The 72,089-nt window shown below is 43.5% G+C and overlaps 1 protein-coding gene and 1 long non-coding RNA gene across 2 annotated transcripts; one reads left to right on the forward strand and one right to left on the reverse strand.

The window, feature by feature from the left end:
* Positions 1 to 20,773: 20,773 nt before the first annotated feature.
* On the forward strand, positions 20,774 to 32,097 carry LOC118585229. Its single transcript, XR_004945166.1, has 3 exons — positions 20,774 to 20,870; positions 22,917 to 22,992; positions 31,863 to 32,097. It is a non-coding gene; the product is annotated as an uncharacterized LOC118585229 (long non-coding RNA).
* A 15,878-nt stretch (positions 32,098 to 47,975) lies between these two features.
* S1pr1 (sphingosine-1-phosphate receptor 1) lies at positions 47,976 to 52,944 on the reverse strand. Its single transcript, XM_036191085.1, has 2 exons — positions 52,582 to 52,944; positions 47,976 to 50,862 (listed from the first exon to the last, which is right to left on the reverse strand). The coding sequence occupies exon 2, from the start codon at positions 50,698 to 50,700 to the stop codon at positions 49,552 to 49,554; it is 1,149 nt and encodes a 382-aa protein (XP_036046978.1). The 5' UTR covers positions 50,701 to 50,862; positions 52,582 to 52,944; the 3' UTR covers positions 47,976 to 49,551.
* Positions 52,945 to 72,089: the final 19,145 nt, after the last annotated feature.

Genomic DNA, 72,089 nt, shown 5'->3' on the forward strand with positions numbered 1-72,089 from the left:
TTTCTCTTTCACAATAATAAACATCTTGTAGGAAGAAACTTTGAGACAATACAGGTACCCTATTTCTGGTACTTTCACAAGCTAATTGTAGTGTCCTTCAATGGTGCTTACCTACAGCAATTATTACAAGTATCTGCCCCATAGAAATCTGTTTCCCTTATCTTCTACATTCATACATTGGGATTCTACAGCCTGGCTGTGGTGCCATATGCCTTTAATCCCAGCACTTGGGATTAAAAGACAGGCAGATCTCTGTGAGTTGAAGGTCAGCCTGGTATATCTAGTAAGCTCCAAGACAGCCAAAACTACACGGGAAAACCTTGTCTTGAAAAACAAAAACACTTGTTTCTTCTCCCCACTTACTTATTCGGAGGAGTCTCACAAGGAATCGAGAAAGACACAACAGTCTGTACACCATGGTGAAGGCTTGGTGAGTGTAAGCCACCATCTATCATTGTTCTTGCTGTTGTGGTTACTATTGTTAACTGTCCAGTCTATAAAAGTAATGTAAATGACAGAGATTTTTCTGATTAATAATAAATAGATATAATATTTAAAGATATTCCTAAAAGATCTGCTGTATTAGTTGGCTAAGACTACAATAACAAATGATAACAATGCATCACACAACAATGTTTTATTTCCTTATAGTCCAAGGGCATGGTGGGACAGGTCTGGTTCCCCCTGAGGCCTCCCTCTTTGGAATATAGACAGGAACGTTTTCTCTGCGTCCTCATATGGTCTTTCCTTGGTCTATCTAATTTCCTTCTTCTAAGAACCAGTCAGCCTGGGTGAGGGCTCACCCTGAGGGCTCCATGTTAACCACTTCTTTCAAGGCTGCTATCTTCAGACACAGTCACAATACTGGTGGAGGGGTACGGGGTTCAGGAGTAAGGCTTCAGTTCACAGATTTCAGGAGGGAGGCACAATGCACTTATTTTTACCTATTTTCAAGGGCTGCTGTGAGATGGCGACACACTGTGAGAGGTCACACGACTGGAAAGCACTAGACAAACTCATTGCTACTCTTGATAACCATCTACATGCTTCTCTGCACAAACGGCCTAAGCATTCCCTTACAATGCTGTGAGCATTGTTAATTTGACACCCATTTCATGGTTGTCATTGATCATTGGAAGGTCACCTTCCCCTTAGCCTGCCTGTGTTATCACACGGCCTCAGTGACTAGCACCCACACTGAATTTTGCTTGGAGTTCTCTTTGGCTTTCTGAGAGGCTCGGGGATTTTGAGCCTGTCTTCTGGCTATAACAATTACCTTGAACCAGGCCCAAGGCTTTTCCTTCCCTCAGAGAGAAAGACTGCCTGGGAGTCCGCCACTGATTTTCCTATCAACCAGATGCATGGCCTTGGGCTAGGCCCCACTGAGTAGCACAGCTGAGAACTGAGGATAACAGTCTTCCCACAGAGGCGATGCGAATTAATGAGGTAGTCTTCTTAGAGTACTGGGATAACATAAAATGTGCAAGCTCCTATTCATCTCTTCCTAGAGCTCACCAGTAGATGAAGCACCTGTGAGGAAACTGGAATCCTCTCATATAACTCTTCCAAAAGTGGCAAGGGGAAGGTTTAATAAATCTTAGCTTCCTAGAGGTGGTAAAGGACACACACGTTACTATGTCTGACTAAACATAAAGCCAAAAGAACTCTTCCCACTGAGGTGTGTTATTTGTCTGGAGTCTTTTGTTTGTTTTTGTTGGTATTGTTGGTGTTTTGTAGCAGAGGCTGACAGATGCCAGAGAGAAGCTGTGACAGGCACTGGGTCCCTCCTCAGGACTGGCTGGCTGTCTTCTTTCCATCTTTCTCTCCTTTCTTTCTTCCTCTCTTCCTTCCTTCCTTCCTTCCTTCATGTCTTTTCTTTCTTCCTTTCTTTCTGTCTGTGTGTCTTTCTTTTACAGGGTCACAGTATACCCCAGGCTGGCCTCAAACTCACGTTAATCCTCTTACCTCGGCCTTCTAAATTGTGAGATCACAGTTTGAAACCACCAGACAAACTCTTGAGTATTTCTTTTTTTGCTTGTTTGTCTAAGACAGAGTTTCACTATGTAGACCAGGCTGGCCTTGAACTCAGAGTGATCAGCCTATAGAGTCCTGGGATTAAAAGCTTGTACCATGCCCCCTTGAGCATTTCTTAAGGTTCCATCCAGTATTCTTGTTGTTCACAGCCTTCACACTCCAAGTGTGTTTGAGGAAAGAATGGATAATGGTTATTTATCAGGCCCACCATTATCTCCCCAGACTTACAAGCAACCATTTCTTATTTAAAAATAGTGTTTTAGGACTGTGTATGATGGAACATACCTTTAATCTCACCACTTGGGAGGCAGAGGCCTCAGATCTCTGTGAGTTTGAGGCCAGCCTGGTCTACATAGTGAGTTCAAGACTGCATAGTGAGACCCCATTTCAAAACAAAACAAAAAAGTGTCTTAGATAGGCATGGTTGTATAAATCTATAATCACAATCTTCAGGAGGCTGAGGCAGGAGGATTTCTAGACTGAGGCCAGCCAGGGCTACATAACAAGACCCTGTCTCAAAACATAATAATAAAAGGTTGTTTTATTTTAAAACCTGTGGCAGTCACCTTCAACTGTCAACCTGATACAACCTAGAAGAATGCCCTAGAACGAGGATCTCAGTGAAAGACCTTCTATATTAAGTTGGCTTTGTGGGCATGTCTATGGAAGATTGTCTTAATTAAATTAATTGACTTGAGAAGCCCCAGCCCAATGTGGATGGCACCTGTCCCTAGGCAGGGCCTCCTGAACTGTGAAATTGTGGAGAGATGGAGCTGAGCACGAGCAAGCAAGTGGACATGCATTCCTCCCTTTCTTTCTGCCCTTAACTGTGAATAACTGTGGGTGTGATGTGAATAAGTCCCTGCACTCCCTCGCAATGACGGATGACAACTTGGAACTGTAAGCTGAAATATATACCTTTTTCTGCTCTAAACTGCTTTCTGTCTGGGTATTTTATCACAATAACAGAGAGAAAACTAGGACAAAGCCTTTCAGGGTCACAAGTACTTAGCAACTACAATGAGAAGCCCTTCTCCAAAAAATACTTCCAAAACACTCAAAGTTCCTTAGCAGATGCTGCCAGTGTATGGTGGCATGTGACTTCTTCACTCAATGTCAGCCACTCCACATGTGCTGGTGAGCACCAGTCCCGTTCGATGGAAAGCTTATCCCCACACCCTTTCCTTACCCGTCAATCACTGCCACCCTTCAGATGGCCCTCTTTCTGCTCCCCTCTGCATCCCGCATACTTCTCTTTGCTTCTCTCCCTGTAGTCTCCACTGGGTAGATTTTTTTTTTTGTCAGCTTGACACAAGATGAAGTTATCTGGGAAGAGGGGATTATAGCTGAGGAATTACATCCATCGGCTTGCCTATAGGTAAGTCTGTGGAGCATTTTCCTGATTAGTGATAGATGTGAGAGGGCCCAGCCCAGTGTGAGTGGTGGCCCCCTGGGTAAATGGTCCTGGGTGGTATATGAAAGCAGGCTGAACATGCCATGGGAAGCAAGCCAATAAAGTAGCATTCCTCCATGGTGTCTGCTTCAGGTCTCACGTATAGGTTCTTGCCTTGAATTTATACCACTTCTTCAGGATCTCCACACAGTTTGCCTGCTGAACCCCGAAGAAGTTCATCCCCCTTGAGCCCCACACTTGACAAGCAGGCTGAAATGGAAGGATGAGGCATAATTCAGTGGCAGAGTATGTTTCCCTAGCATGAGGCCCTGAGTTTAATTCCCACAACACTACTGAAAAAAGGCAAACTACCTTAGAACCTGGGAAGTCCAGGGGTCCCCATTTCCCAGAAGGTGATTTATTCCAAGTATGAAAACCCAGTTCTGTAACCAAGCACTTTTGCTATGTGTACCTGGGGCAAGAAAATTGTGTCTCTTATAAGACAGTATAAAATTTACTAGCTTTGGGGTTTGTTTGAGTTTACATTTTTACATGATTTCATTGGCGCTCCACACCAAACGCACCGTATAAAAATAATGAGTTTCTTTATTTTATATGTAAGTATGCAAGCTAAGTATGGCAGCATGTGCCTGTAATCCTAGCATCTGATAGAGACATGGAGATCAAGGGTTCAGGGCAGCCTGGAATTCATGAGACTGGCTCAGAAGAAAACAGATGAGGGAGACAGAGTCTCAAGGTTCCACCCATCCCTGTGGACCTGTAGGCAGTTAATGGTTGCTGGAAGATGGGGAGACATTTTCTTCCATGGTGTAGCTACTGGAAGGGTGGCCACGTTCCTCTAAGCAAACTCTCAACCATGCTCCTGTGAATGGTATCTCATTATGCTCTTGTAAAAAATCGTAATAAAACTCACTGGGACACCAAAAAGACACTAACCAAAGGACAAAGAAAAAGACATGGAGGTAGAAGGGAGACTAGCTGGAGAGAGGAAAGGGGTCAGCAGGAGTGAGCCAAGGACACGAGAGCATTATGGGTTTGAGTATCATCAAAGCACATTAGATACATGCTTGAAAATGTCAAAACAAGCCCATTGTCATGCATAATTAATATATGCGAATAAAAGCATCTATGTAGAGTAAATGGCTTAGAGAGAATTACAAAATAGCCCCATTTTCCCAAGACTGGGGGCTTTCCAAGGTCACTGGACTTTCTGTATTGAAATGAGCCCTGCACAAACTGCAATGCTGATGTACCCCTATGTCACACAGCTCATGAACAACTGACTTGAACCCAGACACCTAGCTGATACTGTGGTAATTGGACCAAATAGATATCTGTTAAATAAATACTCGGTCCCTTCTTTCCCAGTCCCGTGTGCTCTCCGGACTAGGTCCTGTTTGCCTTCATGAAAGCAATTTGACACAGAGGATGAGGAGTGGCTGCTTTGCACAGGAGAAAAGCATCCTTGCGTTAATGTGAAGGTCAGAATAAACACTCCCAGTAATGATGTCAATAAAGGATTAATTGGACAGAGTCTGTGATTATCTTCTCAAGACTTGAAATCAAAGGTGATTGTGAATGGGCCACTAACTCAATCAACAATCAAACTACCCCTACTCCTGGATGATCAAGCACTGATTGCATAGATGAATATTCAGAATATGTAAATTGTAAGGCCCTATTATCAGATAACCATCAAGGATTGTAAGAGAAGTGACATGGTCAATAAATCTCAAATTCAAGGGTAACCCTGCTAAAAACCATCTCAAGGAAGTCTCATTTAAAGATTTTTTAGATAAGGAGAGCCCAAGAGTTCCTTAGATGACAGTTTTAACACCTAGTCATCAGGAAGAATGACAGACAAGGGAATTTGTAGAGGAAAGCCATCTAGCTTAAGATAGAAATTATTCTTTTCTCCTTATCCACCAGCTGCCATCTGTGTGTGTGTGTGTGTGTGTGTGTGTGTGTGTGTGTGTGTGTGTGTTGGGGGAGGTGTGTATCAGGGGGACAGGAGTGTACTGTTATCTAATATCATCTCTTCCTGTTGTGACAGATATGAGGAAGAGGGCAGGGGTCTCTATAAACTCAGCATTAACATGTCGCCCCTTTGTGAGCAAAGCGAGCCAGGGACTTTTGTTCAAATCATAACAATACAGGTCCTCTGACGGACCAAGCAAGGCCCCTCATCCTCAGGGCTGGCAGAGCTCCCTCAGGGTGTGCAGCTTAACTTCTAGGCTAGCAGAGAAGGGCTGCAGTCACTGCCCATCCACTTCCCCTTTGGCAGACTCTACAGGCCACCACCCTCTGTCACCAGAATGCTATTGTTTTTCCTGAGTATGACCAGCCTTCCTTTGGACATTAGTTTACATAATCTTTGGAGATAATTCATTCCAAATGCTCAAATTCTACTCTAAAATATCCTTTGATAGCCCCCAAATTTAGCCTGTGTGTGTGTGTGTGTGTGTGTGTGTGTGTGTGTTTACAAACTGTGTTTATTACAGTATCAGGAAGGTTCTGAATATTCATCATTGACTCATACCGCAACTGCCTGACAATACGCTAGGTGCTGAGATCAGGGACAGGGACAAGGACAGAAGTCCTAGCAATGAAGAGAACAGACGTGGAAAGCTGTTCCAGGAAGTGGGACCAGCATTGTATGTAGATGACACACGGGAAAGACTACAGATTAGTTCAACAAGGTTGGAGGCAGGAAGCCTAGGAGTTGGCAGACCCGTGGCTGGGTAATTCGGTACTTTTCCAGGAAGTTTTCTCTGGCTGAATCCTGCAGAAGTGACAGCTTCTACCCCTTTCCCTCCAATTATCAGAAAGCCCTTAGAGTGCTGGGTGTCCTTCCACCCTCTTATTTTCCCGTCACTAGTGTTTTCTCACAGGTGAAATATTTTAAACCCTATTTTGCATATGCTTTTCCATCTGCCTTCTGCATATACCTGCCACCCTGGTCCACATCAATGTTGTCTGCTAGTAACCGCTGTCAAGGGTGGAGTTTCCTGTGACCCAGGGAGAAGAGAAAACATGAGCTTGTCAGCTCAACGCTATGGTGAAACCACTGCATGCTATCTCAGAAGTCTGGCTAATCCATTTGAGGCCAACATTGCACACCTGTCTCTGCCAAGCATGTCCTGGTAACTGAATAGACACAATCCCGGACACTCCCAAAGGTGCATTTGGGGAGCTTAAGAGAAGCTGTGTTAGTCAGTTTTCATCACTGTGTCAAAAATACCTGAGGAAAAGACTCTGAGAGGAAATGTTTCTTTTGGCTCACAATTGAAGCCCACAGTCGCTCTTTCTGTTATTTCTGTTACCACCAGAACTCTGGGGTGGAACTCATGAAGTTAAAATCATCACAATTCAATCACCCTTCAGAATTCCAGCAGCTGGTAACAAGCCCATCTTAACACCTGAGATTTGGGGGAATAGTTCTGAAGCAAGCCACGCACAGCAAGTGTTAAACAAAAGGCTTGGTTACATCAGGCACTACTAAAACCTGCCAAGGGCAGGTGGGATGGCTCAGTGGGTAGGGACACTTGCTTCCCAAGCCTGAGGACATGAGTTTCATTCCTCAAATACACATGATAAAAAGGGAGAATGCTTGTCCTCTGATGCCTACATGAGGACTGTGGTACAGCCCCCATTCCCACCAGCCCCAATAAATAAATGACAGGAAGAAGTGGGAAGGACTGGGCAAAAGGCTAAGCAAGGGAGAAACAGAAAGCAGCCTGTGGGTGTGTACTTGGCTTTCAGCCCAAGTATGGACACAACAAGCTCAGCTTGAACCTCTGTCCTCAGCCAGAGGCTGAGCTGATTAGGACAGTGATAGGCTGTGACCCAAGGACTGTCACCTCCCAGACTGGATGACGGTCACTGAGGAAGCTTGGGAGGGATAACAATGAGGATGCTCATGGCTGCAGCTCCTATGGGTTGAGGGCTTTCAGCACACTCTGCTCTTCCCATTTTGCTGGCATAGCAACATTTATCTCCCTTTTACAGCTGGGGGCCAGGTTGAGGTTTCACAACTCTCTAAGATCAAAGTGGAGTGGAACCCTGAGCTCTGTGAGTCTAGACTCAAATCGTTCCTCTCAAATCAGCATTAAGATGCTTCTGAGTATCTGCTATTAAAGTTCCGTAATCACTTCTTGGTCTTTTAACCAAGAACCAAGTATAAACCCAGAGGTACACAAAATGCTAAAGATACTGTAGTGTCCAAGTCTTAAGATGACCCATAAGACTCCCTCAGAGCCTCAACATCATAGAAGACAGTAAAGCGGCAAACAACTGAGGACCCTAAGTACAGGTTGTGGGTTATGGCAGAGGTGAGTAGGAGACACCTACTTACATAGTCAGAGGAAGGCCCTGGAGAAAGGAATTTGAGATCTGAAGGAAACTACAGAGTCAACCATCAAGCAACTGAGGGACAGGTAAGTAATAACCAAGTAAAGCAAGAAGTGAGGGTGACTGGGGAAGTATGCAGAGTTTAGGAGGAGCCAGACCCCAGGAAGGGACTTCAGAGCCATCAAAGGACATAGGATTGTCCCAGTGCAAGGGTGCTAAGCAATCGTGACTTTACTTTTTACTAAAAGGAGGGAGTAATAAATAGCTCAGGAGCCAGATGCCTGGGTTTAAGTCTTGGTTTGGTATTCACAAGCCCTATAGCCACAAGCAACTTCTTTCATGCTTCTGGTTTGTCTTCTAAGTGCAGAATCCAAACCAGAAAATGGTGGTGCATGTGCATACTCCCAGCACTGGAGAGGGTAAGTAGGAGGATGGCAGACAGCCTGAGCTGCATCTCAGAACAACAAATAGCTCATCAAATGCAGAACCTAATACTTGCCTCACAGGGCTGTTAGGAAAGTCAAACTTGTTATCATTTGAACATACTTAGAGTACCATTCAGGTTGTAAGAAGATGCATGTTTATAAAATATATAAGCAAATAGATAAACAAACGAATGGATATCTTCGTACATAGAGCCACCCAAATACATTTCTACATCAACTCAGAAATGTAATATCAAAAATATGCTTCTCTGGGGTTGCTATCCCCGGCCCTGGAGAGAATTCCAACACCATCTCAATAGCAAGCAAGGCCCGCCCCGCCAGAGGCGCTGAGAAGTTGGGCACTATTATGATCTCCTTGTGATAAGGAAGAGTGGTCCTGCTCAGCGCCATGACGGACTGGGTGGGACAAGAAGACCCAGACACAGTTCTGGGGTGGTGTGCCCCGGGCTCGGAGGAGAAAACCCGGGCCCATCCGGCATCTTGCAGTGCCGGTCAGATGGGCACTACTAAGGTGAACAAATGTATGGTGTGGTATAGGAGAGAGACAGACAGATAGAAGGGTTAATGTCCTGTGGACAGAGGCATATCTGAAGAGGTGAAAAAACGTGAGCGTGGGAGATCTGGACCCTCCCCTCATCTGCCACATCATGGGTGGACGGCCAGGGAGAGATGTCCCCCTCTCCTGCCTGAATTTTGGGTGCTGGCCCTGAGGTTATAAGAGCAGGAGAGCTTTCCTGCCTCTCACCAGCTGCTGCACTCGGGAGAGTGGCCCCTGCACCTTGCCTGGGAAACACAGTAGAGCTGGCCCTGATGGTCCAGGTGTGGGAGAATGGTCCCTGAGAGCCTGAAAGCAGAACGGGCCCCCGCCCCGTACACATGGCCGAAAGGGGTAAACTAGCCAAGCCAAGGCCAGGGGGAGGTGGGGGTGAGCTAGTCAACCCTGCAACTACCCAGGCCTGCAGGAGCACAGGAAGGGGCCGGACCCAAAAACTGCAGAATCTCCACAACACAGGGCAACAACAGGATATGGAAGAGGAGTCCCAGTGAGGGCCCAGTATCAATAGAGTAGTAGAAACCAGAGGCTTTGAATCAGACCAACGACTCTTTGCAATGAACACTTGCAAGTAAAGACACTTGGACAAAAAGGTTTTCTGCGTAACTCATCCTACACCTTCCAAGATGAAATTTTTTCTTTTTTCTTTTTCTCTTAAATTGTATTCTATTGGAGGGGTTGCAAGGGCAGAGGACAGATATGAAGGAACGGGAAAGTAATGAGATCCAGATGGATGGTGTGAAGACACAAAGAATGAACAAAAAGAAAGTGAAAAGATATGCTTTTCTTTTAGTGCATTATGTTTGGTATCTTCTTCCCCTCGGCTCACATCAGCAACTGCTCTGCCCTATGGGAACAACTCATGAAGAACTTGATGTTTCTTACCACATAATCATAAATAGGCATGTGTGGTTGATATATTGCGCACCCCCAATAAACTTATCTGGGGGTCAGAGAACAGAACAGCCACTATGTTAAACATAGGTTTATGCAGTGGTAGCACATGCCTTTAATCCTAGCATTCAGGAGGCAGAGATCTGTCTAGATCTCTGTGAGTTCAAAGCCCACTGGAAACAGCCAGGCATGGCAACACGCACCTTTAATCCCAGGAAGTGATGGCAAGAAGCAGAAAGGTATATAAGGCATGAGGACCAGGAACTAGAGCCCTTTTAAAACTTTTAGCTTTTAGCAGCAGTTCAGCTGAGATTCATTTGGACGAGGATTCAGAGGCTTTCAATCTGAGGAAATAAGATCAACTGAGGAATTGGCAAGGTGAGGTTGGATGTGGCTTGTTCTGTTTCTCTAATCTTTCAGCATTCACCCCAGTATCTGGCTCCCAGGTTTGTTTTTATTAATAAGGCCGTTTTAAGATTCGTGTTATAGGCATGCATAAGATATGTATGTGCATATGTATTATAACATGTTATTATCTTTGTTTTACAAAAATAAGTCATATTATATACATTCTTTTACTCAATGAATACAAACGTGAAAATCCTTTCCAAACAACATGTATAACTCTACTTCATCAATTAAATGGGCACACCCTGACCTCTGTGGGCTGATATGCTATCATTTGTGAAGCACCTCCTTCTTGATACACATTTGTTCCCAGTTCTTTCATTTTCCCTGTGTCAATGTTTAAATATCCTTGCATTCCCATGTTCTCAACAGGAAAAGGGGTTGCTAGACTACACGGTACCAGTGGTATTTCCTTCTCTTTCTTTTTTGTTTTCTTTCAGACAGTATCTGGACATAACAAAGGAGTCTAAACCTTGAACTTGCCAAGCAGTCAAGGCTATCCTTGAACTACTGCTGCCTCCCCCTCCCAAGTGAAGTACTGTGAGGACAGGTAGCTTTATTTGTATTTTGTTATTGTTTGTTAAAAGAGTCTCACATAGCCCAGGGTGGCCTTGAACTCCTGATCATACTGCATCTACCTTCCAAATTCTGGGATTACAGGCATGTGTCATCATATGTAGCTAAAATGTCATGGGTTTTCATAATGGTTTTACAGTATAATCAAAGCCATGATTGAGAAAGGAAATGCTCATCATCCTTAGAATCTCCCGTTGATTATCACTGTTTTTTATTTCTATCATCATGTATGTGTTTTGTCTTCAATAAAATGGCATATAACTAAAACTACATAGATTTTAGGATCTGGGTTATTTTACTCAGCTTTTTCTTGTTGCTCTTGGCCTTGTTGTCTGGGACATGGATCTTACTATATTAGCTAAGGCTGGCCTGGAACTCTGAGTAGCCCAGGTTGACCTTGAACTTATCTTTAGCCTCCAGAATATAGGTGTGAGTCAACAAACCCAATGTTCAGAATGTTTTGGTGTGTGTGTGTGTGTGTGTGTGTGTGTGTGTGTGTGTGTGTGTACATCATGAGCACATGAATATGCAGGTGAGCGCTCCATGATAGATGCTCTGCATCAGCCAAGCATTTTATACTTTTTAATACTATTGTAAACTGGATTGTTCTTTCATTTCTTCTTTCTAGTTGTTTTCTGTAAGCATATAGAAATGATGAAGAATATTAATTTTTATTTTAATCTTGTATCTTTTAATTTTATTAAATCCTCTTGAATTCCATAGGTCTTTGTCAATGGAGGGTTTAGTTTATTATTTTATTTTATTTGAGAGAGGATTTCATGTAACCCAGGTTGGTCTTGAGTTTACTCCCTGGCCAAGGATAACCTTGAACTTTTAATTCTTCCTATATCCCTCCAAGTGTTGAATTACAGGCATGTGCCACCACACTCAACTTATGGGGTGGTGAGTATCGAGTACAGGGGCCTTGTGCATTTTAGATAAACACTCCACCAGCTGAGTGACATTCCTAGATTCATCATTTTTGGTTATTTGAGTTAGAGTTTCACTGTGTAGTCCAGGCTAGCTCAAGCCCACAATCCTCCTTCATCTGCTTCTATATCCCAAATGCTGAGATTGTAGGCACATGATACCATACATGGTATAAAAATGGTTTTCTACATAAACAATTAAGTTACTTTTAAATAAACCTACTTTATAAGTATATGCAATAAAATACATGGTGATATTTTATTTGTACTGAAATGTGATTTTATTTGTATGCTAATAAATAAAGTTGCCTGGGGGTCAGAGCTAATAGCAAGCCATACCAGAAGCCAGGTGGTGGTGGCGCACACTTTTAATCCAGACCACATGACAAACAGATCTCTTTGTGTTCAAGGATACAGCCAGCATGGAAACACATGCCTTTAATCTCAATACCAACCATAGAGACCTAGAGGTCTGTATAGACAGGCAGTGACAAGGAGGTCACATGGTTGGGTTTACAACCAATGAGAAGGCAGAACAGGAAGTCAATAAAAAGACAAATACACAGGATGTAGGTCTCTTGCTGAGGGGAAGGACAGCAGTGGCAGGAAGGATAAGAAGGCAGTTTTAAGCTACTGCTCTGACCTCTTGGGCTTTTAACTCTGCATTTGGCTCTGTGTTTCTTATTTAATAAGACTGATCATCAACAAATTTTTTTTTTTTTGCCTTATTACATAGACTTGTATCTCTAGAGCAGTGTAAAACGTACAGGGTAAAAGCAAATATGCCAGCTATGGTTGTGTACACCTTTAATCCCAGCACTTGAGAAACTCAGAGATAGACAGTTTCTGTGAGTTCAAGGCCAGCCTGGTCTACATAGTAAGTTACAGACCAGTCACAGATACACAGTTAGATCCTGACTCAAAACAAAATAAAGTAAACATACTTGCCTTGTTTCAATAAATACAGTAAAAGCATCCAATATTTTGTAGCTAAGTTTAATGTTACATGTTTTTCACCTATACCTTTTAAAATTCAACAAGTTGCTTTCTATTCTAATCCTTTCATGAGATCTTTTAAAGAAGACCTTAATAAGGCTTATATTACTAGGATAAATTTTACTTGATAATAATGTATTTCACATCCTATACATATAAAAATTTGATTTACTAATATCCTTTCTCTGATGGACTCTAACCATAACTTCTTTGTTTCTTTGATAGTTCTTGATATCAATACATAATTCTGGCTTCATGGAAATAACTGGGGGGTAGCATTCTCTTCTCCTGTGTTTCTTTAGAGTCCGTGTTACATATAAACATATTGTACACACACACATACACACACAAAATATTTTTACAAAAAAATTCTGTTATATTTCTATTATTTCTCCCTTAAATCTCTGATAGAACTCATTGCTGAAGTTATATAAGCTTATGAAGTAAACCACTGAGGATGAGTATATGGGAGAAAACTTCTCATAGATGGATGGCATCCTGATTTCCCTCTAAATTGGAAACCTGATAAGATGCTCTAGTTTATGAGATTCCATGCATACATATTAATCATTCTTCTCTGTTTCTTCCATAAAACTGTGGCCAAAATCAGCCTGGGGAGGAAAGGATTTATTTGGCTTCCACTTCCACTTCACGGTCAATCACTGAAAGAAGCCAAGTCAGGAACTCAAGGTAGAAACTGGGAAACAGGATCTGCAGCACACACCATGGAGGAATGCTACTTCTGAGTTTGCTCTCTGTGGCTACTTCATCTTACTTTTTCATATAACCCAGAACCCCATTCCTGGAGGTATACTATCCACAGTGGGCTAGACATATCCATCACCACTGCCACATCCATCATCAGTCAAGAAGATGCCCCACAGACATGCTCACAGGCCAATATGAAGGAGACAATTAATCAACTGAAGTTCCCTCTTCCCTGGTGACTCTAGATTGTGTCAAGTTGACAAAACAAAACAAAAAAAAAACTGCTAAGAACAATAATGGGGATGGCTGAAGCCATGCATTCCAAGCCATGCATTCCAGAAGCATTATCTACATCTATGAGAACGGAATGCTAGTCCTTACAGGACAAAAGGGATGTAAGATAGCAGACATTGTTTCCGTTTGAGATAAGATCGCGTGTTATGAGACTCTGACCTCAGATTTACTACGTGGCTCGGGATGACTTTGAACTCATGATCTTCATTCTTCTACTACCTTAGTCCTTGGATTACATGCCTGGTCTATTGCGGTAGACTTCTCACTGTGTTACTCATTGTTCTTGAAGAAGAGTGTCTGTCATGTTGCTGTATCAGGGGTCTCTGCCACTGGTCCCCTGGCCTCCTTTCAGCAGAATTTCTCTCTGTAGTCTGGGTTGGCATTGAATTCTCCCTGCCTCAGTCTCCATAGTATTGACATTAGACACATGCTTCACCATGCCCAGCTTGTGCTTCTGAATATTCAAAGGTGGCAGCAGTGATAATGAGCCTAACCAGTAGAAATCCAGGTTGTTGACCTGTAAGTATACTCTACACTTTGCCACTACAGTACCCTTCATGCCAGTTGTAGGTGACCAGTGACAAAGACTAGCCAGCATTGATAAACAATGAATTTCAATAATACTTAGTGCATTTTTGCTGGTAGATGTTTGCTAATGGATATTATGTATGAAACAAAAAAGCTTTATAGAACTGTGCACAGGGACACACGGCCACTGTAATCTCAGCACTGGAGATAGGGGCAGAGGCAGGAGGAATGTGAGCCCAAGGACAAGCTATACTACAGAGTAAGAACCTGTCTTCAAAGAGCTGAAACAAAAAGATAAAACCCAAACAAGCTTTGTAACTTATGCCTCTGACATAAGTTGTATGACTTCTTATACAGATATATTTCTACTGGAGACATTTTCTTAAGTTCTTTTTCTTCTAATCCCCTAGCCAGATATTCAGGCCATCTGTCATTGACCAAGAATTTCATGTATTCTCCTTTGAGGTAACTGCTATTAGTGAGGGGCTTGGTGTACCTCTAAAAGCTCTGCATATCGGGAGCATTTTCCACCTCCATTTTCAAGGCCAGCACTGATTGCTCTAATGTTACTGTTCATTTCTGACTTGCATGCACATGTAACTGCATATGGAACCCAGGGATTTTCCCCTCCCTCAGAGTGTACTAAGAGACCTTTTCGTGACGACAGGTTTGAAGTTGGAGGAAGACACTTGACCAAGTGTGGAGAGTGACCTGCAGCATCTGCATGCTTCTGCCTAAGCTTGTAGTCCTGTGATTACCTCCCTCCTCCCATTGCAGGTCTCTTCAAGAAATTATAGCAGTTATTTGACCCAGATGAGAAGAGTACTTAAACTGCAGGCTTGACTTAAGGCAGAGTTCTTACCTGCTCTTGTTCACTCAAAAGTAATAGTATTCTTGAGGGAAGGTGGGGTGGAAGTGATGTAAATATACTACTCATATATGAAATTCTCAGAAATACAAAAAAAGTTAAATTTGTCAAATGCAATAGCATTCTTAGATATATAATACATTACCTCTAGAACCTATAGATGGCTTCCATGGTGCTTCCTTTTTTGTGGTAGAGGATACAAGAGGTCTCGGTTTTAAAAGACCAGGAAGATAGTTCTGTGGGTAAAAGTGCCTGCTGCCAAGCCTGATGACCTGAGTTCGATCCTCAAGATCCACCCAGATCTGCATCATCTAGGTCTTTAGTAGTAACATTAGTCTCTCCTTTCCCCTATTTATAGGATGAACTAAGGGCTTCCAGATGACCTTCTCCATTACAGCACTCCTTTCCCACAAGTCAGCAATGCCATGTGAAGGTTTCTTTAAGAGTTCATACGTCAGTAATAGCTAGCTCCTTAATGACCTGAGAAACAATTGTGGTGTGTGTTTGGGGATCTAGGGGACTCCCACTGAGCTTGAATTTATCCTAGTTTGTATTTGTTTCCTAGGTCACAGAAATCTCCAGTCTAATAGAAGGACACGATGTTACTAGGTCTCTGGGGATCAACTCAAACCACATGTTCCTTAAAATTTCAAGGTATTTCCTGTCCTCGGGGTCAGAGCTTGCACATAAAAATGACCCCCTTGTTGCCATCTAAAGCCGAGACAAAAGAATGGAGCCTGTATGCCCTGCTTGGCTAGTCATTGCATGTAAGCATCTCTGAAGGGACTGTCTCTCTGAGCATACTAACTCAGGATCCCAGAAGCCATGGTAATTCTTTGTTCCTGAAGTGACATCTTGGATGGTGCCTACTGTGTCAGCACAGTAATATCCCTGGAGAAAATGTATAGACGGGAGCAGGGAGGAAAAGCTGGACAGAGGGAGAAGATGGTTACGGTGCTGTTGTCACAGAGACCCCAGCCAGTCCTGCATGGGACTCCAGTACTGGCATGGCCTCTCAGAGTTGTTCTGAACTGTTAAACCCTGAATTTCATTTCTACCAGCACTCCGGGCAGGCTGTTCTCTGTGAAGAAATGTGATCTGGGATGAGACAGTATTTTGGATGAGAATCAGCTGGGCTTGAAGGCAGCCTCCTGCATCCCATCTCTCACAGGCTGAGGTGGAAGGAGGCGTCGCAAGTCTGAGGTTGCCCTGGGCTGTGTAAGCGACACACTGTCTCTCGGAAAACTAAGAGCTGGGGGTGTAGCTCAGGGACCAAGTACTTGCCTAGCATGTGAGAGGCCCTGGGTTCCATTGCTGGAACTCCAAAAACGGAAAAGAGGAGAAAAGGAAAAAAGTGGGAGAGGACGATGAAGACAGGAAGGGAAGAGAAAGAGAACAGAGAAGGAGAGTAAGGGAAGGGAAAGAAAAGAGAGGAAAAGAAAAGATGAGTTGCTGTGAGCTGCCAGCAATGAACCCTCCCAGCAGCAGGGGGATGCGTGCCTTAGTGCCGAAAGGGGCACCTGGGTAGCATACCAGGGTCTCCTCCAGGAGCACTCAGCATGTAGCTGGTAGTTCAAGGCCTGGATAGGAACGCAATTACTAAGAAGAAAGTGCAGATGGTAGAGTGAAGAGGAAGTTAGGTTCAGTGGCGCATGCCTGCAGTCCCAGTTAGTTGAGAGCCTGAGGCAGACTCACGTGAGCCCTGGTGTTTGCGGCCAGACTGAGTAACAAAACCAGATCCCAGTTCAGGACACGAGGGATGCCCAGAGTAAGCAAGTGTCAGTTTGTAGCAGTTTAGATCTGTTTCTACCCTAAACTATCACTGCACAAACCCCATTCTCATCACAGGAAGAGACGAGGTGGGGTTTTGCGGAGCTGACAACCCACCGCTTGGACCGGTTGCTTTGCTTCTTTGCTGTCTTTCTTTTTCTTCCATTTACAGTCATGTGTGCCAACCTTCAAATTGGTAAACAGGGCATGGGGCAAAAGGTCAAAGGGGGTCAGATCTCAATCTGAACACACTGGCGTGATCAGCTGTGTTTCCTCATCATAATCAGGAAATCCTGTCTCCAGCCAGCAAAGGCACATCTGGAGAGACAGCAAGGGTGGGGAAGGGCAGAGGGGGAAGGAAGGAGGGAGGGAGGGAAGGGGGAAGAGGGTAGGGTCAGGTAGTGAGGAACTGTGAGGTTGGTCTCTCCTTTCTGGGCTCAAAATGAACCTTCATTTCTTTGGTTCTTATATATGTACATCTACTCTCAGCCACACGTCTTTCCCTAAGAGCCTCTGTTGTCTTTATAATCTCCTTACTAGCTAAAGGGTATTTCACTGCATTTAAAGAGAAGTGTGAGCCCTAGTCCACCCTGGGCTGCAAGACACCCTGTCTCAAAAAAAAAAAAAAAAAAAAAAAGTTAAAACTTTGAAGTAATATGTGAAAGTATGAACATGCTTGTGTGCATGTGTGTATAAAGTACATAGGTAATCAGATGTGGTGGTGCATACTGACAACCAACAATTGAGAAGTGGAGGTAGAAAGATCATGAGTTATAGACCAACCTAGGCAACATGGTAAGAACCTGTCAAAAATTGTATATATATATATATATATACATATTTATGTTTCTAGAACTTTAGGTACTGGGATTGGTACAAGAGTGATTACCTAACCTGTATGAAGCCTTGGGTTCAGTTCCCAATACTTCATAAACCAGCAAAGTGGAAACAGGAAGAGCAGAAGTTCAAGGCCATCCTCAACTACATAGGGCTTCTGAGGTTAGCCTGAAATACAGGAGACTGTCTCAATAGAAACAAGCATACAATAACAACAGCAACCCTAACTTTTAAGTGGTCAGTTTTGTAAAGTGGTCATTGCATGCCAGCTATAATGTAAGCTCTGGTATTGAAAATAAAGGCTGAACTGTTGTTTTTCAAATTGTAGCAGTAGCTATGATTTTATTGTCTCTACCTCCGGAGTGCTGCAAATTCGGCATTTGCCAACCAAGTCCAGTTTATGTGGAGCTAAGGATTAAATTCAGGATTTTGTGTGTGCTAGGCAAGCAATTGGCCAGCTGAGTTACATCCTCAACCTGTTTGTTTGTTTGTTTGTTTGTTTGTTTGTTTGAGAGAGGGTCTTGCTGTGTAGACCAGGCTGGCCTGAAGCATGCCTGGATCCTCCTGTCTCTGGCAGCCAAGAGTAGGGATTATATGCATATGCCACCACGTCCAGTTACTGGTTGTTCTATATGCTTTATTCTTTAAACTTTTATTTCTTACTATAGTGTGGGTATGATGTGTGTGTGCAAACTCATGCAACAGTGCGCATGTGGAGGGAAGAAGACAACTTTTGGGACTCAATTTTCTCCTTCCATCCTTCCACAGGTTCTGGTTCTGTATGCCTTATTTTATGAATAAAAATGTGAAGTTCATTCCAGAATCAAGACCAGGTCCCTGGTGAGCTATGACTTAACATAGTTTGCAGGTCTCCTGCTCCTCCTCCTCCTCCTCCTCCTCCTCCTCCTCCTCCTCCTCCTTTCTTCTCTTCTCTTCCTCCTCCTCCTCCTGTTCCTCACTTGCCACCTGTGATCTGTAGCAGACATGGACTCTGCCAGTTTTCCTTCATTCTGATCTTACTTGACTAGGAGATTTTCTAGCTATTTGCAACATTTGCTATTACCTTCTTTTCTGTTGTTTTTGTTTGTTTGTTTGTTTTTGTTTTGTTGTTTGTTTGTTTTTCCAGACAGGATTTCTCTGTGTGACAGCCAGGGCTGTTCTGGAACTGACTCTGTAGACCAGGTTGACTTGGAACTCAGAGAGATCCTCCTGCCTCTGCCTCCTGAATGCTGGGATTAAAGGTGTGCACCACCACTGCCTGGCAATTGCTATTACTTTCTATGGAATTTCAAATGTCCCAGAGACCTTGATCACTTCCAGGACTCCTGCTATGTCAACAGTATATTTCATGAGTTTAACAATGTGTATTAGCTTAATATAACTCTATTCTCTGTTAAAAGGGTCTCTCTGGCTCTTGACAAACCTTCCCTGTAGCTAGAGTTTTCTTGCATGGCCCACAGTCAGGACAAATCTCTCTCCCTGCCAGGCCCATAGACACTCAGACCCAACCAAGTAAACACACAGAAACTTATATTCCTTACAAACTGTATGGCCGTGGCAGGCTTCTTGTTATCTACTTCTTTTATCTTAAATTAACCCATTTCTATTCATCTATAACTTGCCACGTGGCTCGTGGCTTACCAGTACCTCACATCTCCCTTGTCATAGCGGCCACTTGCAGTGTCCCTCATGCCTTCCTGTTCTTTCTATTCTCCTCTCTCTTAGTCCCACCTATACTTCCTGCCTGGCTACTGACCAATCAGTGTTTTATTTACCAATGAATCATCCACAGCACTTCCTGCTGCTTCAGGCTTGGGAACTTTGACCTTAAGCATTCTCTGATGGCTTGAGACCAAGGGGCACTTCCCACTTGGGCCTGCCTGCCCGCCGTTTCTTGGAAAGAAAGCAAATTTGGCCTCCACACCTTTGTTTTGTCTCATTTTCTACCTGACAGCTTTGTACAGGATGAAAATCTTTACCTCTTTCCGCTTATTCTTTTATTTCATGTGTCTGAATGTTTTGCCTGCATGTGTACATGCGCACCACATACTTGCCTAGTCAGAAGAAGGGATCGATCGGATCCCCTTTAACTGGAGCTACAGATGGTTGTGAGTCCCCTTGTGGGTGCTAGGCATCAAACCCAGGTCCTCTGGAAGAGCAGCAAGTGCTCTAAACCACTGAGCCACCTCTCCAGCCCCCCTACCCTTTCCTCTTACCCAGTAGGAGAAAGATGCCGAAAGTGTGTTCGTAGGAACCCAGTCAGTTTTCACATCACATGGCTGCCCTGTCCAAGTCAGGAATGGTTGTTCTGGTAGCCAAACAATGGACATCTTTTAAAATCTACCCTTTGTCTTCCGTAAATGAAGTAAACCTGCTTCCTGCGGCCATAGGATGGTTAAGCCTGCTGAGGAAGACAGACATGTCAAAATGGATACTACGATTCTGATCTCTCTGTCTCTCTCTGTCTCTGTCTCTGTCTCTGTCTCTCTCTCACACACACACAAACACAAACACACACACACATTTATTTTCATTTATTTTGGGGTTTTGACATTGCTGTTTATTTTTGAAACAAGGTCTCAGTGTGTAGTCCTAGCTGGTCACAAACTTAAAATCCTCCTTCCTCAGACTCCTGAGTCCTGAGATTGCAGACACACACTACCATGCTACCTTGATTATTCTCTGTTGAAGCCGGAGATTCTCTGCATGTTGGCATCTCAACCTTCCCACTTCCTTGGAAGACCACAACTCAAGGAAAGGGGTTGGCACCCACTCTTTAGGAAGTGTGATCCCAGTCATACCAAAAGGCAAGAAGACCACTAAATCCTTTACTGCTGCTGTAAGGCTTCTGCTCACTCTACCAGTTGGCTCTCCTGCTGGGACATTTTGCCATAGTTGCCAAGGGAATATTCCCCTAAACAAATGTTGCTTGTTATTTAACTGAAAAATACTCTTTATAATTCTACACTTGTTTCACTAAATTTTATTTTTTCTTAGGAAGCTGTTCCCTTAAAGCTTAACTGCTTTGAATGAGGGGCCACCCCACCCCCAATTTGAATTTGAAAGAAAGAAAAAAGAGTGAACTAGAAATGTCAGTCATAGGCTAAATTATTGTCATTTCTTCTTGGCTTTCAAGTGTAATGCTCCTACTTGATTCTGATGAGAGAATTCCCCTGAAGTTATTTGGATCTGATTACCACTGCGGGTTTATTGGTGTTCCTCAACTCCAGTCCACAGACTTTTTGTTGGAACAGGATGAGGCCGGGTGAGTAGCTGAACAGTGAAAGCTGAGCCTTAATCGGAAAAAAAAAAGAATTTGTGCCCTTTTCCAAGTCAACTGGTGACCACTTCTTTGACTAACAAGTATGTTGATTGCTTTCTTGATCCATTTTCTTTTCTTTTCCATTTTCCATCCATGCCCCTGTATGGGAGCCCAAAAAAGCTTCCTAGTGAGATCTGAGCTTGCTTTACACAGCAGGGCTGCATTCGGGAATGGCTTGACCACATGCATGGTCACCAGGTGATTGGAAAGGTCTGCACTTGGCTGTGCTGGGGGAGGTCTTTGGCTTCACACCTTGGCATTTCTACAAATCGCCCTTTAGTAGAGACAGAAGGGGCTGTTGGGTTTTGACCCAGGCCCTCCCAAGCTATCCTGTGTTTCTTACTGTCCCTCTCCTCTATACTTCTATCTATATATTTCTCACTTCTCCCTCTTCAAGAGCACCCTGGGGAAATAAGAGGGAGCCAGTCTCCCTCACCCCTGCCCTAGGTAATTCTGACATTGCTCCCAAAGAAGGCAAAACGGAATAGTTAGGGAATCTATTAGAAGCAGGTATGCTCAGATATCAAACTTTTCTGCTCAATGCTTAGTAGATCTTTTGTTTGGGGTTTACTTATTTTTACTTTATATGTATGGGTATTTTGCCTGCATATATGTCTGTGTACCATATGTGTATAGTGCCTGAAGAGGCCAAAATAAGTTTGCAGTGAAAGGATATAAGGTGGAAAGGGGGTACCTTTGGAAGGCCCTGCCAAGATATGCCACTAAGAGAACACCCCATTGGCAGTGGAGGTAGTGCTAGAGGTTTATTGTGGGAAGCAGGAGGAAAGTGAAAGAGCCAAAGGTCATCTTAGAGTGGGGGACTTGAGAGAGGCAGACAGACAGACAGACAAATAGACAAAGCAAGAGGAGAAGTGAGGCAAGAGAGGGGACTGTGGCTGATGGGCACTTTTAAGGAGTGTGTATGTCATATAGCTGACGGTTGAAACCTAGCCAAAGGTGATGACGTAACTGCGGCCAGACGCCACTGAGGCAGGCTGTAACTGGAGTTACAGATGCTGTGAGCTAGCATGTGAGTACTAAAAACTGCACTCCAGTCCTCTGAAACAGCAGCAAGATCTCTTAACAGCTGAACCATCTCTCTAGCCCAAGGCTTAGAAGATCTTAAGAGCTATCGGCAAAGATCTGTGACATTAAGACTTGCCAAATGCTTCAGGATCGCTACCCATGACGCGCTTGAGGGACCAGAAGGCAAATCGTTTATCAACTTAACAATTTAACATATATTGCCTATGTAAACTGACATATGCCCAAGAGGTGGGGGATTCCTGTCATCCTAGTTCTTGGGGGGTGAAAATAGGGGGATCAGTTTAAGTTCATCCCTGTTATATGTGGAATTGAAGGCCATTGACCCAAGATCCTGTCTCAGATTTTTTTAAAAAAAGGGGTGGGGGAGAAATAAAAGAATAGACATTGTTGTCACTGTCACACAAAGATTAAAATGGATTAGAAGTGTCTTCAAGGAGCCTGTGATACCTTTAGTGATACTTCCTGAGTGTAACAAAAATTGAAGGTGACAAAACAAAGATCTAACAAGCTCTCAAAACAACAGAAAAATTCAAGGAGCAAACCTGGGCCTCTTCCAAAGAGAAGAGCGACCCTCCTTCCCCTGCAACAGGAACTGGAGCAGGTCTTCCTTTGTTATGACACTGGGAGCCTTAAAAGAACCCGCCCTGCACTCCCTTAAAGAAAAACCAGCCCAGGAAGCCAGTGCTGGGTGTGTCCTGGTGAGCTGGAAGAGCTGACAGGCACTTCAGTGTGGTTTAGGTGCTACTTTGAATTCTCCTTTTATTCTTCCCCACTAATCCAGAACCACCATGAATCATTATCTCAATCTGACAGAAATGTCCATTTTCATTCAAGAGAATGCTGAGAAGTAGCTCACAGCAAATAACTGTGTATTCTTTTTAAAGTGTTTGTTTAATTGGCATGTAGTGATACTTCTTGTTTGTGGGCTGATGTTTCTGGCAGGGAGGCATGGCAGCAGGCACCTGAGAGTTCATCTCCAACAGCAAACGTGAAGCAAAGAACATGAACTGGAAGTGAGGTGAGGCTATGAACTCTCAAATCCCACCCCCAGTGACATTTTCCTACAGGAAAGCTCCAAGTCCTAAAAGTCCCATAACCTCCCAAAAACTGCACCATCAAATGGGGATCAAGGTTCCAGTATCTAAGCCTATGGGGTACATTTCCCATTTAAACCACCACCTGAAGTATTATTTCAATACATGAATATAATGTGCTAGGGCCAGATCAGGACAGGTAGCTGACCTATCCATCACCTTGAACTTGTATCATTTCTTTGTGTTAGGAACATTCAAATCCTTTCTCTTAGCTCTCTTGTAATATCCAGTTAATTGCTGTCAACATATCTCTAGATTTTAAAGAATCTGTCCCTTCACCAATTCCCAAAGATACGCACACACATAACCACATGGATGCGAGCCCATGCACTCTAAAGGAGAAGCTAGAGGGCAATCCAGTTCTCTTCTTAAGCCACTGATGAACTTTTGGTAAAACCTCAGAGATTAAAAATAACAACAGTAGCAACAACAAAGCTGGGTGTGGTGGCCTGCCTGTAATCCCAAAGCACAGCCAAGACAAAGGCCAGAGGCAGCTCACACTCAACTAGGTGAGCAAGGGAATTCCGCTAATACTCCCAGGAATTAAATTAATTCACTCCCAATCTTCCTTAAGATGATATGTTCCATACATATGATTGTAGGCCACTGTGGTAATATAACAAAACGTGGGCGTCATGTATGATGACCACGCTCTAAATTTCCTTTGTCTCATTTCTTTCTTCTACTGCCTATTGCTTGCAAAGATCTTTCTTTTACTCCAGAAGAGCCTTGACTCTTCCTGACCATTCAATCCATCAATTGACTTTCTGTTATTATTTATGCAAGGGCAAGTTCTAAACTTACCATAGGCTTTATCATTTTGAAATTCACCATCTTTCAGTATTTCAAGTCATTCCTGGATTTTTTGAGTTCGATTACAAAACTTGCACAGATGAGTGGTCTATCCTCTAGTTTAATTTCCCGTTAACACTGTTATTCTCAGTGCAGAAAGGCACACGCTGTCCTATACCTTTATGTGACTATTAAGTCAAAATGTGGTTGAATAGCCAAGTGACCTGGATTGCATAATGTTATCATGAGTTAACTGCATGTGGGAAGCTGCCTGAGGCCAGCTAGCACTACATAGTAAGGCCTTATCTTTAAATAAAAAGTGGTTAGCCCTGCAATCATACACTTACAATAGACAGACTGAGCATATTATTTTTTATTTTTAAGTATTTAAGAATATATATGCATATGTATATACATATAGAAATGTACACACCTATATGAAACAACAATTAAAGAAAAAGAGGCCAGAGGCCATGAATTTGAGGAGGTGGGGGCAGTCCATGGGAGAGGCTGGTGGAGAAGGGAAAAACTATGTAATTATATTTTAATTTCAAAGATTAAAAATGAAATGAGAGAAGTATAAACCTTGATTGGTATATATAAATGATGGATGCAAGAAATAAAATGAATTGTCTATTTTTTTAAAAAAAAAAAAAAGAAAAGAAAAACAGAACTATGGCTTTAAAGAAAAGGATAGCCTAAAGGAAAGGGGGAAAATTAGTTCTGCAAGAAACAAAACTGAAGAGTAGAAGAGGAAGTGTTAAATTCGCCCAGGAAGACAGCTGGGACCGAGATACTACGGAGACTTCTGCTGTCAGTGGGCTTTTCTGGTTTCTGTGTGCAGCTGAGATGCGTCTTCCCATTTCCGGACTTGCAATTCCCTCTTTACCAACACGGAGATCAAAAAGGCAGTCAGCAGACCATGAGTCAGCGCTTCTAAGAGAGTGGCATCAAAGACTGGCCCTCACCAACAGAGTTCCCCATTCTTCCATTCAACACAATGCATTCAAAAACAAAAACAAGTCATGGTTTCCAAACCAGTCAGAAAACTGTAAGTTTTGAATTTGGAGTTAGTATGGCATAGCTCAATTCACCTAAAATATTCCTGCAAAGGCCTACAATGTTGTTCATGACTTTGGCTTTGAAGTCAATGAAGCCAGAATTTCTCTACCCACTATGGTGATGACAAGTTTAGAAGCTTCAAACATATTTTTTTTTTAAATTTTTTTTCTAGACAGGGTTTCTCTGTGTAGCCCTGGCTGTCCTGGAACTCGCTCTGTAGACTCAGAGATCAGCCTGCCTCTGCCTCCCAAGTGCTGGGACTAAAGCATGCATCACTACTGCCCAGCTCACATTAAACTTTTTAATCCTCACTTTCTTCCTCCATACAGCTGAGATTCTGTGGGAGCCCACAACGATTCCAATTTGTACTTTGTTTCCATTTTGACTCAAGTCAGAGTTTATGTTGCTCTCCAAGGCTGCGTAATAGGATGTTTTGGCCAAAGGCATGGTCAGTTATAATTAGGCTGCAAGGCCTAATTACAATATGCTTTGGCATAAGAATGGTTACCAGATGTTTAGAGAATTAGGAAAGGGTCTACACTTGTTTGTACTTTGATCTTGAAAGGGGTCTTTTGCCTCTCCCCTTGCTAGTGTATAAATAGCCCATTAGGAATAAACTCAAGGCAACTTGACCCAGGAGCCCCCCACCCCCCACCCTGAAGCTATTCTGTATCTCTATCTTTTTCTTCATCTATATCCATATTTTTTCCTAGCTAGCATTTCTAAATTCCTCACTACCCCCTTCAAGGACTATTCAACAGGTCAGGGCTGGACCCCAACAAATTCCAAGGATAAAATGAGAGGGCCAATATAAAAAGAATTTCTTCAGCTCTGGTCTTTAAGTGATGCCCCTAAGACTGCAGTAGTAAAGATCATATAAAGGATTCAACACTGACAGATACACAAAAAGACAAAGAGAAAGTCCTGTAGGGGGGGGTGGGGGCTAAAGGAAGCTAGATATGGTGGCATCTGACTGTAATCCCAGCACTTAGGAATAGATATAGCAAGCTTTCTTGTTGGACTATCTTTGGATCACCAGCCCCCAAGTAATGACATGGAGACTTCTTATTAATTATGAAAGCTTGGCTTAGCTTAAGCTCATTCACAACTGCTCTTATAACTTCTACATTCTGCCACATGGCTTTTTCACTTCTCTTCCATTCTGTATGTCCAACTTGTTCCACATCTCACTGGCATATCATGAGTTCCTAGATTTATCTCCTTAGTTCCTCTCTGCCTAGAAGTCCCACCTAACCTCTTTCTGCCTAGCTGTTGACCATTCAGCTCTTTATTAAACCAATCAGAAGGCAACTTGGCAAAGACACATCTTCACAGAGATGTAAACAAACATGTAAACAAAACAGGTAGAAGTGGAAGCAGGAGTTCAAGGTCATCCTTAACTACCCAGTGACCTCAAGGTCAACATGGGCTATGAGATTCTTTCCCAAGCAAACAAACAACAATAAACGTGTTAGAACAAACAGTGAGACAGGGATGTGGAGTGTTTTTATGTATATAAGCACATCTGTATGTGTATCTGTTACTCTAGGGACTGTCAAAAGAAAACGTTACAACTTAGCTTTTTCTTTTTTTAATTTGTTTGTTTTTATGAGACAGGGCCTTATGTAGGTTAGTTTTGCCTTTACTATCAGAAGATGGCTTTGAACTCTGACCTTCCTGCCTTCACCTCCTCGGTAGCTGGTGGTTTACAGCATGTTGTTGATCAAAACCAAGACTTCTTACATGCTAAGCAAGCACTTGACATACTGAACTATATAGCCCCAAACTTGCTTTCAAAATATTAAGTGGGGAGCTAAAGAGAGAACTTGGTGGTTAAAAGCACTTGCTGCTGTGGCAGAAGACGTAAGTTTGGCTCCTAGCACCCATGTGAGACAGCTCACAGTGTCATCTCTAACTCTAGCTCCAGGGATCTGATGTCCCTGGTCTCCGCAGGCACCTGCACTCAAATACACATACCCACAATGCAGACACACACACTTACACATAATTAAAGATAGTAAAAACAAATATTTTTTTAAAAACTTAGATGACTTTATTTATTTATTTATTTATTTAATTTTTTTTTAATTTTTATTTTATTTTATTTTATTTTTGCCAGAGCTGAGGACCAAACCCAGGGCCTTGCGCTTGCTAGGCAAGCGCTCTACCACTAAGCTGAATCCCCAACCCCGACTTTATTCGTAATTCTGAAATGAATTTAAATCTGAAATGAAAGGAGTGCATCCCATCGAATGGAGTGAGTGTTTCAAAGCTGGAATCATGGCGTAGGTCAGCTTATTTCTTTTGTGTAAGGGGAACTTCCCTGTCAGGTCAATAATCTAGTTTTCCAAAGCTCCAATAGCTTGGTTTTCTACTTGATGGGGCTTTAGCACACATGACTCCATTATTTATTTATTTACTTATTTGTCTATCTATTCATTTATTTATCTATTTATTTTGTTGTTGCTGTTGTTTTAAGACAAGATTTGTCTGTGCAACAGCCCTGGATGTCCCAGAACTTGCTCTGTAGGCCAGGCTGGCCTGGAACTCACAGACATCTACCTGTCTCTGCCTCCTGAGTACTGGGATTAAAGACGTGCACTACCATACCCAGTTTCCAGTTTGAATTTTAGTGTTAACCAACATTTTTTAAAAAAAGAAAGAAAGAAAGAAAGCTGTACCTGTAGTAAAGATTGTACAAGGCTGGGTAGAACTTCTCAATGAACAAAATGTTGCAGACCCAGAATCAAATTATCTTGAGCTGCCTTTAGCCCACTTCTGGCCTAACATTCTCCTGAGTGTCAGGTAGGAAGCTTTTCAAAATGTATTGCAGACCATGAACTTCACCAACCCAATAAGCAAAGGGATGACCTTAAATCGTGTACCCCATCACCAATTCCATATCACTGCACAGCAAGAGATGTTTTCAAGACTACCAATGTCTACATACAGTCCAGTCATTTAAAGCCCTTGAGCAGTGAGTGGGTTTCTAGAAGCCTGCAGCCACAGTTTGAAACAGGGGCAAAAAGTTAAGTTTTAAAATGCATTATTCCTTTTGCTTCTTGGGTAGGATTCTTTGCAATAGTCTGCCTTAGGCAACAATTTGCCCAGAGGAAGACTTGAATTGACTCCAGAAGAACAAGAGACAAGCAATGTGAGCCTTCAGACTTTTTAAAAGCCAAGTTCAGACATATTAGATAAAGGAATATGCTGAACAGCTCTGTGGAGTATTGGTTTTTTATTGCTGTGAAGAGACACCATGACCATGGCAACTCTTTAAATAAAACACTTAATTGAGGTGGCTTGCTTACAGGTTCAGAGGTTAGTCCACTGTCATCATGGCAGGGAGCATGGCAGCAAGCAGGTAGATGTAGTGCTGAAGCTGAGAGTCCTCCATCTTACAGGCAACAGGAAGTCGACTGACTGCCACACTGAGTGAAGCTTGAGAAAAGAGACCTCAGAGCCCACCCCCACAGTGACACATTTCCTCCAGTGAGACCACGCCTCCTCATGGTACCACTCCCTTTGGGGGCCATTTTCTTTCAAACCACCACAGATACAAATGGTGAAGGCTGTCTAATGGTCCCTCCTTATCCCTCCTAAGGTTGGCCCAGGTAAGGAAAACATTACTCTGAAGGCACAACAGCAGTTACAACTAGAAAATCCCCCTGAAGACACTGAAGAGGAGTGGCCCAGTGTGCAATAGGCTCCCTTACAAACCTAGGGACTGAGGAACTCCTCCTGGTTATAGGGAACTGCCTCTTTACCTCTCAGTAAACTTTGGTAAGGCACGAATTATCAGAGGCAGGAGTGGCTGGGCTGCATCAGAAGCCAGCCAGACTTCTGATATCTCCAGCCCAGGGAAGACAGAATGGAGGCTGTGTCAGCTAGGGCCCAGTTGCTGGATTTTGACCAAATCCAGCCAGGGAACCCAAGTCACAGCTACACAAAAGAAGCCACAAACGCCTGCAGGACAAGTAACAACAAGTAGACAAGGGCCCTGCAGGCAGGGCACAGCCTAAGGATGTCAACTCCCCCCCACCCCCAGCAGGGCATTACATAAAGCACAACCCTTTCCCCATGCTCTCAGCTCTTAGAGGAAAAAGGGTGGCAGAGGGAACATTTTCTCCAGAAGATTACATCAGCAGTTCCTGCATAGGACAGCTTTTCTTTTTATTGTGCGCTGAGGATTGAACCCAGAGCCTCATTTCATGCTAATCATGGCTTTGGTCACTGACCTATATCCCTCAACTGGATTGTATTTTATGTTGGGTTTTTGTTTGTTTTTTAGGCAGTTTTTTATGTGTAACCAAAGCTAGTCCAGAACTGACAATTCCTCCTGTCTTAGCTTCCAGAGCTCTGGGATTACAGGCCTGCACCACCACAAAGGATGAGTCTATCCAGGCTGTTTACATCATACTATTTCTCTCCACCCCTAAACGGGAAGGAAGGGTTTGGGAGGGAATCCAGAATACGTTAGACTAAATAGCATTCATATTTTTGCACCTCCAAATTGTAACATGATAAAAGTTGCAGTCCCAACCCTCGGCTTTCACAAAAAAGATAGTCTAAGCACAAAACGTCATTGCTGACTGGCAGAACCTCTAAAGGAATAAGCTCTTTGAAAGACCAAGAATAGTCTTCCTATGTGGTCTGGCTTTAGTGGTGCTCTTCTGAGGAAGGAGAGGAGGAGACAAGGAAATGGTTGTGGCAAGGGTTTAGTCTATTTTCTTCATGACTGTGTGCAGAATAGTAAATATCCTATAAACATAAGCGAAAGAATGAGTGATGAACATTTCAGCATCTGTCTTGTTTCAGACATTGAAAAGCATGATCCTGTTTAATTCTTTTAACAGCCTTTAAGTTTGTACCCTTACTGCTAGTTTATAGATAAGAACATGGATTCAGGGCAGGAGATATAACACAGTTGATAGAGTGCTTGCCTAGCATGCACAAAACTCTGGATTGATCTTCAGCACCACATAAAATTACATGTGGTGGTTCATGCCTATAATTCTAGCACTTAGGAGCCAAAAGCAGGAGGATCAGAAGTTCAAAGTCATGCATAATGTGGTTTGAATATAGTTGGCCCTCAAAAGCTCATAGGGAGTGGTACTATGAGGAGATGTGGCTTTGTTGGAGTAGAAATGACCTTGGAGGAAGTGTGCCATTGTGGAGGTGGGCTTTGAGGTCTCATATATGCTCAAGCCACACTCAGTGTCTCAGACTACTTCCTGTTGTCTACTGATCAAGATGTAGGACTCTCAGCTCCAGCACCACGTCTGCATATGCCCTGTTGTGTCCCACCATAATGATAATGGACTAAACCTCTGAAACTGTAAGTCATCCCATTAAATGTTTTCCTTTATGAAAGTTGCCATGGTCATAATGACTCTTTACAACAATAGAAACCCTAACTAAGACATATAGCTACATGGAGAGTTCAAAGTCAGCTTGAGCTACATAAGATTCTATCTCCAAAAAGGAATGATGGGGTGGGCAGTGAGATTGCTTAATGGGTAAGTATATTTGCATCCAAGCCTGATGACCCACACTGTAGAGAGAACCAACTCCTGCAGGTTGTCCTCTACCCCCACATGTTCACCATGGAGCACGTACGTACTTACAAACAAATAAATATAAACAAAAGTATTGAGAAAGAAAGGAAAGCAGGAAGGAAGGGAGAGGCTGGAGAGATGAGTTAGTTGTTATGAGTGCTTGCTGCTCTTCAGAAGATTAAGTTCATTTTACAACATCCACGTTGCACAGCTTACAACTACCTATAATTCCATGGGATCAGGCAGTCTCCTCTGACCTCTAAAGGCAACTGTACTGTGTATGTACCAGCCACACAGACAAACACGCAGATACTAATCACAAAAATTAAGATAAATCTTAAGAAAGAAAGGAAGGAAGACATGAATTTAGAAAGGTTTAATAATTTCTCCTGGGCCACATTTAGTAAGCGTATGCTGGAAACAGGATTCAAAAATAGGCTTTCAAATTCAAATAGGCTTTCAAAAACAAGATTTAGAGAAAAAAAAAGAACCATTGTGATTTCTTGTTGTTTTTATGTATTTTTCTTTTAAGTAGATAAAATCTTCATATGGAAGAAACTCTAACAATATTTCTATCTTTCACTTTATTTTACAGGAAAGAGTTTTATATTTTCTCTGGTAACCAGATTCCTAATACACACACACACACACACACACACACACACACACACACACGTGCACACACATGCATGCACACACACACACACACGTGCACAAAATGTCATATATATATATATATATATATATATATATATATATATATGTGTGTGTGTGTGTGTGTGTGTGTGTATGTCTCACATATCACACACACAAACACACACACACACACACACACACACACACACACACACATATACAAGCAAAGTCTATATATATATAAAGGAAAAACAAAAGACAGTAGTTTTCCCTGCCAGGTGTAGTACAGTTGAAGCATTTACAAAGCTGAGGCAGGATTGCTGTGAGCTTCAGGACAGACTTAACTACCTAGAGCTAGTTCAAGGTCTGCCTCAAAAAACGAGAAAAAAGAAAGACCCTTCCTGCTGCCCTGATCTTACTAGGAAGCAACATGGATGCCATACTTACTTTATATCTAGATTCAAATGCCAATAATTGCCTGGATAGAAAGAAGTCACAGCAGCCACAGAAAGAACTCTGTGGAGAATCAAAATGCAATTCCGGAAAGGGGAGGGGGACTCTGGAAAAGGGAAGTCATAACCCTAATCAGTACTTTAACTGAAATAAGCACTTTTTAAGGTCAAAAGAACTTTGTGCAATCAAGGCTTAAGAAAACAAAATGGGCCAAATTGCATAAAAATAAGTCCCTTCTTAGATTTCCAGTGATGTCAGAAACCACAAGACTTCTCCATCTATTCAAATTACAGCCTTCTCTTCCAGCCTCTGGTGAGATGCTGGGTCTGAAACCACCGCCTGCTCATCTACAGCAGCATCCACCACACTCCTCGGCTTTGATCTCCTGCTCCCTCTAAATTCAGTCACACTGCAGCCAGAGCAGAATCATTGTCAGTCCCAAGACTTGCATGCCGTGGGCCCCAAGGTTCCAAAGAAAATCTGGCTGGATCCGAGCAGTCCGGCCAGAAGCATGATAACGGAAGTGTCACCCACAACACAAATAAAACAGTTCATTTTTGATCACTGCTTTTGTTAATATGACTAATGGCAAAGTCACGCAGGGAAAGAGGAAGAGTTAAGTTGGTGCAAGCCGCTTAGCTCTACAATGAGACAATTGGATATGTAGATCTGCGAGGTCCCTTCTAACATCAACATTCCGTGAGTCCAAGATGAAGGAAACATTTCCAACTTCTTCATGGAAGAGAAAGTCAAGCTCTCAGCTCCACTGGTCTTCTTGGTCTTGTTTCTAAGGGGGAGTTATATAACCTCTTTAGTCCCTGACTGTGCATGCTTAGGAGACAGACAGTAACATGCACTCCACAGAAGCACGTTACATAGCTAGTTGGAATGGGAAAACCAGGCCCCATAACACGCTGCCTTTAAATAGTTTTTAGATTTTTTACCTGCATATGATGCATTTTGATCACGTTCACCCATTACCGGCCCTCATCCCTCTTCCACTCATGCTGAACCCTTGTTCCATACAAGTTTCTCTCCTGCTTTCAAGTCTTGTGGGATGTGGTGAGGGGGGAGTTCCTGGGTTTAATTAGGGCCACTTGGATCAGCATTGGTGTGGGGCTTCTTTACTGAAGCATGGGCAAATAACCAGTAGCTATTCCTCTAAAGACAAGGACTCCTCCCCACCCTCACCCTCATCCCCCACCAACAACCATTCACTGGCAATAGCTCCTCGTGGAGGGGTGGAGTCTCCCAAGCCCCTCCCTGACCCATCATGGCCTAGTGAGCTTGTGCAGGTCTTGTGCATGTTAACCACAGCTGCTGTGAGTGCTTGAGTGCAATGTTTATGTCGTGTCCAGAAGACAGCATTTCACAACACTCCTCCCCACCCATTCCTCCAGCACTTCTTCATGCCCTCTTCCCAGGATGGTCACTGACCACTGTGGGGAGGGGAGACAGGTTGGTATGGATGTCCCGTTTCGAGTTGAGCATAGCACTTTGACCAGTCATGAGTCTTGTCATTAGCCACTGTCCACTGCAAACAAAAGCGTCTCTTAGCAAGTCTGAGAGCTGCACTGACCTGGGTATAAACATACATATTTAGAAGGCCATTTGGCGTGTCCATGAAGCTTTTGAACAAATCATCAGTGCAAGGCGTGATCTCTCTGCTGGAGAATAGGACTTATATCCAATCAGAAAGTACGTGGTTACTACCCCGTAACAGTCAGCCCACTATTGCAAGTGAGCACATCTTTCCTGTAAGGAAAGTATTGTAACACACAGGGTCTGCATCTCAGTCAAGATCACTGATGACCTTTCTTCTCCACCAGCCTATGTAGTACCCTCTGGCACTATGAAAACTTTGCCAACCTAATAAACTTTTAAAGAAAATTTAGAAAGAAATGTGGGAGGGGGATTCACACTTGGAAATTATTTCACATGCATCATGACTTTACCTGTGTTATTTTTCCATCGTGCTAATACATTTTCAAGAGGTAGAAAGATTGCTTTTTAATGTGCCTATCACCACCACCCAGTGGAAGTCTAGGCACTGGAGCCCCCTCTGGGGACGTGCAGTAGCCTCTGGTGATTATATGTACCTGCCAAGAAGAATCCTCATTCACAGAGCCCATGCTTGTTACACTCTAGGAAAAAACCTACTCTTGTGTGGTAATGACTTGGTACCCAGAGTGGAATCCTGGGTGGATAACTCGGGTTTGAGAGCTCACTCAGCTGCATCAATTTCTGGCAAAATGGGATCCCTGAGGACTTTTCTGGCTACTGTTCACGACACTTCATTCAGGAGGACCACAAATTCAGGGTCATCATTAGTTATATTTTAAATTCAAAACCAGGCTATTTCATATGAGACCCTATCTCAAAAATCCAAGCACATAAACAAAATACAAAATAAGCAAAATCTGAATATAACACACCAAACCACAGCTCCCCTTTGACATACCTAGAAATACTGGGTTTACATTCTTAACTGACCACAAAGGCCTGGCTTGTGGGGATTAGAGGTGGAGGTGTACACCAGATTTCTGTACTGGGCTAGGCATTTACTCTCCAATTAATTGCTCCCTGTATCATTCCAGTGAGTTCTCTGCCTGGGTCTAAGGGGTATCTGAAGGTAGCTGTGGTTCAGAATTGTTAGGTCCAAATGAAACTACACATCAGTGGTTCTCAACTTCCTAATGCTTTGACCCCTTAATACAGTTCCTCATGTTGTGGTGACCCCCAACCATAAATTCTTTGTGTTGCTACTTCATAACTGTCATTTCACTACTGTTATGAATCACAATGTAAATATCTGATATTGTAAATGTGCAGGATATCTGATATGCAACCCCTGTGAAAGGTTCATCTGACCCCCAGAGGGGTTGTGACCCAGGTTGAGAACCACCGCTCCAAATCCTCAGTTACACTAGAATAAATAAGCAGAGAAAAGTTACATCTAAACAGACTAAGGAACCTCCTGAAGGTTCTTCCACTGGTTGCAAGGGCCTGCAGGTTTATTCAGGAAGCTGATCTCACTGTCTGTTCTGCCCTGAGGGATGTTGGGACAAAACAACAGTGGCCTCACACTGTCTGGAAGGCCAGAGCATTCCAGAAGGAATCAGGGCATGCCAGAGGCCTTGCTCAATTCCACCATTGCTTTCCAGTTCCTCCTGTGTCCTGTATGTTCTATAAATGCCCTTTTCTAAGGTGTGCTAATTAACCAAAAAATATCTGGAACTATTTTCACAGTCTAAGGGAATAGTTCAGCCTACTTAAAGCCGAAGTTTGAGCCTGGCTAGAGTACATGCTTTCTATTTCAATTCTCTTTAATGACAATATATCCAGTTCCATAAGAAATAGAACCATGGGGATTCCTATCTTAACAAAGCTAACCAGATTAGATTCTTATTTTCCCTAGTTCGTAACTTGGCTCCTTTCAGAATTCGTTTCTCCCTATTGCTGATTCCTGGTGGACACTGGTTGTCAGCCTGCATCCGAGGTCCCTGCATTGGGGACTTCAGTGGGAAAGAGCTTGTGTGCTCACATGTTCATATTAGTTCATCACATTAAGGGGCTTAAGCTTTGTTTCTGTTCTGGAACCTTGGCAGGGCCTCTTCATTCTCTCACAAGTGGAAAGCAAAACTCTGCCTTGGGCTGTCAGTGGTGCCTACTGAGAGCCGTGGAATGTGAATGACCTTGATCTGAGAGATTACTCCAAGGGACAGCCACAGTCCTCTGGACACCCTGCTGACTCCAAAATATGGGAACCAGAGATGCACCCTCAATTTGTGCTTTACCAAAAAAGGAATTGGGAAAGGAGAAACCATGCTTACCAAGTTTGTTTATTTTATCTAGGATGGTATTATAGCCTCTGTAATAAGGGTGAATGCCATGGATTTCCTCCAAATTCCATAAGAATCCATACAGTCAGATATAAAGAATGTGAGTAGCTTAGAGCACAGAGAAACTATAGTGACCCCTGATGTAGGAAACCTCCTTTGTATGACAAGTCCTCTTTTCCTGTAGGTAGATTTGAATGAAAGCTTCGTGGGAAGAACTTAAAACAAAAATAAAACATTATTATGATTGACTTAGCTCTGAATATGAATTCCCCGCCAGTGCATTCTTAATTGATAGTGAGATGCGAAGTCTAATGTAGACTCACTGTGGTAACAACACACACGGTTCCTTGAGTCAGTCTTCCACAAAGCACAAGGAACTCCAGCCGTGGTGCCAGGACTCAGTCTCAACGTGACCAGAGGCAGTTGTGGTGGCCTGAAAACCACCCTCTCCGGGGAACACATCATAATATTTGATCACATGGTGGCTTTTTGTTTTGCTTTGGGTTTTGAATTTTTGATAGAAAGCCTCACTTTGTAGGCCAGGCTGGTTTGGAATCCACTATAAAAGTCAGCCTAATCCCTCACTTGTGGTGGTCCTCCTGCTTCAGCTTCCAGACTGACGAGAGAACAGGTTTGAACAACTACACTCAACTGTACAGCAGGACAGTCAAATGAAAGTCATTTCTATAGCTGTCTGTTTTTTTTTCTTCTTCAATGTGTATTAAATTCTTCCATATTCCCTATAGGTTTATCGTATCTGCTGGACAAAAATTATGTAGAAAGAATTTTTTCTGAGAAGGAAAATTTGAGAACTACAAAATCACAAAAGGTTTTTAAAAAGTCTGTCTACTCTCTTGCCCTCTCTTTACTCTGCTCTCTCTCCCTCTCTGCTTCTACCACATTATGAGGAAAGGAGATAATCCCTGAAAACCGATCTTATGCTGGGGCTCAGCAGTGAAGAGCGCTTGCTGCTCTCACAGAGAACCTGGAGACACTTCCTAAAGTCCACAGCAGACGCCTCACATCTGTGTATAACTCCAGCTCCAAGGAGTCAAATGCCCTCTTTTGGCCTTCAAGGGCACCTACGTGCATGTACAAACACACACACATACCTCAAATAAAAAAAAATATATATATGTATTGTTAAAGTTACACTTGAAACCTTCAGAACTGTGACAAGACATTTTTGTTCATTGCATAGATCATTTTTAATTGATATGATATGGTGGCAGATGGTTCAATAATCCCAGCACCGGAATCTGAAAGGCTGAGACTGAATGATTAGTTCAAAGCCAGTCTGAGATACATAAGAAAATGTAGTGATATATTGTGTACCCTAATAAAATTTACCTCAAGATCAGAGAACAGAACAAGCCACTGGGTTAAACATAGAGGTCAGGCAGTGGTAGCAGACACCTTTAATCCTAGTACTTGGGAGGCAGAGATCCATCTCGATCTCTGTGAGTTCAAAGCCACCCTGGAGTACATGAGATTGACTCAGTCTAGGAGAGAAAACAGAGCCAGGCAGTGGTGGCACACCTTTAATCCCAGTACTGGGAAGCACACGCCCTTAATCCCAGGAAGTGATGGCTGGGCAGAGAAAGGAATATAAGGCGTGAGGAGACAGGAACTAAAGGCCTTTGGGCAGAAGCCTCCCTTTCAGTCTGAGGCTTTTTGGGGGCTGAGGAGTTGGTGATCTAAGAGGTGGTGGCTGTGGCTTGTTCCTTTGTCTCTCTGATCTTTCAGCATTTACCCCAATATCTGGTCTGGGTTTTTTTTATTAAAAGATAGTTTAGATTTCATACTACAAAGAAACCATGCCTCAAAAGAATAAAAAGAGAAAATAAGTGAATTTAATATCTTGAGGGGAGACAGTAAAATCCAGGGGTCTCCGTCACTGGGGCACTGCTGTTATAATTAACTACTACATCAGCTCCTATCTATGTGTCTATATATCTACCTATTGCTATCCATCTACCCATATGTTTATTTATGACTTAGGTATGTGTAGGTATGCATGTAGATCTCAAACCCACAGAGATCTGCCTCCCAGTGTCGAGATTAAAGGCGAGCACCATGATATCTGGCTACTAAGTGCAGTTTTTAACTGACTCACAACCTGTGTGGACTAAGACTATTCTGTCTTTCCAGAGGGAGTATTTCCTGTGGGGAGACTTTCAGTAAGCCAGTTCTCTGTGTCCTTTCAAGATACAGACAGTGAATACCTCCCTAGGCTAGAAAAAAAGGAGGTGTCTATTTTTATTTATCTATTTTTAGTGTTCTCACCTAGGTCCTGCAAAGATGACTCAGCAGTCTAGAGCACTTGTTGCTCTTGCAGTGGACCCAGATTCAGTTCTCAGCCCCCAAGTGGCAGCTCCCAACCATCCATAGCTCCAGTTCCAGGGGATCTGATGCCCTCTTCTGGCCTTCGCAGGCACCAGCACACATGAGGTGCACAGACATACATCCAAGCAAAACACTCTTTTTTAAGATGTATGTATCTATGTATGTACGTATTTGTGGTGATACTTTATTTGTGGTGAAATGTGTTATTTTATCTGTATGTTAATAAATAAAGTTTGTCTGGAGATCAGAGGTCATAGTGAGTCATAAAACAAAAGTCAGGGGTCATAGCACACACCCTTAATCTGATCACAGAGCAGGCAGAGTCTCTGTGTGGTCAAGGACACAGCCGAGCGTGGTGACATGAGCCTTTAACCCCAGTACCAACCACAGAGACCTGGAGGTATGAATAGACAGGCAGTGACGAGGAAGTCATGTGGCTGGGCTTAGAGCCAGTGAGAAGGCAGAACAGGAAGGTAATAAAAGCTCAGCTTAGACAGGAAGAAGCTCTCTCTGGGCAAGCTACTGCATGGTGGTAAGCTAAGGCTAGTCATGGCTATTCGTTATTTCTCTGATCTCTTTGGCTATTACCCTTGTATTTGGCTCTGTGTTTCTTATTTAATACGACTGTTTAGAAATTCATCTACAAGTATTATTTATTTCTATGGGGACTGCACACACTCATGCCACAGCCAATGTGTGGAAATCAGAGGCTAGTCTATAGGACTCTTTTCTCTTCCTGCCATGTAGGACCTGGGGCTCAAACTCAGGTTGTGACTCTTGGCTACAAGCCCCCTTGTCACTGAGCCATCTTATAGGTCTTTTTTGTTTTTGAGACAGACTATCACTCAGTTGTTCAAGCTGAATTTGCTCTGTGTGTGTTCATATGTCCTAGGCAGAGGTCAATTCAGGTGCCTTCTCCAATTACTTCAGCGCTATCCTTCCTTCAACCCCCACAGCACTAGGGTCACAGGAAAGCATGTCACTGTGTCCTACTCTTATGTGTACTCATTGAATCACTGAGCTCCAGGCTCAGCGAGAGAACATGTCTTAAAAGATAAGGTAGAAGGCAATTGGAGAAGACACCTGCATTGACCTCCGGCCTTCATATGCCTAGGCACACAGGTGTGTGAATGCATACATACATGTTTACTGCACAGATGTGTGTCTTGCCCCCCTCTCTCACCAACTACAAAAGGTAATGACATAAAAAATATCCAGTTAACTGTTGCAAACTACTTACCTTTTTTTAAAAATTCATTATTATTATTGGTGTGCGTGCTGGTGCACCTGTACCACAGAGCACACATGGAAGTCAGAGAATGGATTCTCTGCTGCTTCCCCATCAAGGCAGAGTCTCTTGTTGCTGCTGTACGAGTTCCTCAGAAGAGCTGGCCCACAAACCTGAGGTCAATTCTCCTGCCTCTGTTTCCCATCTTGAGTAGGTGTGCTGGGAAGATGAACGCCACCAAGTGCAGTTTTTGAACTTGAGTTCCAGGTGTTGAACTCACTGGGTTTGCATGGCCAGCACTTTCACCCTCCAGACCATCTTATTGAGCCTATGACAAAGTGTTTCTCAGGTTGAACAACAACCTAGGGAAGCTTCTTTGATACCCTAGTTCACTTCCACATGAGAAAGGCGTATGACAATCTGTGTTTTTCTCAAAGCTGCCTTGACTGACATCTAGACAAGGAAGAGAAACCAAGGGCTCTCTCTGCAGGTGGCCACACGCAGTTTGCTGAGGCAGAACAGCATGTGAGCTAACCAACCTCTATTTTTGGTACCACAGAAGCCGGGTGAGCGGAGTCTCCAGGCGTCTGATAGCTCATGTTTTTACAAGTGATTTCTCACAAATATTTTCTTATTTTAGAACATAACTTTACTGGCAATCTAAATTTGTTTTTATCTATCGTGTCTAGACAGGAGTGAGAGAAACTCTGAAATTAGAAATAAATATTTTCATTTGTACAAAGCTGTGAAGACACTCTACCTCCAAGGAGATGGTTCACTTTGAGGGGCAGGGCTGGTCACAGAGGTGCAGACACCTGAGTGATTAGCATTCTTAAAAATCATAAAAATAGCAAGTGGGCCTGGGGTGCAGCTCAGTTGAGAGAGCACTCGCTTAGCATTCAGGTAGCCTGGGGTTCAATGCTAGCCCCACATAAACCAGGTGTGGTGGTGCTCTCCTGCAATCCTAACACCTGGGAGATGAAGCGGGGCAGGGAGGGGACGGTGCAGATCAGAAGTTCAAGGTCATCTGGTCATCTTCAGCTGTATAGCAAGTTGTAAACTGGCCTGGGACACACAAGACTCTGTTTCAAAATTAAGAAATAAACAGAAGAAAGCAGCAAATAGAGTCAGGCATAGTGATACATCTTGTAGTTCCAGCTCTTAGGAGAAGCAGAGGCAGAAGCCTTCCAAGCCTTCAATACACAGTAGGACCCTACCTACAAACACAAAGTCTAACAGATGTGACTCAGTCAGCTCCCATTCATTCCGGCTAAAGCACTGAACTGGGGCTCACAGCTCCTGGGGTGCTGACGGAGTCGAGCAGGAAGCATACAAGAGACCTACAGAGGCACGTCTCTGAAATTCTTCAATGACTTTCTATTCCATGACTCACGTCATCATAATTCTGATCATTAAAAGCACATGCTATGTTTCCTCTCCTGAAAAGCTGTGCATCTTAGTGGCTGATGAGATAGCTCAGTGGTTAAGAGCTTCTTGCTCTTCCAAAGGATGGGAGTTCCAATCCTTACACCCATGTCAGGCGGTTCACAGCCACCTGTAACTCTAGCTTTAGAAGCTACAATGTCCTCTTCTGCTCTTCTGGCCTGAGCTAGCGTGCACACAGACACAAGACACACACACACACACACACACACACACAAATAAAAATCATTTTTTTTTTAAGTTACACATTTTGCCTCTCAGGTGAAGCAGAAGCTGGCAACGATGTAAAACACTTTGATCTAACAGAAATCAAATGCTTTTCATCACACAGACCATGAACAACCCGAAAAATCACCATACCAATTTTTACAACAGTGTCTAATAACTCCCTCTTCCAGATGACGTAATTCCAGCTCATTTAAGGTGATTGAGAGACATCGAATCGAGTCAGGGCTGGAAGCTGTCAGCATCAAGCACACTTCATCTGCTTTGCATTGTGTTGTGGCTGCTGTTTTCTAGTGTATGCATGTGCTGTGTGTGTTTGTGGGCACTCATGCCGTAACACACGTGGATGTTGGAGAACAATGCTGTACCGGAGTCAGTGGAGAGAACTTTCCACTCTTACATAGGAGCCTGGGGTCCAACCCAGGCTCACCTGGCAAGAACCTTTACCTGCTGAGCCATATAGCCAGCATTTCATTTGGTTTTTAAGGACAGATTCTTCCTCGGTAGCCCAGACTGGCCTGGAAAATTCATTATGCAGCCCAGGCTTCCTTCTGCTATGGTTTCCCGAGTGCTGGGATTACAGCATAAGTCACCAGGCCTGACCTAACCACACTGTCTAAGTGAAATACTGCAGAACTAAAAATATTGGAGGAAGTATAGGACGGTGAATAGATTCCTGAAAGAAAAAAAAAAAAAAAAAGAAGTATTTCTTGCCATGTCATCATCCCTTACTCAAGGGAAGAGGCCACAGAAGCACTAGAACAAAAACAATAGATATTGCACATTCTAGAAAGCCAAGGTCCCTGCCAATCATTTCCCCATATCACAACACACAACCAGGCCGCTGAATGGGTGGGAGAGTGGACAGTATGCTGGAGGAGGTGGGGCAGGAAGGTCAACCACACCATGGCTTTGATGCCTCTACAGGAAGCAGATAAGCAAGCAGCTTACTGCCTTCTCCATCCCGTTGCAGATCCAGGCAGCATCTCCCCTTCTTTCCTGTTTCTGGTCCTGATTAATATCTAATCAGCCTGTCACAGGACTTGTGGAACACTTGAAACATGTCACCTCTGTTCCACTACACCTAGAGCTGGCTGAGGACAGGCAGACAACATACCTGGCTTCTGTGTGGTCTTCTCTACCCTTTAAATCTCTGCCCAATACTTCTATCCATGTAGAGCTTACACTCAGGGAGCTGCTCTTATCTGACTGAATGCTTTTTATAGGTTTGCTCATGTGGCCATGGTTTAGCATACTTCTGTACACGTTTCCAATGCTAATATACTTCAGCATCCTTACCAGTCTATAAATTGTGTTCTTCTTAAGATTGTTTATAGCCCTCTATAAATTCATAAGAGTGGAATCTGAACATTGATGCATTTTTTTTATTGTGAAACGTTCACTGTACCCCTAGACCCTTCCAACCCACACAGAGATTCTCCAGGGATTACGCACATTGAGGCTAAGCCAATTTCTCATCCTATGGAAGTAAGAGAGCACCACTGGGTCATGATTATTTAGTAGTTTAATGGTTTGTTCCTGGAGCATGAGATAAATGCAAAGAGATCACATGCTCTTCTATGGACTATTCTGGGACGTTTGCCACATTCTCTTGAACTCCGTGGAATCTTTCCAGAATTCTAAGAGGAGACCCTGTCCTGAGCTTGTACTTAGAAGCAGGAGCCAGCCATCTTGGATTTTTAAAATTTTTATTTGTCTTTAGAATATGGTTGGATAATTTTAGGCAGATATATACGTCCGAATAATCAATGCTTCTTAAGGAAAAAGATACAATATAAAGAATTCTTAACAACCTGGAAATCCTTCCTCTTCCTTTTCTTGAGTCCTTGCTCATGCTCTTTTTGATCTCTATACATTGATTTTACTTTCCTTCTTAAAAAAAGGTATCTTTTTACTATCTTTAATTATATGAGTGCATATGAGTGTAAGTCTGGCAGAGGCAGGGAAGTGTTGGATCCCCTGAAACTGGAATTATAAAGGGTTGCACACCACCTGACATGGGTGCTGAGAACGGAATTCAGATCCTTGGCAAGAGTGGTGAGCAGCACCCTTCCCCACGGACTAATCTCTCTAGTCCCAGTCTTGCATTTTTCTGGACTTCACCTCAGGGGCTTATGCAACAGGAGACTGTTTTTGTTTTGTTTTGTTGTTTTGGGTTTTTTTTTTCAGCATAATGGTTTTGAGATTTGTACAGATTGTTAAAAGAATCAGTAGTGGGGCTGGAGAGATGGCTCAGAGGTTCAGAGCACTGACTGCTCTTCCAGAGGTTCTGAGTTCAATTCCCAGCAACCACGTGGTGGCTCACAACCATCTATAATGAGATCTGGTGCCCTCTTCTGGCCTGCAGGCATACATGCAGGCAGAACATTGTACACATAAAAAATAAATAAATCTTAAAACAAAAGCCAGAAAGAATTAGTAGTAACTGAGTAGTATTCCGTGCGGGCTGCCTGTCATCAACCAGGAAGCTGCTGGCTGGGAGTGTGGGGAAGCTTCCACAGGACACAAGACAGTCGTTTCTAACCCCTCAGATCCACAACTCACTTTGGGCTATTGCTTACACCTTTACACAGAGCTAAGTCTGAGTGTTAATCTTGGAGATCTCAAAGGAATGAAAGAGAACATGGGGAAAATAGGAACCATGGGAACCCAAAGGCCAGAAACAAGCACAGGAATCAAGGCTAGGATGCACTGAGACAGATTTCCCTCATGGACCAGCCTGGCTCTTGGTTCTAGCTTTCATCAAGGACTGTGAAAAGAACAAGACTGAACTGACTGAACGAACTGTATGTCTAATATCACCTCCTTTCTTGTCTTCCCAGCTCTTTTGACTTGCTTTCTTGCCCCTCTTTTGGATTTTGCTTTGGTGTCTTTTAATTTTTATTTTTTATTTCTTTTTTTCCGAGACAGGGTTTCTCTGTGTAGCTTTGGAGCCTGTCCTGGAACTCACTCTGTAGCCCAGGCTGGCCTCGAACTCACAGAGATCCGCCTGCCTCTGCCTCCCAAGTGCTGGGATTACAGGCGTGCGCCACCACCGTCCAGCTGGTGTCTTTTTAAAAGTATTTTTCTTTTTTAAAAATTTTGGATATATATTTACTGTACACTGAGCATATTCATTGACCACCCCTTCCCCCAGAAACAAAAGCCTCTTTTTTTTTTTTTTTTTTTTTTTTTTAGATAGGGTCATTCATAACCCTCCGACTTTAGCTACTCTGAACATGTACCTTCATGCCCAGGAAAATCTCTTGTGTGTGTACATAGACACTCTGAAAGTTTTTACCTGCACCTGTCTTGTCTCCTGGAATGTTCTGAAAGATGAGTCTAGATTCAGCTAACACAGAATTAGAAGCAAAGGTGTGTGTAGATGGCTCGGTCATGTCCTTTTCCTCGTAAGACGTGAGGCACATCAAAGAGGCACAAAGGAAGCGTGGGGGAAATGATGCAATCTGTTATGATTTCTCGTCTTCAGGAACTTACTGTGCTGAGCAGGGTAACCCTCACCTGTCACCCAGCACTCAGCAAGCTGAGGCAGGGGACTACAGGAAAATCAAGGACAGTCTGGACCGAAGAATGAGACCCTATCTCAAAAGACACATGTACATACCTGTCTCCTCCACCAACCCTCCCCACCCCCACTCACACATTCACACTATACACACACACACACACACACACACACACACACACACACACACACACATACCAACACTACTTACAGTGCTCACAGGGAAAGGATATTTCCAGTCTGTAAAGCTTTCTTTTGTTTTGGGTTCATTATGATTCCTCCCTCAATATGTTTAGAAACTATTCAGGGAAAAATGCAAACAAATCAACTCTAAAAATAAATGAGATCTAATTTAGTTTGATAAAATTAGTTAGGTGCCCTTGGAAAAACACCACCAATCAGAAGAATGGGATGAGTCATCTAAAAAACAAAAAAAGAACACAGTGCAGTTGGTAGAGTGTCTGGTACAGTGTCTGAGTCTGTCTAGTGTGCAGGAAGTTCTGTGTTCTGCATCTTAGCACTGCATACACTGGGTGTGGTAGCACTCACCGGTAATCTTGGAACTTGATCAGTTAAGGCAAATTCATAAGTTCATGCCCATCTTCAAGTAGTTTGAGGCCCTCCTGCACTATATTGTACCCTACCTCAAAAACAAAATTTTAGAGCCAGGCGTGATGGTGCATGCCTCAGATTCAGAATAAGTTTGTGGCCAGCTTAGGCTATGCAAGTTCCTGTCTCAAAAAAATTAAATAAATTAAATAAATTAGTTAGTTATATAAGAAGAATAATACCATTACATAGAACCTACAAAAACTCACAGCAAATACTTACTGTGCATATTGTAATAGCTTTTACTTAGAGATTAGTTTTTGAACCAGCGACTTTTTGTTAGTATTTTCTTAATGGGAATGCAAACTCCCAGAAATCCTCCTGAGTACTAGGACTATAGAGGACGCTGCTGAGCCGGTGACTATTAAGAAGCTCTTTAGCGATTCTGTACATAGAACACTTTAAAATGGACTGCTCTAGCACTATACCTGGTTTCCCATGAACATGGGACTGTTACCACTGAGAGTTACTGGATTCCCCAGTCCTTATTTTGTAGCATTTTCCAGAAGCACCCACCATTCGTCTGAAGTCTTCCCTTCGGAGTAGCAGCTCCAAACAGATGCTTAGAAGTGAGCCATCTCAGTGATAGAGAGAGCATAGGGACAAAGGGGTCCAAAGTCTGAGAGAAGTGCTGTCTGGGAAGTACCAAAAAGATGTGCACATTTCTTAACACAGGCAGTGTCTGGAGCAGAAACCAGCACAATTTCCAAAGGACAAAAATATTAATTTAACAAGCAGATTTTTTTATATTGGGGGAAAACGGGGATTCTGGACATTACAGATGAAGTGTCAATATTATTCCATAGAGTCTAGTAGGTAATGAGCACAGATGCATGAATTCAAAACTTGCACTTAGATTTCTGACTTCCGAATACTATCACAGTATTTGGTAGTAGCAGTTTTAGTTCTTAAGATGGAGTCTCATATAGCCCATTGTGGCCTCCGATTTGTCACTTGGCCAAAGCTCGCCTCGAATCCTTTATCCTCGTGCCTCAGCCTCTCATTTACTGAAATTGTAAGCATTAACCACCACTCCCTGCTCCAGTTCTTACCATTAAAGGCCTTCCAAAACCAAACTCAAGCCCTTGTGTTTGTGTGGCAAGCCTTTACCTCCTATGCCATCTCCACAGCCCCAGAGAATGCTCTGTGATGTGAATAATGTTGAATGTCGAGGATCAAATACTATACAATGCCATTTTGTAGCTTCCCTGATATTGAGAACTAATTGAATTTTTACACAAAAACATTAAGTAGTTCCACAGGCCTCTCATTTCTCTTGAACAAGACTACACTTGTTTTTTTAAGACATGGTCTCACATATCCTAGGATGGCTTCAAACTCAATATTTAACTACACATCTTCCTACTTCTCCTTCCTGGGATTGCTACCACACCCACATGAGGTTTATATGTTACTGGGGATGGACCCCCACAGCCTTTTGCATGCTAGACAAGCTCTCAACCAACAGAGCTACACCCCCAGCTATGTATGCATATATATACATATATGGGTGTATATATTTATATATATGTAGTCAATCACTAAGGGGTTTTCTCATCTCACTCCTTAGAGTACACTCAATTAAAATCGGATATACATGGTAGTATACAACCCCAGATTCCTTCCTCTCTGCCTTTGCATCTCAACTAGAACCAAGACTTCCACACATCTACAACTGCCCAGCTTTCTCCAAATGAGATTCACTGCCTGGTGGTGCTGGAAGAAAGCACGTCCACAGGATGCTGTGCTCAGAGGTGGGCAAGAATATTGACCTGTCATCAAGGGGCTCCCATCTGTTCTGATATCGTGAGTCATCCTGTGCCTGGAGATAAGACCAAAAGCAGTTTTATCATCCACCAAAGAAAAATGGACACACTTTTCCATTATGCCTGAGCCTGTAATGAAAGCTCGAGGAAGTGAGTGGAACATGAAGTCACCCCTTCCGCCTCGACAGACAGATGGATAGAGACATTCTCATTTGTTCCCAGCCCTTTGTCTTCCGAGCACTTTTGGCATTTCCTTCAGGAAGCTGGAGGTTATGACCTAAGGTTTCCTTAGTGAACACACTCTCTTTCCCACAGTTAACCTCACCCAGAAATGACATCTACTCTAGTAGGTGAGGTTTATCTTCATGTCCCAACTGTGTCCTGTCCTGTGCATGTTCAATGACACTTGGGAACACAAATTCTGAAAAGTAACCATAGGCTGGAAAGCCAAACATGCTGAAGTACTCCCATTTCATCTGTGGTAAAGATGACAAGATCTCCAAGAGTTGACTGTTGTAATAATTTTGTGTTGTATGCTTTCATTTCCCAATTGTCTTCATTTTAGTATAAATATTTACATGGCCAGGGATACTGAGAAATTTTTAAATGATGTGTGTGTGTGGGGGGGGTGATCACCCACTTTGTATTCTACTTGTCATAATCTATACTGCACAGTCCCATATTGTTCTCATAAGAACCAAGATGGTGTCCTAGAAAAGGGGATGGCTTTGAGGCTAGACATGTAGCTCAGCTGGTAGAGTGCTTGCCTAGCATGTGTAAGGACCTGGGTTCAATCCCCAGCCCAGCATGAACCTGGGCCCAGCACTGAGGAAGAGGCAGAAGCAGGGGAATTAAAAGTTGACATTCATCTTCAGAGTGAGCATGAGGCAAGCCTGGAATCCACCTTGATTTAAAAACAGACAAACCAAAAAAAGTACAAGGCACTGAGTAACTTAGTATTACCTCCTATTAATCAGGTTTTCTCTTCACCAGCAGATTGCTAAAGGACTTAGAAAGTTGTATGCTTTTGTAGTTGCGTTTGAACCGATCATCTAAATCATAATTCAAAATAGATATAAGAATTCATTGTTTATTTTAAAGTGGAATTATTACACTTAATTTTGTTTCACCCCAATGCACTTTGAAATTCAAATAGTTACATTTATTTGCTGTGGTCTTTAGAAAGTTGATGGTTTTTCTCTTATTCTCTACATGTCTTTAATGCTAGTTTATTGAAGTTTCTCTTCCTGAAAAAGCTAGAGTGGTTTCTAAACAAACCACATTTTTTCCATACCCTAGCGTATCAAGGTAAAAGCTTTTAAAGTGTACCACAAATTTGCTCTTAATTCTAATTCCAAAGAGCCACATAACCAACAGATATCTCAGTGAATGATTTTTAAAAAGTTCTCTTCACAAAAGGATCTTTAAAAAAATCAGTTTATTAATGTTTAAAAGTTGATAAAGCTATGTGCAAAATGATCCACAAAAGTCAGGAACCTATTAAATACTAATTTTTTTAAAAAGACATTTCTTGGTTTAATTGCACTGAAAAACCATACTAAAGAAACAGTAATATATTTTTATTCTCTGTAACATTTACATCCCCATAACTAGCTAATGACAGTTGAAATGAAGAATTCCTGATGTTCCCTGTCAGTTAAAGTAATGCTTTTTCGGGTACAAGAGGGTAGGTAGCCCTTTCCTAAGAACTACACATTCAATGATGTTAACACAGGTTAGGAAAAAACTCATTAAGATGACCTCAAAGGAACAAATACATTCAAAAATCACAAACAAGCTATAACCATCCCCCGGTTGTTTGAAACTGATCACACAACAGTCTAAAATAATCAATAAAAGTGCCAAAGACATTGTATTGGTTAGAGAGAGAAATCAATAAATGACTCTTGGTTTGCAGAAGTTAACACCATTCATCACTGCTTTCTGCTGTTTTTCCCCTGGTTCATCTAAGATCCTGGTTGCTATAATTCAAATAAAGTAGACTTCGTTATTCCCATCACAAACACATGTCCATCATGGTTGTAATAGGAATAAGGACTGCACACAGACTAAAGGACGCATTTAAGATCATGACTGATATAATTCAAATAAAGTAGAATTCGTTATTCCCATCACAAACACATGCCCATTATGATTGTAATGGGAATAAGGACTGCACACGGACTAAAGGACACATCTAAGATTCTGGTTGCTATAATTCAAATAAAGTAGACTTCGTTATTCCCATTGCAAACACATGTCCATCATGGTTGTAATGAGAATAAGGAATGCACGAGGACTAAGGAACACACTTTCATCATAAAGATGGCCTACCAAATCCCCCACAACTTGACTGAGCTTACATGGGAACTTTGGCCTCAGCAAATAGCCTTTCCTATCAACAGCCTGCCATTTTCAGACAATCAATAAACACACTCCTGCACAACCCCGTTCTGGTGAACAAATGCCGACAGACAGTTAGACAGACAGTTAAGATATAAAGTAAAAGACTATGGAGAAGGGGTAGGAAGGGGAGAGAGGGTGAGAAGGGAAGAGGGGGAGTGGGACATGCACACCACCCTACCATGCTAAAGGGCACATACTCACTTGGCCTTTACAGTGAAAGATCACATCTCAAAACTCCAGGGACACTTTCTCATGGGACCTTAGTCTTTGAGAAGGGGTCGGATGAGCCCTTCAGGAGCTTGACAATGCTAGACCTTTGGCTCAGTGCAAAATCAAAGCTCCAGGGTATGGGGGAGGGCAGGAAACCCACTGCAGACCAGACCTTATCTCCACCCTTTCCAGTGCATTGTTCACAAGAACTACCTACCTACATCATGGCATCACCAGGCGGCACATTCTCCCTTCCCTCCCTTCTCAGGCTCCCAGTAGTTCCTTCCCGGCAGCAATGGAGAATAAGAGATATTTTTTTTAAATTCTGGGGTAATGGGTGACCGAGTCAGAATGCTTCCCCAGTATCAACAGCTTCCAGTTTTAAGAGGAAGAGTTGACGTTTCCAGAAGACATAATGGTCTCTGGGTTGTCCCCATCGTCTTTCTGGGGGTGAGAGGAGTTGTCTGATTTGCTGCGGCTAAATTCCATGCCTGGGATGATGGGCCGCTTGAATTTGCCAGCGGAGTCTCCGTTGGGGCATTTGCAACAGGATATGATCCGGATGAAGGCCCTGCGCATCTCCTTGTTGGTCAGAGTATAAATGATGGGGTTGGTACCCGAGTTCAGCACAGCCAGAACCAGGAAGTACTCCGCTTTGTACAGGATGCTGCAGGTCTTCGCCTTGCAGCCCACATCCAACAACAGGAGGATGAAGAGAGGGGCCCAGCAGGCAATGAAGACACTCAGGACAATGATCACGGTCTTCAGTAAGGCCAGCGACTTCTCAGAACTGCGGCTGGCCTTGGAAATGTTCTTCCGGAAGGTCAGGCGGCGGCTTCGAGTCCTGACCAAGGAGTAGATTCTGCAGTAGAGGATGACGATGGAGAGCAGGAGCAGAGTGAAGACCGTGGTGCAGAAGAGAATATAGTGCTTGTGGTAGAGCGGGAGCACGGTGGAGCAGCTGGACAGTGAGCTGATGCAGTTCCAACCCATGATGGGCAGGCCACCCAGAATAAGGGAGATGACCCAGCAGGCACTGATCAGCAGAAAAGAGCGTGAGCTGTTGCTTCCGTTGTGTAGCTTCATCTTCAGCATGGTGATGTAACGCTCGATGGCAATGGCGAGGAGGCTGAACACAGAGGCTGACAGAGCCACAAACATACTCCCTTCCCGCAGAAACCACTGCGCGGGGGTGAGCTTGTAGGTGGTGGCCCCAGACAACAACAGGTTAGCTGTGTAAGCCACTCCTGCTAACAGGTCCGAGAGGGCCAGGTTGCCGATGAAATAGTACATGGGCCGATGGAACTTCTTGGTTTTCCAAATAGTTAGCAAGACAAATATATTCTCTAGGATGATGAAGCAGCAGATGAGAATGAAGACCACTGAAGTCAGCTTAATGCCATGGTCCTTCTCCACCCCGATGTTCAACTTGCCTGTGTAGTTATAATGCCGGACTATGATATCATAGTTGCCATAGTCGGAGACTGAGCTGCGGAGGGCCTTAACCACCGGGATGCTGGTGGACACCATAGCCGCAATGTGTCGCCAAGAGCCTGGGGTGGTACTTCTCCAGACGAACGCTAGAGGGTGAGGTTGAGCGGTCCTTCAGTTACAGCAGGGCCGGGTCAGTGAGCAATCCAATGCTTTTTGTGTAGCTTTGCCTTGGCTGGAGAGGGCCTCCGAAACAGCAGCCTTAAACAAGTTACAAAGAAAAGAGAATCAGGGAAGAGGCCCAGCACACTAGCATAATTCATTCTGGCCAAGGCACTGCTCCAGTTTCTTGTTGATTTGTTTTAAGGAAACTTGGCCAGAGCACAGGCAGGACATTAAAAAAAAAACAAACAAACAAACAAACAAACAAAAAAAACACCTCAAATTATCATTTCTAGTAACAAAACAAAAATAAACAAACTCGAGAGAGATAAATTTTGGAACAGAGGGGGTAAATATTACCCAGAATGAACACTCTGACAAGAGGCTAACCTTCCCTCAGGTCACTGAGTCCACCAAAATGGGACCGGGAAACGGCCCCCTATTCTAGCATTCAAGCCCTCACCATTTCCCCTGGCATTGCCGCCTCCAGCTTCCAACCCTGAGATTCCTTTAAGTGGTCACCAGCTCAGCGGCTTGCTGGCCACCAGCCCCAAGGGCCTCTTCTCACAGAAGATCTGAGTGCCATGCAGACATGCACACCCCTGCCCCCTCCCCAACACACACACACACACACACACACACACACACACACACACACACACACAGCTCATAGAGATCAGCCCACCTCCTAATTACCATTCAGGAAAGTAGATTTTCAGGAGGACCATTTGACAACCTAAGTCGTTTTCTAGGCCCTATTAATAACTCCCTAGGAGCAGGTGTGCTAAGGGTTGGGTCAGAGGGCGCAGCGAGGTGTGGGCCGCCAGGCCTTGCAGTAAACAGGAAAGCTTGGCGCCTCCATGCAGCAACTGCCTAGTCTTTCTTCTTCTTCTTCTTCTTCTTCTTCTTCTTCTTCTTCTTCTTCTTCTTCTTCTTCTTCTTCTTTTTCTATTTTTTTGCTTTACTCCTCCGCCCCACCCTCCCCCCCACAAGTAAACCTATTAAAGTTAAAGGTATTCATCAAGAACCCCTCCTACGAGATCGCTGCAAATCGCAGTTTCTACATGAACTGATTGCCTGTTTTGACTTTAGCCAACACACGCATGCACAGAGAAGTCACACTGCTTGGGATAACGAGCATGCCACTTTCTTTTAGCTTCAGGCACATTACTTTCCAGAAACACATACTGCTAAATTCTCATGGCCAGTTTTAGTTACCGTTATTAATCCCCGCCCCTGCCCCACACCCCCAACATTGCCTTCTCTCACATTAACTAGTAACTTCTAGAGGAAGGACACACAGCACTAGTTAAGTACTTTAAAGACTACCTAGTAACGGATCAACGTGATAATAATGGAATAAAAACAAAACGAACAAAAAAACTAGAACCATGAAGTCATTTCTATGACAGAAAAGTTCAGGAAATCCTGCCTTTCCCTAATAGTACAGTCCACTCTCAAGCAGTGGAAGTCACTGCCGTGATGCCTGATCATTTTGTCTATAGGATTTCCAAAAATAAGCTTCTCCCTTTTTCTCCGTTCTAATGAATAGCAGCTTCTGCGCCCCCCCATCCCCACCCACAGTGGTTTCTACAATTTTGGGATTAATCCTTTTCTGAACTTCACTAACTCCAATTCACTTCTTCCAAGAAGAAGCCAATCAAGATGGGCTCCATAGTAACCTGGTAATGCACTTTTTTTAAAAAAAGACAAAAACAAAAAGTTTTTGTTTGTTTCGTTCGATTTTAAAGCTTAGTTCTTGGGCACCCGGGCGCCCCGCAGCCGGCTCCGGAGCCTGAGAGGCTCGCAACCCCCTACCTCGCTCAAGCCGGACGAAGCTGCGTCCGCGGGGCTCTGGGTCTACACCGCGCGATCCGCATCTTGCTGCTGTCCCCAATGACGGCGACCAGCTCACTCGCAAAGTTCTCTGCGCTGGGGTCCCCTCCCTCCGCAGCCGTGCACTCCAATGGCCAGCCCTGCCTGCGGCTGCCCGCACCACTCGGCGGCAGAGCGAAGGCTCTGAGCGCCCCGCCGAGGCTGGGTGGCTCTTCTAGGAAGGGACTGGGAGGGGTTAACGCCTTTAACTTCTCCGCCCTCTGCCAGCGGCAGGGGGCCCCTCCGGGTCCACGCTGCTGAGGAGCAGCTTCTAAGAAAGATCTGGGGCAGAGTGACTAAAATCAAACCAAATGAATAGGAACCCCTCTGCCCCAACCAGCAGAGAGAGGGGAAAGAAAAGGGGCGGAGCCTGGCAGCCCCTAAATTCTAATTCACAAATCACAACTCTCGCCGTCTATCCGAGGACCCCAGCGCTGGAGAGGACTCAGAAACTAGAGATGGGGATCCCTTGAAAAACTTTTCTTCGCTAAAATCTTAGAGAGCAGAGGACAGCCTGCATCTCGTGGAGGACCTTCCTGGTCCCGGATCCCGCAGCCTTGAGGATCCGAGTGGCCCGATGCCCTAGGGCCACTTCCACGAGGTCAGGGGAAACTCAAGCCTCCGCCGAGAGAGTCGCCGCTGCGCCGCAGGGAGGAGAGCCTGGGAAGGGACAGCGAGAGAGGCCCCAGGCCAGCAGCCCGAAGGCACCGAAATGCTTCTGTCCTCCTCCTCCTCCTCCCCCCTCCACTCGGATCCTAGCGAAGCCTTGAAACTTGTGGTCTGGTGGGCAGAAAGTGGCTTTCCCCGGGCGCGCGATGAAGTGGGCCAGCGCCGGGCTTGGTGTTGCGTGGGGGTTCCCCTGGCTCAGCTGAGCGCAAAGCCAGGCGGTGTGCCCCAGATTCTGGGAAGCGCTGGGGCCTTTGAGGAGGTGGGTTGCTAACTCCGACCTCAGAGATTTAAACAGTCAGGCAGCCCAGGAATTTCCACAGGGGAAAGGGTTGTCTGGCTTTTCACAGGCCAGCACCTCCCGCTGCCCAGCTAAAGCTAGGATCCCTTCCCTTCCTTTCCATTTGAGAGATAACTAAGAGATTCCCCCAAATCAAAAGAGTCACACTTTACCCACATTTTCTCTTAGTAGATAATACTTAAGAGATTGAGGCTGAGAAGGCCTTGGTTAGGTTTGTTTGAGTAGTAGACTCAGGGCCTTTATGTCTTGCCCTACTGTTAAAAAGAGGTTCCACCCAAGTCCCCTGGTCGCCCTGCCTCCCACCCTTAGCAGATGTGAACGCAAAACTTCCTCTGCTGTGCAGTTTCAATTGACAGACACACCCTGTACCTGAATGACTCAAAAAGGCTGAATGAATAAACAAGAGACCCCTACCTTCTGGGATTTTATGAGCTTGCAAAAAAAAAAAAAAATACATCTGTCTAGGAGCTCTCTCCTCAACAGCTTTGTGCCGTGCATACCCACAAACTACAGAACTTGCAAAACAATATGGAAACCAAGATAACAGCTGTCCAGTCTCCTCCGGAAAAGAATGAGTTTGAGACTTGTTTCATTTGAAAGAGGAGACGATGATTCAAGTCTATCAGAGTACAGCAGAGGCAAGGAGTGGGTTTCCCACTGATTTATGCGGTCTTGAAGGGGAAACTGTCCAGCATCAGGCTGTGATGGACACTGCTCTGTGCAGCAAGGGAACACCACGGACCAATTCTATCCAAGATGGAAATCCTCAGCCTGAGAGACCTGTAGACTGTCCAGTTAGTATGCAGCAGAGCTGGGTCCCCCTGCCTGCTGGCTCAAACACTGTCAATCACTTTAAAAATTCCAGTTACTTTCCTGAACAGAGCAAACTCCCACACTTAGACTTTTCAACTTTGTACTTCTGATTGTATTTGTCTTTAAATGTGCATAAAACAATTACTAGTGTATACAGTGTGGAAGGGAAAGGTGGTGTTTCAATAAGTAACCCACGCTGCCTCGGATCTCAAGTGTGGCCTGTCACACTTAATGATATATCCATATCATTAAGCTGCATACAAACAGCCAGGCACAGTGGTGTGAGCCTGTAATCTCAGAATTTGTAAAGGCAGGAAGATCAGGAGTTCAAGGTTATCTTCTGTTATATAGTGAGATGAAGGACACCTTGGGAGACTTGAGACTATCACATAACACACACACACACACACAAACACATAAAGACTTGGGTATATTTCAGTGGTAGGCTGTTTCCTTAGCACATACAACACCCTGGGTTCTTTTCCCAGTACTGAGGAAAAGAAAATAGGCTATGAGTGGTGACAAATGCCTTTAATTCCAGCATTCCGGAGGCAGAGGCAGGCAGATCTTTGTAAGTCTGAAGCCAGCCTGGTCTACATAGCCAGGACTATATACTAAGACTCTGTCTCAAATGAAAAGGACAAGAAAAAAAGAAAAGAAAAGAAGAAAGGAAAAGATATACATATTTCACTGTTAGAGTTCTCTGAAGGAGCAGAACGTCTTATGGTCTGGCTAGTCCAACAATGGCTATCACTTGACAGGCCACGAATCCAGTAACCACAAGTCCAGGAGGCTGAATGTCTCAAGGGGTCCTAATCCTAGAGGATTCCAAGAGATCTGCTGGTGTTCAGAATCTGCTGAGATGAAGCCATCCACAAGCCAAGAAGAATAGGCAGCCAAATTCCAGAAGCACCAGCAATTTCCAGAATTTCATGATCCTGAATCATGAAAGGACACTGGTGGAATTCAGGTTTATCTGGTACTTGGAATACTAGAACTGAAGGTGAGGTCGAACTGTTGGCCTTGTGTACATCTTACTTCACAAGTGAGTCTTTCAGATATGCTAAGCCTGTAGGCCGAAGATGATGCCCCATGTGCAGAGGAACCTCGGGTGACTGTCCAGGCAGCTGGCTATTTCCGTCAACTCACATTTTTTTTGGAAGTCGCTTGTTTGCACTTCACGTTTTACTGGGTAATATTATTTCCTTCCTGGGTCTCTGAGGGAGTTGAAGATTAGATAGTTGTAGTTACAGTTTTCCTTGTTAAGAAATTCAAAAAAGAAACTCACTAAGGAGGTATAAAATATAAAAGTTTGAAAGACATCATAGGATAATTTTTTGTTGATAATACAAGTTAGGATAGAAAGTGAATTAGGTACATTTTGGACTCACCAAAAAAGGATAGATAATGGAATATTTTCTCTAAATTTGTCAAATGCAGATGGACTAGACATTGTTGATGTATTTATTGCTTGTATATATTGTATATAGTTATTGTACTTATTGTATATAATTTTTATATTAGTTATAACTTTTTATTTTTATTAGACAAAAAAGGGGAAATGTGGTGATATTTTATTTGTATATTAATAAATAAAGTTTGCCTGGAGATCAGAGGAAATAGCAAGCCATTAACACAAAAGTCAGGCAGTGGTAGCACACACCTTTAATCCTAGCATTCTGGAGGCAGAGATCTGTCCAGATCTCAAAGCCACACTGGAAACAGCCAGGCATGGTGACACACGCCTTTAATCCCAGGAAGTGATGGCAGGAAGCAGAAAGGTATACAAAGTGTGAGGAGCGCGAACTAAAGTCTTTTTAAGCTTTTAGGCTTTTTAGCAGCAGTTCAGCTGAGATCCACTCAGATGAGAACACAGAGGCTTCCAGTTTGAGGAAACAAGATCAGCTGAGGAGTTGGCAAGGTGGGGTTAGCTGTGGTGTATTCCGTTTCTCTGATCTTTCAGTGTTCACCCCAATATCTGGCTCCTGTGTTTTTTTATTGATAAGACCCTTTAAGATTCGTGTTACAAGACTCCATTGAAATCCTGAGGAAGTAGGTTCTAAAAGCAGTGAAGAAATGCCTCCACAGCTGGAGAGAAGAACTTGTCAGCTAGAGTGAGGGCAAGCAGGTAAAAAGCCAAAGCTTCCTTCTTCCATGTCCTTCTATGTGGACTGCCACCAGAAGGCGTGGCCCCAATTTGGGATGAGTCTTCCTACTTCAAATGATCCTGTGAAGAAAATCCCTCACAGGCATACCCAGCTGCTTGGGATTTAGTTGATTCAAGCTGACAACCAAGATTAATTATCACACAAATATAGTTACAGATCTATGTAACTATAAATACTAGAATCTGAAGTAGCCAATGATGGCCTCAAAATCCAATCATTTCAACCAAAGACAAGCTCAATTTCTGATCCCCCTGCTTTCATTTCCCAAGTGTTGGTATTATAGGCATGCACCACCACATCTGGCTTTATGTTGAAACAGTACTGAGGATTGAACCCAAGGCTTTATGCATGCTAGGTAAGTAATCTACCAACTTAGCTACCTCCTAATGAATGTTATCTGAAACTTCTCAGGGCCCTTCTTATAGACCTAAAGAAAAGCTGTGCTTTCAGTAATTACATACCAGATTCTAAATGTTTTATACACACACACACACACACACACACACACACACACACACACACACACAATCCTTTTCATTCTTACAGCTCAATCACTACAAGTTAGTTACCATTATCCTAATTTTACAAACAAGGAAAATGGGCCCCAGCTATATTAAGCATGTTGGTTAATGTGAGATATGGCCATAGACAGACTGTAGAAGCATAACCATCACACCAAACCACTGAGATAAACCTCAAATGTATCAAAGAATTGCCCAGGAGTGAATCTTTTCTGCCTGGCCCAGTGTTGTAAAGAACATAGCCATTTTCTAGATGGTGATTTGGGAATGGTCACCTTTCTGATGACCTCTGGGATATATACTGTAAAGAATGGATGGGCAAATGAGAAAGTCCAACAAGCTGTTCCCAGCCACAGCCTTCTGGTGAATTCCAGGACTCTAGCTACATATCCTTCAAGACCCATAACGTTGAAGCTATCCCTAAGAACTATGCCCTCCAGGTAATTCCTGGCTGGCAGTCTAGCCCTTTGTCTGCCTGGAAGCCACGCCCCGTGTTCCCACCTTACTATCCCACACTGAGGCTGCAAGTCTGATGTGTCCTGTGCCAGTTAAGGTGACTCCTTAAATCGGGGTTCTGATTTTAAAGCAGCTTCCCTATCCTTCGGTGTTTTTCCTTAAGAGCTGTCAGCTACAGTAGCGCTCCATCTTTGAGCTCTACAGTACAGATAAATAACTAAATGCCTGTTTATCTGGGAATCAGATGTGATGGAGTAAGCTCTATCTTTCCTAAATCAGACTGCCCTCTTGTCTATTTACTCCGGTTTGATTTTCAGCTCACCCTGCCTCTCAAGCCCCACAGAAGAGCAACAGCTTCCTTACTCCTTTATCGACAGGAAAAGAGCCAACCTCTCACTGGAGGTGGGAGGTGTATGACCACCTCACTTTCCTCACTCCTCCCATTCCAGCTCAGCAACTGTGGTGCCTCCAACATGTCCTTTCCACCTGCTCGAGAAGAGTTTTAGTCTTTAAAGATAAACGCTTTCTTATATCAATCACCACGCTGCCTCCCACAACCGTTCTAAGACTTGGCTCCATTGTTCGCGCTCTCTTGTAAACAGTTTTACTTCCCCCCGCCCCAAAGATTTATTTTTGGTTTTATTTATGTGTATGTGTAGGTTCCCACGGAGGCCAGAAGAGAGCATCAGATAATCTTGGAGCTAGAGTTACAGGATATCCTGAGCCACCCCATGTGGGTGCTGGGAACAGAACTTGGGTCCTCTGGAAGAGCAGTAAGTCTCTTAACTGCTGAGCCTGCTCTCCAGAACCTCACGTGCATCTTGGCTTCTGATATTGTTAGTTTTTCTGTCCTTGTTTCTCTGTCTCTCTGTCTCTCTCTCTCTATCTCTATCTCTGTATCTCTGTGTGTGTGTGTCTTTCTTTTGTTCTTTTATTTTCTTTTGAGACAGAATCTTATGCTGGCCTCAACTCCAGAGCTGCCTGCCTCCTTCCTGAGTGCTGTGGTTGCAGGGATGTGCCACCATGTCTGAACTGGCTTCTGATGACTTTTAACTGTCAAGTTATATCAATGTGTTTCCTTTACGAAAACCTCAATGTCTTCTGTTCATTTGAGGTTCCACTATGTTCCACTTGCTTGTCAACAGCCCCAACTACATAGATAAGTATTGTGGAGTCTTGCAAACAGATGAGTTGGGTTCAGCCTCAGTATTGTCAATTTGAGCTCTATATCTATGATTTTGGACCATTTCCTTTAGCGTCCTGTGTCTTTGTGAGATCAAACTCATGGCTTCTCCAGTGTCAGAGGAGCTCTGCCAGTGAGCTGTAGCCCCAGCCCTTCTGTTCACTTCCTGGGGGCTGTTTCCTCATCTGTAGAAAGAGAGTGTAAAATCTCTTCTCTTTAAGTCATTTGAAGATTAAGGGTTTCCTGTGGCAGCCCCACTCACAGAGAGAATTCTTCACCTCTCACCACCTCCAGCTCCAACTCTAAGAGTACTGTTGTTTTTGTAACCTCACTTTCCAACTTCTCATTCATTTTCTTTCTGATTTTTAAACAGTCGTTTTATTACATTTCTTATATGTGTGTGTGTGTGTGTGTGTGAGAGAGAGAGAGAGAGAGGAGAGAGAGAGAGAGAGACTGACTCACGCCATGGCATTCATGTGGGTGACAGAGGAGAACCTGGGGGAGTCAGTTGTCTCCTTCCAACCAATGTCCTGGGGATCAAACTCACAGGACAGACTAAGTGGGAAGTACTTTTACTCACTGAGTCTTGTCTCTGGCCTTGACAAAATCATTTTTAATCAAGCCAATATGTGCACATTCTTTAGAAAACACCAAGGAATACTTACCTTGTAGAATGTCACTTCTTGGTGCTCTCTGGTCCTCTGTCCCCATGTCCCATAGGTAGAGTCCTGTTGATGATTTTAATGGCTATTGGAAAATCCCTTAATCCTATGTTTATATGTCTATACTTCATTATTTATCTTTAATGTTATCTATAGATTTTCAGCTGTGCTGGAGTTTTTAAAAAACTTTTTTATGCTGAAATGTTGATTAACTTACACTTAAAGATGATGTTTGTGCTGTAAATGTTCCAGATCCTACATGTCTGATATATGTATATACATAAAAACGTGTATATAAAATAACATCATATCTATCTAATTGTATATGTACCATGTTGTGCTGGATAATGTTATGTCAACTTGACATATCTAAAGTCATTTTGAAAGAAGGAACCTCAAATAATAGAACAACCCCACTTGACTGGACTGTAGGCAAACCTGTGGTGCATTTTCTTGACTGGTTATTGATGTGTGAGAGCCAGCTCACTGTGGGTGGTGTCATCCATACACTGGTGGTCCCGGGTGCTCTAAGAAAACAGGCTGAGAAAACCACAAGGAGCAAGCCAGTAAGCAGCACCCCTCTATGACCTCTACATCAGTTCCTGCCCTGTTTGAGTTTCTGCCCCACAATAACTACCTCAGTGATGGGCTGTGGTGTGGAACTGTAAGCAGATATGGAACTGTAAGCAGAAACGAACACTGTTCTCTCCAAATTGCTTTCTGGTAATGATGTTTTATCACAGCAAAAGGAACACTAACTATGACAGGTGCTTTGCCTGCATATGTGTCTGTTCACCACCTGCATGCCTGGTGTCTGAAGAGGCCAAAGGAGGGCACCAGATTCCCTAGAATTGGAGATACAGACAATTGTGAGCTATCATGGGGGTGTTGGGAATTGAACCTGGGTCCTCTGGAAGAGCAACACGTGCTCTTAACTAATTCATTAACAAATAAATTTATTTGCTTTAAACAGGAGCTCATTTTAGAACTCAGGTGATCCTGTAACTCATTGGCTGTATCAAGTGACTAGGCTGTAAGAAAACTAGGCTGGCCTTGATCTCACAGAAATCTACCCACCTCTGCCTCCTGAGTGCTAAGCTTAAAGGTGTGTACCGCCATGCCAGGCACATGATGTATTTAAATTTTTAAATGTACACTTTACTAATATTTTGGCATATATGTTACATATATGTGCATGTATGTATGTTATATATTTTACATATGTATATGTTATGTATATGTGTGTATCTATATTTAGACATACAAGTAATTTTTCCTGAGAATTGAAGGCTTTACTCTTTGTCTTTTAATTTCTAGTTTAAAGCTTCCTGAATGCAAACTGGGACATATCCACCTTGCTTCTGCAGATGAGTGGTTTTGAGATCTTCTCTTCTCAGTGTTCCAGAATAACAAAACTTTTCCTCAGCCCTTTGCAGTTCTGAACATGATCTGAAATCATTCCTTTGCTATTTTGACCTTCTCTTTATTCTGCTCACTTCTAGAACATTCATTATTCAGGTTGTGGATCATCTGTGTTGACATTCTGATCTTCGGCCTCTCCCAAACAAATGCTTGTCTTACAGGCATGTGCAAGACACATACTTGTTTTATTTTTGTGGGAAAGAAATCGTTATACAGCCCTAGCTGGCCTGATATTTAGTTTTCAGCCCATGCTAGCCTCATGCCTACAACAATCCTCCTGCCTTGGACCACCAATTGCTGTGAACATGGATGTATGCGTCCATGTCTAATTTCCATAAACTTCATGTATATTCTTTTTTCTTTAAAAAAAATTACAATTGTTTGTTTGTTTGTTTATTGTGGGTGTGTCTGTGTGCACTTGGGGGTGCCTACGTGTGTCACAGTGAGAATGTGTGAAATTCAGATGATAAATTGGGGACGTTGACTGTATTCTTCCACCATGTGGGTCCCAGGTGGTTAAGAGAGTGCCTTTACCCACTGAGCCAGCCTACTGACCCTGTATCTTCTTTTCTGATTTGCTCAATCTCCTGGATACTTACCACCAATTAATATACACTCAGAGTATTCAGTCAAGTACTTCAGAAAATGTACCACATTCACACAGACACCTCTCTGCAGCCATGTCATCTGCATTCCTGGCTGGCTGTCATCCTGCGGTTCCCGTCACCTCTCTCCTCCTTGGCGTTTCATGCCCTTGCTCTTTACCATCTTACTTGTGTTTCACTACTGGTGGGACATCCTAGAAGCTTTCTAGTTAGGGGAATATGGAAAAATTAATTCCTTGAGAAATCACTCATGTACAAGTGACTTTAGCCAGGGTCACACTTTCTCGTTCAACTGAGAATTCTAGGAGAAAGTGATTTTCCTTCAGGGTCTGGAAGGCATTACTCCCTTGACTGTGGACATCCAGCATTAATGAGAAGAACTGTGCCATTTTGATTCCCAATCTTTGTGTGGAAGATGTGATTGTGTGATTCCCTTCCTCCCTGCATTCCTTTCCTGCATATGAATGTTATACTTGCTCATCAGAGATGGACTCTGTGGGGCCTTGTGAAGGCTCTTCTTGGTTGTCAACTTGACTATTGTGGTGATATTGTATCCCCCCAATATATTGTGCACCCTAATAAACGTATCTGGGGTCAGCCACTAGATAGACATAGAGGCCAGAAAATGGTGGCACACATGCCTTTCATCCCAGCACTTGAGATCTCATGTCTTGCTTGGGAAAGACACATGCCTTTAATCCCAAGAAGTAATGACTGGGTGGAGAAAGATATATAAGGCATGAGGAACAAGAACTAGAGCCTTTTTAAGCTTTTAGCTTTGAGCAGCAGTTCAGCTGAGATCCATTAGGATGAGGATTCAGAGGCTTTCAGTTTGAGGAAACAAGATCATCTGAGAAGTTGGCAAGGTGAGGTTGGATGTAGTTTGTTATGTTTCTCTGATCTTTCCGCATTCACCCCCAAACCTGGCTCTGGGTTTTATTATTATGATGATGATGATGATGATGATGACCTCAAGATTAGTGTTACAAACTATATCTGGAATGAACTAAAATCCAGAAGTGGAGGGCACACCTGTGAGTGGTTATTCTGGTTGGTTTGAAGTGAGCGAATCTCCTTGTAGTCCAGACCATTGAGGTGAAAAGACACTTCTGTGATCACGATCTTGAGGTAGGAAGACACACCTTTAATCTGGGCCATACCTTCTGCTGGAAGCCTATATAAGGACATGGAAGAAGGAAGATTTTTGTCTTTGCCTGCTTGTCTTCACTGGCATTGGAGCACACATCTTTGGCATTCCAGCATATGTAGAAAGCCAGCTAAGACATCCAGCCTTGTAGGACTGAGAAACTACTAGACTCTTGGACTTTCTGTTCACAGCTAACTATTGTTGCATTAGTTGAATTGCAGCCTATAATTCATTTCAATAAATTCCCTTAATAGATAGAGAAAGATTCATTCCATAAATTCTGTGATGTTAGAGAACCCTGACTTTACAGGCCTCTACTTGAACTTGGACCTTTTTAACCACTGTGAGGTAGAAATGATGCTAAACACTTCCAGAGTAGGTCATGAAAAATAACCTCTCTGTCTCCCTGCCCTTTTTCTCTCACTTCATTAGAGCTGATATCATGATTTTGTTAGCCTATTCTTGATAATGTAACAAAATACTTTAGACTGAGTAATTTATAAATAACACAAATGGATACAAGTTCTACACATCGGGATGTCCAAGAACAAGAGGGTGCCAAATTTAGCTGGGTATGATAATTCATGCTTTAACCCCAGCATTCAGGAGGCAGAATCAGAAGGATCTCTGTGAGTTTGAGGCCAACCTGGTCTACATAGCTAGTTCTAGGCCAACTGTCTTCGTTAGGGTTTCTATTGCTGTGAAGAGACACCATGACCAGGGAAACTCTTATAAAGAAAAAAAACATTTAATTGGAGTGGCTTACATTGTCAGAGGTTTGGTCCATTATCATCATGGTGGGACATGGCAGCCTGCAGTCAGACATGGTCCTGTTACCTGAAAGATGTAGGACTCTCAGCTACTATTCCAGCCCCACATCTGCCTGCACACTGCTGTGTGCCACCATGACGATAATGGACTGAACCTCTGAACTATAAGCAAGCCACCCCAATTAAATTAAGGCGTTGCCTTGGTCGTGGTGTCTCTTTACAGCAGTAGAGCTCTAAGACAGAAAGCCTATAATATTCAAGCTTCTCTTGTAGCTTTTAATATCCTTTTTTTATGCGTTTTTAAATGTTTTGACTGTAATATGTCATAGGAATTCCCCTTCCAGCCCTGTTTATTTGGTGTTCTATAGCCCTCTTGTACCTGAGTGGGCATGCTTTTCCCTAGACTTGGAAATCTTCCTTTTATGATTTTATTGGAAATACTTACTGTGCCTTTGTTATGGCATTCTTTTTCTTCTAAGCTCACAATTTGAAGGTTAGAACTTTTCACAGTGTTCCAGAACTCTCTAGTGCTCCAAAATTCATGTGTTTTGGAAGGTTTGTTACTGATCTGTTCTGAGTAACCCAATGCTTTTACCTTGTCTTCCAGTCCCAATTCTGGTTTCTACACAACCCAGTCTGCTGAGGAGACTTTCCACCCAGCTTTTTAGTCAGTTTATTGAGCTTCTCAATTCCAGCCTTTTCCAGTTCCGCTCTTCTTCAGCGCTTCTTTCTCTGTTGACGTCGCCTTCTGTATCTCATATTGACTTACTCATTTCATTCTCCTCTCTGTTTTCATTTGCTTGGGGTACACTCCTGTCTTCCAAGAGTCAGCTGGACATAGTTACAATCATTCTCTTGGATTCTTTGTTGGGAAGTTCTTCTAGGCCATTCTTACTGGGTGCCATTACTACAGGTTAGTCATTTTTGCAGGAGACATATTGTCTTGGTTTTCTGTGTTGTTTTTGTTTCTGTGCTATAACCTGTGCATCTGGAATTAGTTGGGTCTTTCTTTTTTTTCCCACGTTCTTTTCTTCTTTTAATGGAGTCATTTACAGTGTTCAGGAGGAGACTATGTTCAGGAAGGGACTAAGTCATAGTAGGGTTGAGATATCATTTTCCTCTGTGGGAGCTGGTATCGAGTTCTACAGGATCTATTCAAAATTTTCCTCTGAGTGTCAGCTACTGTCTGGTGACTGTGGCTTCTGGCATCAAGTGTCTAAATGGAGTTCCCAGGGCAACTTGCACAGTTCTAATTGGGGGAAGCCAGGACTCTCATCTGATACAGGAGGTTGCTTAGGCTAGGCACCTACAGAGAGTTTGTCTGAGGCAGTATAGATGGGTGTAAGTAGAAACCAAGCCTCTTACTTGGTATGTAAAATGTGAAGCAGGTTGGGTCCCTGGAGTGAGGTTGCTGTGGCTGTATGGGCTGAGCCTAAACTGGAAAAGCCAGCAGGTCTCTTTCTTGATGTGTAAGGCCCTGCAAGCAGGCAACTAACAAGAGACTTTAGGGAGTCCCTAGGGAAGAGAGGTTGTCAGAAGAGGGGAAGGGTTCCAGATGGCAATGAATAGAGCTTTGGGGCATCCCTGGGAGAGACTGGAGGTCTCAGGAAGCAGAGGCACAGAATCCCGGTGGCAAAAAGCTCACTTGGAGACTTTCTTAGGAGAGAAGGGAGGGCCCATAACAGGCTACGGGTTGGAATACCAAAATGGTTGTGGTTGGAGTTTTGGGTGACTTCTAAAAAATAAACACATTAGACCTACTCCTGAGAAAGAGCCCCAAAGAGCCCCCATGACTCGATGTCACCCCAAAGACCTTGACTTTTTAAAAATATGCTTGTCCCTGGTATCTTCTCCTGACAACCCACTACCTCTTTACCATTACCTTGGGGCTTCAACGATGACAGAAGTCATTTAAACAGATATTCCAACTGTAGCAGTGATATGGGCAAAAGACAGAGATGTATGTCCAAAGGGCTGGAGTTATTTCTGCCACAGCTGCTCAAGCTTTCCAGGATACTAAAAGAGAACTTCGAAATGTCTCCAGCTCATATCACTGAAACCTCAGTGGAAGATCCCAGAGTCAGAGTCAGGCAGGCAGTGGGGCCACTTCTGCATTCCTCTCTCTCGGGATTGGCAGGAGGAGATAAGTATGCTATTGTTTGAAGCTACTAAGTTTAGGGGCTTGTTTGTAGTTAGCCCGCCAAAATCAGCCAAATAGTTGCTTATCATCCTGTCCCCGCTACTGCCAGTGCTTTGAAGATCCTGTCTTTGTCTTGAATTTTCTGAAAGTTCACAAAGAGCTATCCTGGTCAAACCCTGTCTATTTTTCTCATACGCTTTCCCAAGGCATTGAGCGGACACCTCAACTTTGAAAAGTAATACTCTCAGGTAAGAACACAGATATGTGCCTCACTTCTCCAAGTCTGGGTTAATCCCCAATACCAAGAGCAAAACCTTAATTATCAGCTCTGGAGTTCCCCATCCAAATGGCACGGATGTCAAGTAAAAGAATTGAACACACGCGAGTCAGCAGATAATGGAGTACTTCCCTGTGTGCAGAGAGTCTGTAACTTGATCTCACCCACTTTTATTCACACGATCAAAAAACACTTAAGTCTCTTCTTGTTTAAATATGCCAAGGAAAAGCAAGCAATCTGAGGTATCTGTTTGTCTTATTTCTTGAGACTGGGTCTCATTAAGGAGCCCTGGCTGGTTTTGAACTCACAGAGATCCCCTTACCTCTGCCTCCTCAGTTTTAGGATTGAAAAAAAAAAAAAAAAAAAAAAAAAAACTTTGTTTTGACAAATATTTAAGTTCAACAACTCTCATTTTTGTTGTTGTTGTTGCTATCAATAGTCTGTTTACGATTTCTCTTTTTCTTCTTTAAAGTTTCCCTTACCCACCATTGTCTTGTTTTCCTCCGAGACGTTGTTTCCTTTCGCTTCTATTGAGTTAGCTGAGTTCAGTGGGGATACTTGTCTGCCCTGTTGAGATTTTAGTCACACTCCCAAATGACAAGACAGCTGCGTGCCTGAGCATGAAGGGCGTACCAAGCAGCGACCACTGGACGGTGAACTGACTGAGCCTCTCTGTAGGACACTCCTCACCACAGCTATCTTCAGACTGTTTCTGCTGGCATGTTTACATAGCCAGAGAAAACCCTTCCGTCCTTTCCAGAAAATGCAAAGCTGACTTCGGCATTCTGGAAACTGTAAGGAGTGAGCATGGCGTCTCTTCACATTTCAGCTTACAGACTTCCACCTAAGCCTCCACCTTCACCTCGGCCTTCCACTGCCAGTGTCATTAGCTCAGCCCCTCTACCCTCAGCCTTCTGTAGTTCAGTAGACACGGTCCACCTCCCCACAGGGCTAGGAGAGCTTTGTGTGGCAGGAGGAAGGATCCAAGGTTCTACTTTTGTTTTTGAGGCAAGGTTTACTTACAAGTAACAAGACTGACCTTAAACTTTTGATACTCTGCCTCCAACCTTAAGTTCCTTTGGGGGACAGAATTTCACTCCTGGCTAATCTGGAATTCACTATGCAGCCCAGGCTAGCCCGGAACTCATGACACTGCTCCCGCTTTGCCTTCCTGAATGCTGGGCTATGGGCACGTGCACACACATGGCCCCACCTTAACATTCAAAGCCTTTTTTCAAAGGTGCCTCACCACAGTCTGGGGCCTCTGTGGTGTTCTCCTGAGTAGGTCCACTTGCTTCTGTGACCCTTCTTTTACACCCCCAGCTTTTGGTTTCTTTGGTTCCCCTGGTGAGCATTCATCTGGCTCCTCTTCAGTCTCCAGAATTCTGTTGCCGTCACCTGTCATCTGCTGCTCTTCTGTGTTTTCCAAGAAAGAACGCTGTTACCATGACACCACCGAAAGTGATAATGTGGAGGAAAGTGAAAGTGTTCACTTCACCATCTTAGAGCAGAGGTCACTGTCTTCACCTAGGCTTTGCCCTCTCTGACATCACATGGTCGCCTTAGCTAATTCAGCATAGGCGGTACTGGTTCCGAGGGAGCTCGGGAGCACTGGGCTTGGCTCGTCATGGTTCAAAGCCTCCACACGGCTCTTCTGCAGCTGTACACCCTCTCCTTTGGTCTGACTCACATCACTCACAGCATCGGTAACTCAAGTCACTCTTTGCTACTGGGCATATTGCCTCAGCAAATGTTGTGGGCTTAGTTTCCCCTGGTTCCGTTCATACATTCCTGAACTTTCTCATCTGACCAGAATCTGTCTGTCTACCTACCACATATTGTCAGACAACTCTGCTTTTTGTTTTACTTTTTATCGGTTTGATGTGTGTGTGTGTGTGTGTGTGTGTGTGTGTGTGTGTGTGTGTGTATGTACAGCTGTGGGAGTCACTCCCTTCCTCTCACCATGTGGGTACTGGGGAACAAACTCAGCTTCTCAGCCTTGGTAGGAATTAAGGTGGGAAGATCCACTCTTAATGTAAGTGGCACCATTCCACAGGCTGGGGTCCTGGCCTGAATAAAAAGGACAAAGGGAGCTGAGCACCAGCGTGCATCACTCTCTGATCCTGTCTGTGGGTGCACTGTGGTCAGTTGCCTCGGCACCCACCATCTCGCCCTCCGCTCTTCCGTGATGAGTTGTACCTCAGACTGTGAACCCAAGTAGAACTTTCTTTCTGTGATTTGCTTTTCTCCAAGTGTTTTGGCACACCCATGAGAAAAGTAGCTAACATAGCCAGGTCGTGAACAAACCACATGGCATGCTCCTGCTCTTGTCTGCCTGTGCCTACCCCATGCCACCCCAGCCATGATGACCTGAACTCTCTGTGGCTGTGACCCAAATTCAAGTTTTGAGACAGGGCTTCACTGGATAACACAGGCTGGTTTCAGCCTCACTGTGCTGCTTGGGTTGAACTTGACTTCTTGATTCTCTTCCCTCCATCTCCGAAGTGCTCTAATTAAACTGTGTGCTAACACAATCAACTTCAAGATGTGTGTGTGTGTGTGTGTGTGTGTGTGTGCACAAGAGCACGTATAAAGACCAAAGGTTGATGTTGGGTGTGTTCCTCAATCATTTTGCCCCTTATTTTTTGAAACAGACTCTCACTGAACAGCTCACAGACTGAGCTGGGCTAGCTGGAGACACTAGAGATGTGTCTTGGCCGCCTCAGCCCTGGCACATGCTATTGTACCGGGCCATTTCCATGGCTGCTAGGGATCCGAACACAGTCCTCACGCTTGCCTGTCACCCATTCTAATGATTTTTACTCCTGTTGTCACTGTTTGTCTCACTTGTTGAGAGAGAGTCTCATGAAGCAGGCTAGCCTCAAACTCCGATGTAGCCTAGGTTGGCTTTCAACTTCTGATCCTCCCCAGGGCTACTACAATTACAGTAGCCCTGTATTGCCTGTGCCTTGATAGTTTTGTGCTCTTTTTTCTTCTTTTCTTCTCTTTATTTCTTCTTCCTTTTTGTTTTTGTCAAATTGGCACAAGCTGGAATTACCTGGGAAGAGGAAGCTCAGTTGAGAAAAATGCTCCCATCAGATTGCCCAGAGAAGAGTCAGTGGGGCATTTTCTCCATTGATGATGGATATGGGAGGCCTCAGCCTACTTAGGGCAGTGACAATCCCAGACAGGTGATCCTGGTTTGTATAAGGAAGCAGGCTGAGCAAGCCATGGACAGCAAGCAAGTAAGCAGTGTGTCTCTAGGCTTCCTGTTTCCATGTTCCTGACTTGAGTCTCTGATCTAAGTTCTCTTCCCAATGAACTACCAACTGTGAGCTGAAATAAATTCTTTCCTCTCCAAAAGAGTTTTGGTCATAGTCTTTATCACAGTAACAGAAGGCAAATTAATATACACCCCCATGTCTGGCTTACAGTGTCAGGAATTGATGGCAGGGCTTCATGCCTGTGACAAAATACTCTGTCAGCTGAGTTACATTCCCAGTCTTATTTGGTTTTTGGAGAAAGGCATCACTCTGTAGCCTCAATATCCTGGGATTATAGGTGTCCCCACACACACCCCTCTTCACTCATCTCCTTTTCTTGTGTCACAAAACTGATTGCAAGTTTTTGTTAGCTTTAGGAAGAAGATAGTTGGTAGAAGAGCAGAAAGGCAGGAGGAGAAACATCATGATTTGAATCTGTTCCCACACTTCAGCTAAGGGTTATCATGAAATGTGGACTGCTTAAAAACAGAAGACTTTAGTTGGTCATGATAGCACAGGCTCATAATACCAGCACTTGGGGAATTGAGGAAAACCACAAGTTTTAGGTCAACCTGGGCAACATAGCAAGCTCAATTCTAACTTAGGCTATATAGAGAGACCCTGCCTCAAAAAACAGAAACAGAACAGAACAGGACAAAATACATGACTAGGCATGATGGCATTGTAGTAATCGCCTGTAGTAATAGTACTTGGGAGGCTGAAACAGGAGGACTTCAAGCTGAGGGCCAGCCTTGGCTAAAAAGAAAGAAAGAAAGATGGGGGAAAACCCTTCCAGTAACATCCAGAAAAAAAGAAACTACATTACTGACATCTAGAGAGCTGTCACCAGAAGGTTTATGGACAGTTTCAAGATCTACCTAGTGTCAACAGTCTATCACCCGTAGAAAAGGGGATGCCACTAAACAGTCTCTGAAGTCCTAAGATCAGTCAAGTCAGAGTGAAAAATCAGTCACTCTGGCTGTTTGCCTTGTCGTGGAGGAAACAGTGAGTTGCCTGGTTACATTTCACCACAGACATGACTTCAGGTAAGAGTGCTGAATGTCTCACAGGAAAACCCACATGGCTGCTACCCTTTCTTCTCTGACTTTCTTGTTTTCCCCCATCTTCTTTGCACTTCATACTTTAGGAGTCCATTGTTTGCTAGAGCTTCCTGTAGTAAACAATGAGACTCCAGTAAAACACCTCAGACATCTCGGCCACAATGGCTGAACTCATGATAATCCCTGGTGAGAAACCCATGTTTGGCGACCTCCTATGCCCCATCTTCCCGTTTACATTCAGTATCATTAGTCACCCTGGGTCATCCTCAGTTGTCCTTGCTAGGCACCAGAAGATTCACTCCCTCAGCAACCTCTCTCATTTCTATCCCTAAAACACACCCCACATCTATTCACACATGTCGCTCTCCCTTCTAAGTCACGCTGATGGCCTCCTTTCCTCCAGTGTCCAGCCATGTACTGTCTCCAGTCCATCCTTGATTCAGAAACCAGAAGAATCTTACTTTTCTCTCCTCTTTAAGTAGGACATTTCGTTGTTTTCAAATAACAAATTTTATTTCCTCTTTCAAACTGTTTCAACTTTACAGAGTTCCTGGGAGAGTGGGATGACTGAGATCAGAGGACGACTTCCATCGTGTGAGTCCCAGGACTCAAACTCAGGTCAGCGGGCACCCTTACCTACGGGGCCATTTCAACAGCCCCACAGCGAATACCTGATTAGTGTGTCATAAAATGTTCCAAGGACTTTTGCCGTAGAGCCTTTTCTTTGTGCCAGCCCCAAATCTCTTTTCCCTTCCCCAGCTCTGCTCCTGGTATCTCATGTTTCCATTGGCAATCCCCACCCCTGTGCCACAACTGCCAATCAAATGAGCCAAGTCTCTTTACCAAAGGGAATGTCTGTGAACCTAGCCAGGCTAGTCTGATTTTCCTGGGATTTAGATCTTGAACAGGCAATTCAAGGTCAAAAAAGGACTCTCTGGTGGCAGAACCCCAAATAAATTGTCTTTTAGTTTGGGGCACTAGATCCTCAAGTATAATTAAGCTATCCCACATACTGTGCCAGAAAAATTCCTTTTATTTAAATATGTCTGAAATACTTACTGTTGCTAGCAAGTGATGAAGGCTACTAGATCTACCCTTGTAAGTAGGTATGCAATCAATTTATTATTAGACTTCTTCTTAAAACAAATAAACAAACAAACAAACAAACAAATAACAACAAAAAAAACAAGGTATCATGTATCCCAGGCTGGCCTCAAACTCTTGATGCTAGAATTACAAGTGTGTTCCATAGAGCCCAATTTTAGACTTTCTTTTCTTTTATTTGTTTTATTTTATTGGTCTTACAAGACAGGGTTTCTCTATGTAGCCCTGGCTATCCTGGAACTCACTTTGTAGACCAGGCTGGCCTTAAACTCAGAGATCTACCTGCCTCTGCCTCCCAAGTGCTAGGATTAAAGTTGTGCACCACCACCACCCAGTTTAGACTTTTAAATGTATGCATATAATTAGGAATGTGGCTCAGTTGGTAAAGTGTTTGACTTGCATAAGAAAGACTCTCTCGTAGGGTTTCTATTACTGTGAAGAGACACTATGACCATGGCAACTCTTATAAAGGAAAGCATTTAATTTAGTCCATTGTTATCATAACAGGAAGCATGGAGGCATGGAGGCAGACATGATGCTAGAAAGGGAGCTGAGAGTTCTACATCTGGATTCAAAGGCAGCAGGAAGAGAGAATCATACTGGGCTTGGCTTGAGCTTCTGAAACTTCAAAGCCCACCCCCAGTGACACAGTTCCTTTAATAAGACCACACCTACTCCAACAAGGCCACACCTTCTAATAGGCTCCTTATGAGCCTAAGTGGGTCATTTTCGTTCAAACCACAGGCCCTAGGTTTGATTTCCTACCACCAAATATTGGTGAAATTATTAAGGCCACTCCATGTAGTTAAAAGGGAGGTTTACTTTGTGGGGTAACTTACAAGTGAAGGGATAGGTAACAGGGTCTGGGAAAGGTGTAGTGCAGTCCGGGGGT

Source organism: Onychomys torridus, chromosome 6 (genome assembly GCF_903995425.1).
Source record: "Onychomys torridus chromosome 6, mOncTor1.1, whole genome shotgun sequence".
Classification (NCBI taxonomy): Eukaryota; Metazoa; Chordata; class Mammalia; order Rodentia; family Cricetidae; genus Onychomys; species Onychomys torridus.

Excerpts from the sequence above, each read along its gene's own strand:
- S1pr1 (XM_036191085.1), bottom strand. The coding sequence starts at position 50,700 with ATGGTGTCCACCAGCATCCCGGTGGTTAAGGCCCTCCGCAGCTCAGTC.